Raw genomic sequence first — 70703 nt, 5'->3', positions numbered from 1 at the left:
TATGAGGGTGGTTGGATTTGTGGTGAAAGTGACTTAGATTATCCTAAAATTGGAATTAAAATGGCGAGAATAAATTGAAGAGAAATCTATTGAAATGACGTACTTGGGTATCTGGATTCGTATCAACGTGCACCATGGGCTAAATATTCCTTATTAATGTCAATTAAATCATGAGGGGGGAATCTACACCTCATGAACCACACTCTAATTAATATGGTGCTAAGAACTTATCGTGCTAAATAATAATAACCTTGTACTAGAGAGCCGGTGAAACAAAGGCGGTATCTAGACAATATTATTATTATTTGTCGACAAGAAGTCAAAACATCCATAAAAACTAGAGGGGAAGAGAAAATAAATTTATCAAATAAAGCCCATGACACATGTGGAGGCTTCATCTTCAACCCAAGCTTGAAAGAAAATTAGCTGCTCATAATTGAACTAGGGGCAAAAAGAAAATTTATTAAAATACGTAGAAAATACAAGATTGAGAAGGAATTACAGAAAATGGAGTCTAAAAATGGATTCAGAGATATCAAATTAAGGGGGGGAGGGGAGGTCCCCTTTTTATAGATACATTGAGTAAATCATGGCTATCGGATTAAAAACAGTTTAGACGCTCAGGATTGCGCCACGTCATTAGTCAACATTATGCGGTTTGAACAGTAACACAGTTTGACCCAACTTGAACAGTGACGCGGTTTTGTTGAAAATAATCTTATGTAATGCATGTACCGTACGCGAGATTTTTGGTCCACTGATATGCTGCCACGTCATCGATCAACAGTACATAAGAATTTTAGTCCAACAAGATCGTGACACCTCATCAGTCAATGCCATATCATCGGTCAATGCCACGTCATTGTTCCGTCTATGTGAACAGTGTTGTAAACAGTAACGTAGACAGTACCGTACATGTGAACAGTGCCATTTTTCTTTTTATGCTCCTCCTAAGGTTTTTGACCGTCCTGAGTTCAAAAGTGATGTCTGTTTTACCGTCTGATCTCTCGTTCATTGTGAAATGACTATGATGCCTTTAAAATACATAAAATACTTAATTATAATACAACACACATAATTAAATGACAAGAAGCTTAAATACATAAAAGTAAGAGTGTTAGTAAAACTTGAAGTGTAAAATGACGATTTTCTCCTTTATAAATATACATTTTCTAACACTCAACACTAAACCCCGACTGTGAGTCGAGTTTAAGCTAATTGCCGCATTAGCTTTGTTTTTTTTTTTTTTTTTGCTTTTGACTTTTGCTTTTGCTTTATAATAATAATAATAATAATAAATATAATTTTTAATATAATATAATATTTTTTTACATTATAATTATTAATATAAATTAATAAATAAATAATTTATTATTCAATAATATTATATTATATTTTTTATTTTTACATTATAATTTATTAATAAATTTATAATTTATAACTAATAATAAATATTTAAATATGAATAAAATTGAATAATATTAATTTAAAATTAATAATAATATAAATAATATAAAATGTTAATACAATTTAAATATATTAATATAATATAATATTTAAATTAAATTAATCACAAAATAATATAATACAGTGTGCCAAACACACCCTATGTGTGTAACAGATATTCAATACAACTGTAGAAATAATTTCCCATAAAAATAAAATGAAAGATTTAATCTTATTGTGATCTAGGTTATAAAATTACTTATAGGAGAATGACACTTTCATCTCTCGTGAAAATTACTACTTTGATCCCTAATTAATTTTTATAGTTCTTATTGTCCCTAGTGTAACACATGAGTAGAGAAAGATGGGAAAAAATTGTTGAAAGGTAAATATTATATTTTAATATACAAATTAATTATTTGACATACTTGAAAACTAAAATAATTCTTCTTTATTAAAAAAACAATTATACACCTATAAAATCTTGTACAAATTATTTTTTTACAAACTAACGTAGCATAATATGATTGGTTGAGTGAAAACACTATACGGTCCACATGATTTTTCTTTATTATTTTATATTTTCACTCAAACAATCTAATGCCATGAATTTTTATAAAAAGAATTTATATAGAAGTTTATAACTATGAAGTTACTCATATTAAAATGTCAATACCAAGAACAAAATGGAAGTATATGTTAGGAATCCAAGTGATGAACAAAGTTTTTATGATTATAATATGAAACTTCTATCATTCACTCTCTCCGTGGAAGCAAAAGCTATAAAACCCGCAGACCGCAAATTCTTGATTCACAAATGAAGTGGACCAATAGGCCCATTTTACATTTGGGCTTTAAGAATTTCTTCATTCCCACAATGTCTCTCTCTCTCCTAGAAAACCACACCTAAATTCATTTTACCCCATAATTTGAATCTAAGAAAATGTCTTTTTATAAATTCTCAACATCATTTTGAACTCTCCAATTCAAATTATTAAAGCTTAAATGCTTAAGTATTAATGGCAAGTTCACCATCATAACTAATTATTACATCAGTCCAAGTGAGTTTTTTAGTATTAGATATTATTAATAATAACTTAACAAAAAAATTTATCATGAAAGAATATTTGATCATGCCATGAACTCCTCTGAGAAGGATTATTTGATCATGTTAAATATACTCATAAAATTTAGTTAGAATGAATATATATACCATGTCGTTTTTAAGTTCATCTAATACAATTTATGTTGTGTAGTTTTATTATGAAAATATTGAGGGAAACACTCAATGTCACCTGATTCATTAAAAATCACACACAATTGTACTTCAAAAATAAATGTGGAGCATTTAAAATCAAGTCCTCATGAATGAACGAACGAAATTAGATAATGAAATAATATTTAATTTATGGCCAAACTTTGAGCGCGTATCTACAAATAGTAGCTCAAAGGAGTAAAACAAAATCTTTATGTAACTTTTTTTTCCCAAGTAATTTATTCTTTTATTTTATTGAATTTTTTTTATTTCTTCACTAAGTCTTTTAACTTTAACCTCTAATTTGGGCGTCGGGGTTTTATTGCAAGTACTACGCGGACGCTCAATCAATTCATTCTAGAGTCCAAGAAAGCGAGAGGAAATAATCAAATTCCCCATATACACTGAGGTAATTAATCATCTAAATTTTTATATAGCTGCTTTGATGTTATCATGTTAAAGAAGGAAGTACGATATTCATTAAAAAAATAACAAATCATTTATTTAACGGGCTGTAAAAGGAAATAATTTTTTTTTTAAAAAGCATACAATGACCAAATTGACAATACTAATAAGCTATTTTTTTCTATGAACACCCACCAAAACCAAACCAAACATGCAAAAGCCGTATGGGGACGTACAATGACAAGAATTAGCCTAAAATAAAAATTGCATTACCAAAATGCCGAGAAGCGAAAAGCCGAAAGCCGGAAGCCGAAATGGGCCACAGTAGAATCACAAGATTAGATAAGCACCTGCTCCTTTCAGTCTTCCCCATCTACTGCCTGCTGGCACATGCGAGTGTGTGCCAGTGATAATGTACTTATCTCTCGCATCTGAAACGTACGATCCATGCATGACAGCTCATACATCGCCATCTCCATGGCCCTCACTTGTACCCGATCATGTGGGCTGTGTCAGATTCTGCTCCTGACATTTTTGACTTTTGCTTTATTTTATTTGAACTTGGAGTCTTGTCGTGCTCTTGTGATTTATTCATTTTGGATGTTTTCGTGTTCAATTTGAATTCGATTACCTTGTAACAAAATCCCGATAGATTCTAATTTAATATTGGAATATCCATCCACTCAAATTAGCTAGCACATGCCGCAATATGTACGGTGCCTTTTTACTTTTGAGCGAGAAATTGAGTCCCGCAATTATACACATGTAAAAGTTTATAGATTAATCAGAAAAATTATGATAAATTATTAATTGCTTATTATAGGGATCCGCATGCGGTACTACAGTGATATTGTGCCACTTCTTTTTATCTTTTGTGTTAAATTTTCATATAACCACTTTCACTCTTTTTTATTTAAACTTTACTTTACAAATATTAAGTTAATTTCAACTGCATCCGTGTGAACATTACCGAAATGCCCATGCCGACCAATGGGGACCAGATTTCAACTGACGGCGACGAGAAACTCGAGTTAGACACTTCTGGCCGAGCTGAGTCCAAAGGTGGCGGTGGTGACCTCCCACGCGTGGTGATGGCGCCGGATCGAGCTCCCAAAGCCGTGAATCCTTCAACGACCGATCAACAGCAATTCGGCTCCCCCGGTGGCTGTGATTGGTCGGAAAATATAGAGGGAATCGTGAGGAGCAAAACCCAAGTGATAGCGTCGCCGGAAACCAGAGAAATCGCGGCGAATTGAAGCAGCGGTTCTGTGGCTTTTCACGGCTTCAATCGACAGTTTTCCGAACGCTTTTCGGCGACAAGGTTGGCATGGAGATGACCGACATTGCACGATCTTTTGATCGGTACCGACCTTGGCCGGTGAAGTAGCTGGAAATAGAAATAGCATCTGGATCGGGTTTGTGGGTTCGGCATGGGCATTTCGGTTCACAGAGAGGGTATTGTCAACACTGCAGCCACAAAAGACAAAGGATGTGGCACGGTACCACTGTGGTACCGCAGGCGGATCCTTATTATGGTTCTTTAATTTAAAGGGAAGATGTGAAATATATAAAGAATTAAACCCATGATTAGTTTTTAATTGATAAGACAATTACATTTTGCGAATCTAATGTAGGACAATATAATTAAGATGATTCGATTTGCTCTTTTCGCTATTAACATTGTTGGATCAAAATATTTTGATATTTTTATTTTCATAATCATGTGTTTTGTTTCGTCCTTTCAATTTTTTGGTGCTCAAGAGTCGAGAATAATGCTTTATATATATCATAGACTCACAGAAAACAAAACATGTCGAGTTGGCATTCAATTTTGAAATTTGATTGAAATTTAAATCAATTATAAAAGCAGTGTGGCTTGCGGACACTATATCTTCATTGAAGAGCTTATCAATCAATTAGCAAATAGAAAAAATCATCAAAGGAATCTTGATTAGGTTTCATACGTTAAAGTGATAAGTTACTCACATTTTCATCTAATTTCTTATTATATTATTCAATCAGATTTGTCCTTTCGACTCTCCGAAAAGCCTAGATTAGGTTAGGTAAAAAAAGAATAGGTGGAATATTGTAATTTTTTAAGTCCATTAGATTTAAATGAGTTAATTAATTATATAACCCACCAAAAAACATGTAATGGAACTATAACATTGAGATTTTGCATGTGATCTATCACTAATCCACGTTAGTAGCTAGTTTCAGAATATAATTATAAAGAAATACTCTGTTTTTTTTTTTCCGTTTAGTTGTTTTTAATACAATTTCATGTTCATAAATAAACTTTTTTATATACTTAAAAATAAGGCTTTATAAAATGCAAATATGACTCTTATATATTTTGAAAAAACTTCCATTTTTTTATACTATTGCTTCTTCATTTCCCCAATTCTTGGTGGAACATAATTTATGAATTTCTTTTTGTCTCAATATGTTTATTCTTATATTCCAATTGTGGTTTAAAAAAAGAAAAAGAAAATCATTTTTTTCCGTCTCCTTTTCTTTAATGTCTGATTGAAGGGTATATTATATGATAAATTTCTTCACGATTCAAGGTGGATTCTAAACTTTTACATAAGCATCAATTTGAAGGATCCGTATCTTTGTAAAATAAATAAGAAAAGTAGGAAGATTATTTCTTTATTGGTATTGTTGAGTTGTCTAGACTCTAGAGCATCATATGTTCAACTTGACGAGATAAGGTCATTAGATGCGGCTTATATGAACTAAAAACAAGTGGGAATAACTACGAATATAAATTATTTTAAAAAGAATATGTTATAAGTGGGAACATAATCATGCTATGCATACATCTCAATTAATTATTAAAATTGCAAAAGAACTTGTTGAGAAATGCAACTTGACAATCTTATTAAGGGAATTTGGAATATGTGTATGTGTCTGTGTATAAATATAGAGAGAGTTTTTCTCTAGTGCGGGCACTCATTTTTTTTTTTTTTTATGCAGACACATTTTTAAATCATAAGGTTTAATAGAGTCAGTTTGTAATACTATTAAATTACATTCTATATAGTGTATTGAAAATAAATTTTATTAAGCTGTACAACTTAACAGAGTATTCTCATTGAAGGAAAAAAATGAGGGCGCTCACACTTTAAAATGATTATATAATATATATATATATATATATATATATATATATATATATATATATATATATATATATATATGGATAAGAGTAAGAAAAAGAGTAGAATTTTTTCTACACAATTTGTTGGGAATTTTTTTGTTTTTCTAGAATCAATTATATACTTTGGATTTAATTCCTCATTTTTAGAATCGATTTTTGGACTGCACTGATCAATGAGTTGATAAATAACAATTAACAGCAGTGCTAGGGCATAAGAATTGAAAAAAATCGAAACTTTTCTCAGCATGTATTTATCTAATCAAAACTTAACTACAAAGTTTTTTTTTTTTTTTATGATTTACACGATACACTGTAATTATTAATCTTTCCAAGTTTTTGTAATTAATGAGATCTTTTTAAAATCTAAAGATTCTTTGAATTAGTTTGATTACATTTGTAGATGACCAAATTTCTATAGTCAAATCCTATTGTGCCACAGGTTTAATACCGTTAAATAATAAAAAAGACAGTAATAATAAATGAAAAAGAGAAAGTGAGTTTTCTAACCCTACAAAAGAGGCACTATCAATAATAACTATATTACTGATTTTGTAAAAAGCCACAAACTTTCTTTCCATAAATATAGTTATTAATTTTTATAGCATCCTTAATATGAGATGTTTCCAAGTTTCCTTGGTACTCTTTTTGTCACAACATTAACCATTAGAAATAAATGGTTGAAGTGTTTCCATCACCTTGAACATAATGCACATTGAGACAAATATTACAGTCACTTTCAATCATCCTGATATTGATTCTTTCTCTTTAGTGGGAACAAATTTTCTGAGGACTCTACTTCCATTCCCATCATTTTCTTAGCTACCAAACACAAAGACTATTATTGAGGCTGCAGAAGAAAAATGGGTACGAAAATAGCGATGTATGGACGACCACAATTGCTCCTCAGTACAAATATGGGGATACATTTCGCATTCCTTATTGACTTGTTACTATCAGCTACCAAACGTACTTTCAAATTGTCATAATTAGCACAAGATTAAACAAGTTGAGCAAACTATGTCTGTTTACTATTAATTGTTAGAAAACACCCCCCACGTTTTCTCAAATTCAACTTATAGCATATCAAGTCAGCTACAAATATTATTTTGGAAGAAAAATTAATTGGTTTCATTTATTTATTTATCTCTATTTCATATGAGCAATAATCCTTATTATTTATTTTAAAAATTATAATCGTAACTTATCATTCTTGAATTTTAGGATTTGAGTCTTTAGCCCCATTCGCGTCAGTGCCCATAGGAGTATATATATATATATATATATATATTCCATTCTTTCATAATAAATTTTCGAATTAGACGTCAATTTTACCAACAGGTATTGAGTTAGACTTTAGGAATCTAACATAATTTCTTCTCATATATTTATCAGTTGAATGATAAATATTCAAAAAATGGAAATGTTGAATGATTGATTCAATTAGGCTTATTAATTACGAATGAATGATATGTAAGGGCAAGTTTGAAAGCTTAATTTTTCCTACATAATTAATGAGAATGTAGCAGGTGTTAAAAACGGGTATGGAATTGTCGCAATCAAAATCTTAAAAATCAGCAACCACTAGGGCTTGGCCGGTGACTAGAGCCACTCCCTCACAAGTGTGAGGGGAGTAATTCGAGCCGCTACAAATGTATTGTAGGGGTTTAATTTAAATTTCTTTCCTAAGACTTTAGTGAAAACAATCTTTTTGCCTAGAATGGAGTTAACGTCCACCGAATATTTGAGAGGGTTAAAATCTAGGCGATGCTATGTAAAATTTGATGTAAACTGAACTCAATAATTGTATGATTGTAAATATCATAAGTAATAATCTCATTAAAAAAAAAAAGGCTTAAAAGCCAGCAAGAAGAAGGAGGATAAACTTTGCGACATCACTTAAATCTACCATAAAGATAATATAAAATAGACTAATGCGATAAAGTGCTTAGGAATATAAAATAAACTTACTTTAAAAGAATAAATAAAATAAACTTAGTGACAATTACTAGATTACTATTTATGTAATAAAGCGCCCGTTGTATAACCAAGATATATTTGAGACATAAACAAAAGGCAAAACATTAGTTTCAAAGGCTAGCTAGCTTTGATATATGTATATAAAAGCATTAAAAAGTGAGAAAATAATTTCTATGTATCAATAAATGCATGTCATTACCCATTGTGTATATATCACTATAATAGAATTGTATTTGTCTTGCATGTACCACTTAATTTTTTTTATAACAAATCATATTTTACTGATAAAACTTTCAAAGATAGTAAGTGCACTGATTATTTAATGGTAAAATAAAAGGTCACTGGCCTATATATATGTTCATGAGATCGCCGGAGAGGTGAATTTGCTCGTGAAGAGTGATATAGCGATTTATAGAATGGTTTTTAAATAATCTTATTTAGTTGATTAGTGAAGTTCGAATTCTAAGAGAAATAGCGATTAAATAATTCACTTGATTTTTTGTCCACCTCTTTATATTTAAGAACAAAAATTTATTTTTCTTGTAAAAAGTTATTCTAAGATAAAAATTAATTAGAATTTGTTAAATCATGTTTAAGAATTTGTTCTAGGATCTCTCCTATGTTAGGTTTAATGTAACATATAACCACCTAAAATTTATCGATTAATCTACTTTTTTTTTAATACTGATATATAGGGCTATTAGATTACAACTGGTACAACTAATATTTACAATCTTGTGAATGCTCGAACTCTTATTCTATACATCATGAGTGCAAAAACTTTCCCACTAAGGTAAGGACCCATTAGTATCAATTGATCACATAATTCCAGTCGTTTGTTATTCATTTTAAAAGGAAAGTTTTAATTAGAAGTTACAAAAAATAACTAACTTAAGAAAATCGTTTGTTTAAAGATCACGATTGGTCCTAATTATGTGCAATTTACAAAGTGAGCGAGCTGGCTCACTCGCTACAACAAAAGCGCAAACAGATCACGGGGGTAATGGTTTAAGGTTGCAAAAGGTAGAATAAAAGAGCTAATTAACCAAAAAGCTGGCACCATTAACTTAAAAAATTATAAAAAAAAATGATGGCGAAAGGTTGGCCATGGAAATAATTTCATCCGAAGCCATGAATGGAAGTATGAAAAGCCAAATTTAGGAGAAGACTCCTTATCCATGATGACAAAGAATGATTTAGTGGCCTTATTTTATACTTTCGAATTAACTTTTATGTGGATAAGCATCACACTAGGTTTGGATAATTTTCAAGTTATTTTATTTAATTGGTTATTCCAAATACGAATTCAATCAAAAAAATATTGTGATTCAAAGTAGTGGTTCATTTAGTTCTCATTACCAACAATTGTTAATTAGTATTTTCTTGTGTCATAAGATTTATTAGGGCCGTTTGTTTTTTTAATTTAATGACTTAATTGGTTTAATTTCAATTCATTAAGTTATTAACTCTGTTTGTTTTTTTTTCAACTTAATGAAAATTTTCAGTCATTAAGTCGTTAAGTTATTAAGCTAATGTTTTTTTTTTACATAATCTAAAAACACTTATTGATATTATTAAAAGATATTTTCTAAAATATCTCTATCTAATTAATTAATTTCATCCTTACCTAAATAAAATTTAATAATTAATATTATCACTCATCTCAATAACTTGTGATAATAACTAGTGTAGACAATTATTATTTTTATCTTTGTATTTTTATAAATATTTTTTATATAAAACATCATAAATTATAATAAAATTGATTAACATATACTAATATAGAATATTAAAGGGTTGTTTTAAATTGAATATGATTTATGTTAGGATAATATATTATCTTATTTATTTTTTGTGAGGTGTTTATTATTTGTTTAATGTTTATAATTTATAGGGGCACAAATGTAAAAATACTAGTTTTCAGATTTTTTAAAGTTAAAAAATAAATAGCTTAATATTTATTTTTAGTGATTCAGACAAGAAAACAAACATATTATTTATGTTCAGACATTTAGCTCTATTCAGAATTCAGACTAATTTAGGTGTATTAAGATTTCAGACAAAAAAAAAAAAAAAAAACACCACCTTAATGTCCCCTACCTTTATTTATTTTTTTTTCAAGGGTAAACTTATAGGGTATGTAATATTCTCAACGCCAACATTATCGTGATTAATGTTTGCAGTTCATGTAGTTTTCCCTATCAAAAATTGTTAATTAACTTAATATTGTGCCATTAGACTTAATGTTAAGAGTGATGCTATACATCCTAAATAGTATCTTAAATTTATCTCAAATAATATGCCATGTGATGTTTCATTCATCATATGGACGAATTCTACAATATATTATAGGTAATATAACTAATTAATGTATGTATGACATGTATAATTAAATTTAATAGAACCCCACTTGTATGAATTTTTTTTTAAATAAATGCACATATGTCCTATTATCATGTACTTATTATATGGTTGACATGATATTTCTAATGTATTTTATAATTTCTTTATCAAGTGAACTTATCGTAATTAAACAGATAAATGATCTCATTATTGTATTATAAAAGATATTAGTAATTCACACTTTGATTGTGTGTGTGTGTGTGTGTTGTTTAATCATAAAAAAAAGTGAGAAATTTGTTTCATTTAGTATAAGTTAGTTACGTACACGTAAGGACGGAGTCTACAATTACAAAAGGAAAGAAGAAATATGACAAAGGGTTAAGTGCTGATCTGATTTTTGTGATAAGTAGAGTGAATTAAGACAAAATAAGTGGGGCACTTTGTAATGTAACAGAAAATATCGTGTGTGTGTGTGTGTGTGTGTATATTCCAAAATAATTTTAAAATTAAAACCTTGACATTTTGTAATAACATAAAAAAGGTGGCTGGCTTTATGTTATTTTCATAAAAACACTTATAAATAATATAATATTATTAGATACGAGGCAAATAAAAACAAGGGACATACGCATACAAAATTCAAACCTAATTCCAGATCTTTCCCACCGTACGGTTGTTTACGATCTCGGCCCCACACAAAGGTGGGACAACCGGACAAGGACTTAATATGACTTACCAACCGCCACGTGGTGGACCCCAAACTAGTTCTTTCAGTTTATTTTTACATATATTTTTTTACAATGCTTTTTAATTTTCATAAAAAAGAAAATAAAAGAAGTTTCAAAAATGAAAAAAAAAATTAAGGATTTTGAATTGAATTAATGATGATGGGAATAAGCTGGAACTGAAATTGAGAAATTAAATTTAAAATAAAATTACAAATTATATTTTTACAAAGTTTACACTATCACTCAATGCAGAGGCGGATGCAATGTAACTGAAAAAAAACCCCTTTTTATCTAAAAGAAAAATTAATAAATTTTTAAATAATCTCTGTTAAATTATCAAATAGTTATATTTTTTCAGTTTTTACAGTCACAGTAGAAAGAACATTTTCAGTAATGAAATTTGTGAAAAATGAACTTCGAAATAAGATAGTAGATGAATGGATGAATGATAATTTGATCGTTTATGTAGAAAAAAATGTATTTAATAGTAAACGATCAAATTATCATTTATGAAATCGTGTAGAGAACAATTGTAAATGTGTTATCAAAAAATTTATATATTTAAGTTTCAGTTTTTATATTTTGTTTTTACTTAATTTAGCCCCCAGTAAATTATTTTTCTAGATCCGCCACTGACTCAATAGACATATTCATATTACTAAAAGTTACTATAAAAAAAATTAATAGAGAAAATCGTAGGGTGTTTTGCATATGTCGTCATTTGCTCCTGAATTTTGACTTCGATTTAAATTCAGTGTTTAGAATTTTAAATAAATAAGTGTGTGTGGAAATTAATATATGAACCATAATGAGTATAAAAGAACCTTCAAATTGGGTGAATTAGGTTAAGTTGAACAGGAAAAGAGAGAATTGAACAATCATCAATAATTCCTAATGTTCTTCTTTACCTTCATGTTTGACAGCTTCACCTTCATGTTTGACAGCCATTTTGATGCATTCAAAAGAACATATATAGCTTCAGTTAATTGACGTGAATTAAGTTGGTTAAAGAAGTGGTGACGTTAATCTTATTGTATTATTCAAATTATCAGTCTTTGATTTGGAGAGTGGTTATCTCAAATTTACCTGCCTTATTTTCTTAAATTATCTTTTTATCTATTGATTAAATTTGTCTACCACTCATTAAAATAGTGCTCATTGGATTGACATGTTTCTATCTCTCATATCAACAGAGAAGCAAATTTCGCTGTAAATTATATGACAAACCTCATTTTTTTTATTCCTTTTGATCTTATTGTGTACCCTACCAATTTGTTGGGTTTTAAATCCTTTTTGTTTTATAACTCTTACGAGGTTGCCCACTCCCGCCCACTCCCGTTTTGTTGTTCTTTAACTCTTTTTACAGCTCCCATTAATTTTTTTTTAAAAAATAGGACTCAACCTTCAAAATCTTTTATTTCAACTCACAAGATTTTAGTAACTCAACTAGATTAGTGGCGGCCGAACCTTATCGTTATCTTTATAAGATAAAAGAAGTACTTTGAAAAACATGGTGCGGTTATTTCTAGATCATATATCATGAGTGATTGGAATCAAGTAGTTGACATTTCAATCAAATTAATTTTATTAGTGATATATAATTACAACTTTTCTTTCAAGATAATTAATGGTCCCCCATATCCATATAAACTTTTTGTTAATATTTTTGTGGGAAAAGGGAGACTTATCAAAATATCCTTTAAACTTCTATATCTTTTTGTAACCCATTCGATGGACGGAATTGGAGATTTTTCGTTAAGGTGTTTTTGTGTAGTGGTTTCGTTTTCTGCAGTATTTTAAAAAATAGGCTGCCAAAATGTTTTTCAGAAATGTAAATCTGACACTAGTGGTAGTGTGTTTTATGGTTTACTGATACACCTCTTCTGCAACCAAGGCTGTATCGATAAATTTGCACTCTTCGAGTGAGGGCTGACTCCGAAAGAAATTCACAAAGATGAGCAAGAGTGGGGAGAGAGATGGAGAGTGAGAGAAGAATAGAGAAAAGTTAAAAAGAAATGATTCATTCTTGATTCCTTTTGCACGAATTAGTTATGCTATACATATACTCCTCTGTCTTTTTGCCTTTAAAAGAATACAGCTCAGCATAACTTTGTAACAGAAAATATGACAGCAACATAAACCAGCAAAATATAAAGCTCTATCAATTTCACTATACGACATAATCTTTAAACCACCCAGGGGGTCTTCTCACTCTTGTGCCGGTATACCCTTCCTCACGAGCTACTTCTACTTCAACTTGTGATGAGGCTTCCTTCATGGGCTGCACACAATTAGACTCCTCGATGGGCTGCCCTTCTCGTAAATAATCCGGTTGATCCAGTTGAATGTGGAAGGTTGTATCATCCCCTCCAGCTTCAAAATTCACCTTGTCCTCAAGGTGAAAATCAGGATAAAGTTTACAGAAGGTGTCGAACTCTTCCCAAGTAGAATCTTCAGGCGAACTGGCCTGCCATTGAACCAGAATTTGGCGACATCTCGTTCCTTGTTTAAGCACGGTTCTAATAGCGCAAACTGCAGCAGGGAGATATAATGGCTGATTGTCCACACTAGTTGATGGCAAGGAATGCTGATCCGGTGTATGAGAACCCAGAAAGGGTTTAAGAAGTGAAATGTGAAACACTGGATGGATCTTGGAACCACTGGGCAAGGCAAACCTATAAGCTACAGGGCCAACTCGAGCGAGTACAGGAAAGGGGCCATAATACCGTTTAGCTAGCTTTTGACAAGAACGAGATGCCACTGTATTTTGGCGGTATGGCTGAAGCTTCACTAGAACCTGGTCCCCAACAGCAAACTGAGCTTCGCGTCTATGTGCATTAGCCTTTTGAATCATGCGATGTTGAGCTTGACGCAAATTCTCTTTCAAGGAACGAAGTAATGCATCTCGTTCACTTAATGCTTCATCAAGAGCTTGGATTGAAGTAGAGCCCTTTGAGTAAGGAGGAATTGCTGGAGGTGGTCGCCCAAAAAGAGCTTGAAAAGGAGACATTTTGATGCTGCTGTGATAAGTAGAATTGTAGGAAAACTCAGCCCACCCAAGTAGAGATACCCATGAGTGTGGTTTGTCTTGGGTGAAAGCGCGAAGATATTGCTCCAAGCCGCGATTGACAACCTCCGACTGCCCATCTGTTTGTGGGTGATAGGCTGTACTGTGTCGAAGGGTAGTGCCACTTAACTCAAATAACTTCTTCCAAAAATTGCTTAAGAACACAGGGTCGCGATCGGAAATAATAGACGTCGGAAACCCATGAATTTTTATTACCATATCCACGAATAATTCGGCAGTCTTCACTGCTGTAAATTGAGTGGGAAAGGATCCGAAGTGTGCTGATTTCGTAAGGCGATCAACCACTACTAATATCACCGTGAAACCTCGCGAAACTGGAAGGCCAGTAATGAAATCCATAGTGAGTTCGTCCCAAACTAAAGTGGGGATAGGAAGCGGCTGCAATGGACCTGCTGGTGCTTGAGTAGAATATTTAGTCTGTTGGCACACAAGGCATTCGGCCACGAATCGCTCAACGTCCATACGCATTTTAGGCTAAAAAAAATTAGATGCCAAGCGGACCAGCGTGCGTTTAATGCCTACATGTCCTGCAAGTGGAGTAGAGTGGAATTCAGCCAATAGAACTGCTTTCAAGGATGATGATGGACTGATATAGTAACGATTGTGATAAAAAAGGACCCCATTATGCAGCGAATAATCCCGTGAAAGAGACCCCGCAGCAAACTGCTGATGAAGATTAATCATTTCTGGAAGTGTGGAATTCTCTAGTGTTAGAGTTGCTAACAACTCAAACGACGGGCGACTGAGGAAGGGCAAACAAGAAGCAGTCACTGTTGGTGTTACCTCACCAGCCTCGTCATGAATTCGTGATAAGGCGTCGGCTGCAAGATTGGTACAACCCGGTTTATACTCAATGCGGAAGTGATAGCCTAGTAATTTTCTGATGTAGACTTGCTGATCCGGAGTTTGAACTACCTGCTGGAGAAGTTTCTTAATGCTCTTATGGTCAGTTCGGATTACAAAAAATCTGCCCAGTAAGTATTGTCGCCATTTGTGCACCGCTTCAACAATAACGGTTAATTCCTTGATGTAGGTAGAAGAAGCCCGAAGTCGAGGACCTAATTTCTTACTGAAATAAGATATGGGGTTCCCCGATTGCATAAGCACAGCCCCGATACCCACATTAGAGGCGTCAGTCTCAAGAATGAAGTCGGAGTCAAAATCTGGTAGCCGTAACACAGGGGCTTCCATCATAGCTCTCTTAAGAGCTTCAAATGCGTCAGCTGCTGCTGGTGTCCACTGGAAGGCATCTTTACAAAGCAAATCAGTAAGTGGGGCTACTAAAGACGCATATCCGCGAATAAACCGCCGGTAATAACCTGTCAAGCCCAAAAAACCTCGAAGTTTTTTAGTAGTCTGAGGAGTTGGCCAACGAACCATAGTTGCAATTTTCTGAGGATCGGCTCGCACACCAGAGGCCGAAACAATGTGGCCCAGGTAATCGATAGCGTCTTGGCAAAACAAGCATTTGGATAGCTTGACAAAGAACTGGTGAAAATGAAGGCACACCACAAGACTTGCTGAAGGTGCCGCAAATGTTCCTCTGCTGTAGCACTATAAACCAAAATGTCATCCAAAAAAACAATCACAAATTTACTCAAAAATGAAGCGAAAATCTGGTTTATAGTAGCTTGGAAGGTAGAAGGCGCGTTTGTTAACCCAAACGGCATGACAAGGAACTCGTAATGGCCCTCATGAGTGCGAAAAGCCGTTTTATAAATGTCTCGGTGGTGCACGCGAATCTGATGGTAACCAGCCCGTAAATCCAACTTGCTAAAGATTGCTGCCCCGCCTAATTCATCGAATAATTCGTCGATAGTTGGAATGGGGAATTTATCTTTAATGGTGGCGGCATTCAAAGCCCTGTAATCAACACAGAAATGATATGTCCCATCTTTTTTTTTTACCAACAAGACCGGTGACGAAAATGGACTTTGACTTGGTTGAATGATGCATTGTTCTAACATTTCACGGATCAGTTTTTCCATCTCATTTTTTTGGAAATGGGGGTAGCGATATGGGCGCACATTTATAGGAGTGGTGTTGGGGAGGAGGTGGATTCTGTGATCAATTGTGCGATGTGGCGGCAGGGTAGTAGATGGAAGAAATAAGTTGCGGTAGGTGTGTAGAAGATCAACAAAGGGTGTGGTTAAATGTGGAGGTAATTCGAAGGAAGAACTATCGGGATTGCTTTCCGATTCCTCCCCGGGTACAGGTACCTGTTGCAGAGCAAACAAACTATAAATATCAGCACTGTGGACCAGAGATTGCAATTGATGAAAGGTGATTAGGGAGGGAGTAGTGGATAGTTCGCCGCGAAGAGTCACTGGTGCCCCATTCCAACAAAATTCCATAGAGAGGGCAGAGTAATCGTGAGAGACACGGCCCAAGAGTTGCAGCCATTGTATTCCCAACACCACATCAAGCCCCTCAATGGGCAGAACAAAGAGGTCCAAAGTGAAGACTGTGCCCTGCATCGTGAGAGCAACTTGAGGGCAAACATATTTGCACACTAGAAAATCCCCATTGCCAATATAAACACGGAAATTTGCTGTTGGCTGTATCGGTAAGCCCAAACGCTCTACCACTGCTGGTTTGATAAAGTTGTGGGTATTTCCGCTATCGATCAATACTTGAAAGCTGTGAGAACCAACTTCGCCAACCAAACGGAGTGAGCGGGGATTGATTTGACCCGCCAAAGCATTCAAACTGGAAATATCCTCTGTTATGACCTCTTCGACAGGATCCGGTGGCAACTCTTGTTCACAAGAAGCAAGTTCATTATCATCAGTACCCATGAGAAGCAAAAACTTACTGCGACAGCGATGATTAGCACTATATTTTTTATCGCAGTTATAACACAATCCCTTCTCACGCTTGTCACGTAGCTCTGCTGGAGTAAGGCGGCGAATCGGTAAGTTGGGTGTGGGTAGAAGTGGTGGTAACGTGTTTGGTTTCGGGGGTGGGGAAGTATTGTGGGAGTGAGATATGGTGTGGGCCATACCAGTGGAATGGTGCGGCTGGGTTGAAGCAAGGGGATATGTGTTAGGCTGAAATTTGGGTGACGGGAAGGTTGTGGTAGGAGTAGGTGACATGGTGTTCCATTTTGGCAAAAAACAGTGTCCTTGTTTGGCTTCCTCAGCACGGGCTTCATAGGCATGAGCTAGTGCAAATGCTTCCATTAGAGAAGAAGGTCGAGCAAAAAGCAGCTCACGACGAATATTGGATTTCAATCCCGTGATAAAAAAACTTATCAGAAGTGGTTCTGAAATTCCAGTCACGCGATTCATTAAATCTTCGAAAGAGGTCTGAAATTCTGCCACTGTTGTAGTTTGGGATAACTTAGACAAATTTCCCTGGGGATCTTCATAGAGGGAGGCACCAAAACGATGTTTAAGGTTCTGCAAAAATTCTTTCCATGTTGTAAGCAAGCTGTTCATTTTCATCCATTGATACCACGCTGCCGCGCGTCCTTCCATATGAAAAGAAACAATTCGCAAACGAAAAGTTTCCGGTGTACCGTGGAAATCAAAGAACTCCTCAATTCGAAAAACCCACCCGTTTGGGTCAGATCCATCAAACTTAGGAACCTCCATCTTCATAGAACGGAGCACAAGGGACAGCTCAATACCACTGGAATTTACCTCAGTAGAAGAAGAGGTTGGGTGTGGTGGATGAGGAACCCGACCCGAGTGATTGGAAGACCCATGGATCTGTGAACGCAAATCATCAAGGCGAGAATCCACCGTGGCCATATACTGTTGCAGCGTTTGATGCAAGGACAACGTTTGGCTCTCGATCTGTTCTTGGATCGTCTTTAAAAGGTCAGAATCCGTCATAACGAAATCAATGAAAGCACCACTGATACACCTCTTCTGCAACCAAGGCTGTATCGATAAATTTGCACTCTTCGAGTGAGGGCTGACTCCGAAAGAAATTCACAAAGATGAGCAAGAGTGGGGAGAGAGATGGAGAGTGAGAGAAGAATAGAGAAAAGTTAAAAAGAAATGATTCATTCTTGATTCCTTTTGCACGAATTAGTTATGCTATACATATACTCCTCTGTCTTTTTGCCTTTAAAAGAATACAGCTCAGCATAACTTTGTAACAGAAAATATGACAGCAACATAAACCAGCAAAATATAAAGCTCTATCAATTTCACTATACGACATAATCTTTAAACCACCCAGGGGGTCTTCTCACTCTTGTGCCAGTATACCCTTCCTCACGAGCTACTTCTACTTCAACTTGTGATGAGGCTTCCTTCATGGGCTGCACACAATTAGACTCCTCGATGGGCTGCCCTTCTCGTAAATAATCCGGTTGATCCAGCTGAATGTGGAAGGTTGTATCATTTACATTGTTGCATATCAAATTAATGCATTATTTCTTTAAAGGGGTTGAAATTGTTACAAATTATTTGGCTTGGTGGTAGTCATCTCGACAGAATTTTGTGTTCTGTAGTATAATTTCTCGAGAAATGATAAAGGAATATCGTGGCGACAGGAACGACATTGCTTATACGTGTTTTTTCTTCTTCTTTATTATTTTCATCATATTAAATGAATATTAAAAGAGTGATGTTATACTTATTTAGTTCATGTCTTAATTAACAGTGTCATCAATAAAAATTCATTATATACCTTTTAATAATTATTAATCACTTAAATCGATTAAATAATGACATGTCATTTACCACATAAATTAAAATACAAATTAAGTATCCAACTAAATAAACATAATATTATTGATAATAAAACCACATCCAAATATTTTGTTTCTGCTGTCGTGGTGTCCCTTTTATCATTAATTTCTCTAATTTATAGCTCGCCGAGAGTATGTGCCCCACTTTCCTAGGAGCAAATTTCTTCCCTTAAACTCGCGATGGCCTACATACATACATCCACACAAGTTTTTGTATTCTATTATTAGTAGACTTGTAATGTAATATTAATAAAACATTATAAAAAATAATTAGAAAATATTCTAGATTTTAATTCGAGGTGTAAAATATAGAGTAACTTGTTTTTGTGGCAACCTACTCTATATTAGCCAGTAAACCAATTAATAGGATTTTTAATTAAATTCAATTTTATTTGTTAAAATTGATCAATTTAGTTCATCAAACCTACTCCAATTGTTTTCAATAATCAAAGTCAAGGTAGACAGAAATATTAAAAACTGTTGAATATACATATCTACCAAACTATTACACATTTACACTATTGAAGTTTTAATTGTATATATGTGAATAATATTATATATTAATATTATAAAATATACATGTCTATCAATATTTTACATATATCGAAATTCTAAATTTATATAAAATTTTATAAATGAAACATAGTCTACATGCACATCCTTAAAAAAAAGGAGAATTATATTCAATATTTGAGTTTTGATTATAAGAACCTATAAATTAATTTAGAATAAAAAATATAATCGTGTTATTAATAAGGTAAATAGGTAAAAAACTTTAATCCTAACCAGGTACAGAAAAAAATCGTGTCGACATGCACCTAGCACATTTAATAATTGTGTCAAATTTAACAATCTATGCCTATTTATTCGTGTCGTGTTCGTGTCGGATAATCGGGTCATGCAAAATTTTACCAGCTCTAGTTCTAACATATAAATTATTTGAAATCTATCTTACTTTAAATAGTTATGGAGATACTTTAAATACTTTAAATTACTTAAAATCTATCTTACTTTAAATAGTTATGGAGATACTTTAAATTATTTGAAATCTATCTTACTTTAAATAGTTATGGAGATATTAGCTCATAAATCAGGAGAAATTCAAAAACTACGGAAAAGTAAGATAAAAGAAGTGTCAAACGGTAAACTAACTAAATTCATGTAGGAACATTAATGCTGCGTTTACTTTTTAGATTGGAGTGGGAATTCTGAAGAGTGGGAATCCTTGAATTAGGAGTGTGGAGTGGGAGTGGGAGTAAATTCATTTAGGAACATTAATGCTGCGTTTACTTTTTAGATTGGAGTGGGAATTCTGAAGAGTGGGAATCCTTGAATTAAGAGTGTTTACTTAGACTAAATGAAAGTATTGATTGTCAATCAGAATCCCAATTATTTGTTTACTTTGTCTTGGATTGGGAGTAAATTGTTTTAAATTACAATTTTATCCTTATGTACAGAATTATAATTTGTAATTAAAAAATTAATAAAAAATATATTTGGAAAATAAAATAAATATTTTATTATATTTATAAATTAATAATAATTACTAATATTCTTAATTATGTAAATCATAATTTTTTATTAATTTTAATTTAAATTATGTGAATAAAAATTATTAATAATAGCAACACAAATGAAATATTATTATTGATAATATAGTACAAAATTAATATTTTTTTAGAATAAAATATTTATGTTTAATATTATTAATTTAAATATAATATTTATTTATTTTTATTTTATTAAATTTAATAAAATAAATATGATATAATTATTATTTTTAATAAATATGATATTATTTATTTTATTAAATATTATTTATTTATTTTAATTTTAATTATAAGGATAAAATGGGAAGAGGTGGGAGTGGATTCCCACTCCCACCTCCTCCCATGGGAGTGGGAAACTGAGAATCCCACTCCCCACTCCAAAATTGAGTGGGACCCATGGATTTTCACTCCCACTCCCCCTTTTTTTAAGGTAAGTAAACACTGGAGTGGGAGGAATCCACACTCCACACTCCCACTCCAACAAGTAAACACTACCTAATTACATTTTGACCATCTAAGGAATCCACTAAGCTACCAAGACTGCGCAAAATATACAAAAATAGAGGGATCAAAAAATGCAACAACAACGAACTTAATTAAATTGTTTATCTTTTCATCGCAACTGCCCAATAATTAAATTGATTAATCTAGTAAGCGCCAACTTAGTCTTACGTAAACAATTTCTAGATTTTTCACACACAACTAACCAAGGTTTGTAAACTCATTCACAGATAGTTCAAAAAGTTATAATCTTGTTTCACCAATTATATAAAATCCATATGAATCTTATGCGACAATAAAATAATATAATAGTCTATATAATCTATAGGTAATGTTTCGATGATCCTTCTCAAAAAAAAAAAATGTTTCGATGATCATAATTTATTAAACAAACAAATAAATAAATTTAAATTACGGGATGAGATCTGATACGTGCCATTACGCACATTATGGTGCATGACAATGCATATGATGAGTATTCATTGAGAACGGTATATCTCACGGCAAAGTTCTTCAAATAAAAACTTATTATTCATATTATTGTATGTCATAATATATGCGATAGCGCGTACTAAATCAAGCTCTTTTAAATAATCAGAACTCATTTATATGAACAATTATACAGCCACTGGCTTCTTCTTGAATATTTATACATAGAAAAACATTGAACATTTGAAGCACATACATAAAAGCTACAATCCAATGCGCGCGGCGGCGTGGGATTTCTTAGGAAGTGTTTTATGATGCATTTTCATGTTTCAAAAAACTTTCTTTTTATTAAAAGCAATCTCAAATAAATAAAAAATTATCTTAAATATTGTACAATTCTTTTGCAACGTCGATACTATAATTTAAAAAAAAATCAAAATTTTAATAAGTAAGTTATAGTTTCTTCTTTAGAACATTTTTCTATAAAAGAGTTTATTTAAAAAAAATAATAATAAGCTATTTTCTAAAATCCTAATGTGATGTCATTGGAGTACTGATGTTTGAGACATAAGTGGTGGAGTACCTTATTACCTTATGCACTTAATTATAAGAAATAGTTTTCATTACAGACACAGACATATTTTAAAATTTAGATTAAAACTAAAAAAAACAACAATAGATAATTGTGAGACAGTAGTGCATCCTCTTAATTTCAATTTTACAATAAAGAATCTTTTGCCCTTCGTTTTTTTTATTTTAAATACTCTTTAAAATTTAGGCATTTTTTATTCACGAAATATACATGACAATGACAATGAGTGAATGAAAAATTATCATCAAAAGATCCATTGTTAACCTAATTTGAAAATGTTAATGTATATAAAAAAAGTAAGTACTTTTTACAATTTAAAAGCACTTTTAACTTTTTTTTAAAAAAAGAAAAATAATCACACTTGTCGAAAACAGCTTAACAAATTGACATAAAAATAATTGACATATAAATCTTCTTTAATACCATATAAAAACAAAAGAAAAACAAATGGACCCCACGTTAGTTTTAGTACGCGTAAGTACCCACCACATACGAACCGACTCTCTTCCATTATAAATACGACATCCCACCCCCTAAGAATTTTACCAATTCCTCTTCGTTCTCCGCCGCCGCCGCCGCCGACAGCCGCCACCTTCCCCTCCGGAAACTTCACCAGCCCCCCGAAAGCCAACAACCCTTTTAACCCTTCCTCAACTTGAAATCAGTCTTTGCATGGCAGTGAGCTTACTGGCGGATGAGGTATCTGACCTCTGTCTTGGCAAGCCGGCTCTGAGAGCTCTGTCGATATCCGCCGCCATTGCCGACGCTCTTTCCGCGTTGAAAAACTCCGACGAGAGCTTCATAAGCGTGTGGGATTGCAATTGTTGTAGCAATCATCGCAAGCCGGGTGATGCGTGTGAGTGCCAGTGCGTTGGCAAAGTTTGTATGGTTGATGTGATTTGTTATCTTTGTAAAGATAGCAACTCCTTGTCCCCTTCTCTTGCCTTGAAGCAACCTGTCTCTGTTCTCTTGCCTCAGCTGCTTCCTCCTCTGGTTATGCATGTGGAACCATCTTGCAGGTAACTGACTCTTTTTCTGGGATGATTTTCTGTTTAATTTTGAGAGTTTTATTGTTGTTCCTGTTTTCCATAAATTTCATTTTTTTGATTAATTGTCCAAACATGTCCTAATTTGAATCTCATTGCATCATTTGACAAATGCTAGATTTTAGAATTGGATGTTTTCTTTTTAGCTCATTCAATTTAGAAGGAATTCAATGCAATTGAAGTTTGGAACTGAAGGTTTCAATTTTAATGTTTATTGCAGCTCAATTAATGTTGATATTTGTTTCTGTTTCTGATTCGGCAGCTTACTGGAAGCCATGGATCTGATGCTTGGAGGTGCTCAGAACTTGGTAGTACCAATCAAGAATAGGCTTAGTATCAAAAGAAAACAGCAGCAGAAGCTGTCATCAAGCAGCCTCACTAATCACAATGGCCGAGAATTCTGCTGGCTGACTCAAGAAGACATAATTCGGTTCATTCTCAGCTCAATTAGCCTATTCTCTCCGATCCCTGCACTCTCCATTGACAGTTTAGGCATTATTAGTACTGATGTTGTTGCTGTGGACTATCACTCCCCTGCCTCATTGGCCCTTGAAGCGATTTCTCGGTCACTCTTTGATCAAACTTCTGTTGCCGTTGTTGATAGTGATGGTTTTCTGATTGGTGAGATCTCGCCCTCTACGCTCGGATGCTGTGATGAGACAGTCGCCGCAGCCATCACCACCCTGTCAGCCGGAGACCTCATGGCTTACATTGACTGTGGAGGTCCCCCAGAAGACCTTGTAAGGGTTGTTAAAGAAAGGCTCAAGGATAAAGGCCTAGAAGGAATGCTTGAACATTTTGATATGTCATCAAGCTTGATGCCATACTTGTCGACATCCTCATCTTCGGATGAGGAATCAACGGCGACTTCTAAGCTGACAAGATCAGGGAAACATAGCAGATCAATGAGCTATTCTGCGAGAATGGTGAGAAGGGCTGAAGCAATAGTGTGTCACCCGACGAGTTCACTTATGGCAGTTATGATTCAGGCAATTGCTCATAGAGTGACTTATGTTTGGGTTATAGAAGATGATTGTACCTTAACTGGGATTGTTACATTTTCTGACCTGTTAAAAGTTTTCAGGAAACATTTAGAGACTATGGCCTGAAAAGATGATGAGCTTTTTAGCAAAGTTTTAGCCTATCATCTGATGGGTCCGGGATGCTGACAGGGCTTGTGATGAAGATGACAGAGTGGAAAATAAATTGTTAGGAATGTTGTGTGAATATGGGACTCCTTTTTGTTTTTAATCATTTGGGTTCCGAGTTTAAGAGTCTGTTGTCGTCTGTATGATTCTGTTGTTCCGCATTTGTAATTTTCTGGTATTAATTTGTGTTGCTGATCCTGTAAGCTGAGTTGTAGTAAAGCAGGCAAAAGGAGATTCTAATGTTGATTGCTGCTTCTGCTTATTTTAAAAAGAAAGATAAATGTTCAGTATTGGCTCATGGTTCAAAAAATGTTCACGTTTGCGGATTTTAGCATGTGCTTGGTAGTTGGTGAAATCAATTAAAGAAGGATAAGAATCAAGTAACAAAAACAAAAAAGGAGATAGAAGCATGGGGTGAATCACCACCACATGTGCGCTCAGTTAAATCTTTAATAAGGGATTTCCTGATGGTTGTTGGATTAAACTGTTGTAAATAAAGTCTTTTACAGCATGTGTCTGTTTGTGTATGTATTATTTTAGCCAACAGCTTCTGCGCTGACAATGACAACACTCAAATTACAAACAGCTTTCAGCTTTTATCTTCCTTTTATGGGCTGCGACACTGGATAATGGGGCATGGGATTTCCCCAAAACTGAATTGTTTGGCCACACTTTTATTGATTATCATCACGTTGTTATTAGGATGTGTTTGTGCAGATGCTTTATGGCTTTCTGGAAAAAGAAATTAATAATGTTTCTTGTCAAGAAGCGCTACAAATAACCAACATTTGCCCAACATTAAAAGATGAACTTTTTCAAATAGCATTAAAAGCACTTTATAGGAGGTTGCTATGTTACAGCTTCTGCAAGTAACATAGCCAATGGGAATCTTCCACGGGTGTTGGTGCTGCTGCAGCCTAGGCAAGGGAGCTGTTGATGCAAGGTCAAAATGCCAAGGCTGTTTGTTGCAGCTTCTGCAACTTAGCCGTGTCCCACTTTTTAAACATAAATAGACTTTTTGTTTTACGAGTGAGAACTCCTCATCCGCTTTCAAGCCTGGAAGTTTAAATACGAGGGTAGATTGTGAACTTGATGATAATCAACAAGGTGGTTGTGTTGTCCTACAGACAGTAGAAGGTACCCAGGGTTCCATCAATTTGAATTTTTAATTAGTCTGTATTAGATAAGGACTAAGGAGCTTGAAGCTGATTCTGTTCTACTTTTGTCCATGAAGATATATGTGTACTTCCAGATTGAGGATCTCTCTGTGCTTGTTGCAGAATCTTTCTGCAGAGCGGACTGCAATGGCCTGAACCTTCATTTTACTCATGCTGTATAATCCAGTCAACTTGCCAGATGTTTACTTATAAAATTTTGAGAAAATTCAGCACCATTTCAACTTTCAAGCCTTCATTGTTACAGACGGTCAATATCCACACAATCTTCAAAGGCAATTATAATAATATTAATATACATTATAGTTACAAAAAAGCCAAAAGGAAATCTAAATGTGAACTGAATTCCAAGTTTTCCAAGACTAGGGGATCTCCCTACAGCTGTGAAGAACAAAATAAAGTCCTCATTCCAGCTACATGAAAGCTATGAGAGAGATTGAGAAATGTCCAGACAGTCAATTTTTGCAAGTCCGGATACAGATACCAAAGCCACTTGTCCCACATGCTGAGTTGTGGAAAATGCTTGAATGGCATAAGCATAAATGTTTTTCACCGTCAGCAATTCTCAAAGCACACGCAAGTTATTTTTGACATATTATATATAACATCTCAAGGGTCATTATCTGATGCTGATCAAATCAAAACAGGATCATAAGATGCAAGTATCAGGAAAGAAACAATCATGAATACAGGAGAGAAAATGATAATAAAAAATTTCTTTCTAGAATTGGGTTGTTATCAAACTGATTGGTGGCGGTGGATATTTTCTGAGAAGATGCAAGTTATGAAAAAGATATGTAACTGAAATGCCTACTTGGGTTTTTTGTTTTTCTTAACAAACAAAACATCAAGGTGGCTCGCTCAATAATCTATGTTGCCGACAGAGAAGAAAGCAAGATCCAATAGTGTAATAACAAACTTACAACAGTATTTTCAGTTAACCAAATATTTTTCCTATTTTTGTAGTTTGAGAAATACTTGGAATGCTTTTACAAAAAGCACCTGGCACTCTTGACAGCTATATATATATATATATGAAAGCATTTTTGCAGAAAATGTAATCGAACAAGAAACAAATCGTCATATCTCTAGAAAGTAGGATACCATAACCAGCTCTCAACCAGAAAATACTTGAATGCTCCACCAATCTACCTAATCTACCCAGTTAAGTCATAAGTGCACTAATCTGTTATAGGTCTGAGTTCAAATAATCAGCAGGTTCTCTGAGCTGATGGCCGTTACTTTTGGCATTAAGTTCACATAAAATTGTGAAGGTGGGTGGGATCACAATTCACATGACAGGATCATTTAAAGTAAATACAGAATATGAATGAATTGCATCCATGCAGGTATGATCCCCAGTGATGCAAAGGGTTTGTCAGTTACTCAGATTCAAAGACCAAATCATTTATGACAAATCTCAAGGTTATAGGGCTAAAGAATCTACAAAGAAGCAACTAATTGGCCAGGCAGAATCACTACATCAATACATGATAGAGATGTTCAGTTAAAAGCATAACAAAAAGTGCTTCTCAATTCAGAAAACCCAAAAAAAAAAAAAATTACAAGCTCCAATGTTCTGGAATCATGCAAAAGCACAACTTTCTTAGTTATGATATATTTCACATTGATTTTTGATAGTATAAAATAATAACAAGCTTATTTGAGAAGGGAAAACCTTATAACTGTAGTACATTTGTTTGCAGTATTTCCAGAAAGCAAAAATAAATTAAAAAAAAAGAGCCAACAATAATTATTCATGCATTCTTGGCGAGATTCCAACCATAGATCATTTTCCTTTTTCTCCTTCTCTTTCAGGCTACAAGGACCACTTAAAAGCTAGTTAGCAGAATAGAAACAACAAAAAATTGGAGAAGACATCAGTTGATAGACGAAAAGCAGGAGAAAGAAATATAAAGTCAATGGAAATTCTTTGCACTTTGACGACTAAAAATCATAGTTCACAACAAAGGTAAAGAACAAAAGAAACTATCGCGTGCAACATTTTTTTCCTTAATACAACAGTGACTTACACTGCACTCAGGTTACAAGTTAATGAAATTTTACAAGAAAGCTGATGGGAAATAATCTTATCATTCATCAACATAACAATACCACAAACTAACCTCCGCAAAGCAGATCATAGCAACTTGTAGCAGATTACCCAATTTGTCAAGCAAGACCTGTGTCTTCTTCCATTTCTTGAATAAAAATTTCAGTTGGCTCAAGACATCCTCTCAAAGTGTCATGCCCAAGTTGTGCTCGCTCATTGTCTCCAAACCCAAATAGTCGTCCCCGGTCAGTGACTACAACAGTGTGGTAGAGACCTGTGCTGATTTGAGAAACATGATGAGCTCTTAAGCTATCAAGGATTCTGGGCCTCAGCACTTTATCTGACACTCCCCTGTCTGGAAACCCAAGGCTTCCAAAGCCCATCCATCCGAAGCCATACACAGAACCAGTATCAACCAGGACAAATGTTTTTCTCTTTCTTGCACAGACCTACAAGATGTGAAGGAGAAAAGTCAGTGATAAGCAGTCTCAACATTGAGCATTGAGAGAAATATCTAAAGCCTGCCCTCAGTCAGTAAGAGCATTGAGCCTGCCAATGCATTGCATGACAGTTTGTGTTCCCAGCTAATAATATTAACTTTATTTTTAATTAGCTGGCTATATTTTTATATAGCGGAAGGAAACCTAGGAAACTCGACAAAGCAAACTTGGGTTTCATGCAACCGCATTGCCTTGAGGCTCATTAACAACATTTGCATGCCAATTTTGACTTGCTCGAGTTTACAAGACATCAACCATACGCAGGTTAAAAAAATACTGTCATGACCCAACACAAACCTGACAAGATATTATTCGCTTTAGGCCTTAACAAGGCCCGCACTGTTTTGTTTATGGAGCTCACACACCCCACCACTTCCACCAATTAACCAAACTTTAATCATTCAACATATTTACTAATATAAAATAATATATTCTATAAAATACATATAAAAGAAAAATAATCGAAATGAAACTTTAATCATTCACTTACATATTATAAGTATAAAATACTCTATTCTATAAAATATGTATATATAAAAAAAAATGAAACAAATTTTAGGTTTTACAACTTCTCCCCTCCTTAAGAGAAATTTCGTACTCGAGATTTAAAACCTTATCTTATTCTTGAAAAAGCTGAGGGTACTTCTCTTTAATCTCTGCTTGGTTCCCAAGTAGCTTCTTCCACAGAATGATTTGCCCAATAAACTTTTGCTAAAGGTATAACTCTTTTTCTTAAAGCTTGTTCCTTCTTGTCCAAAATCTACATCGATTGCTCCTTGTATGACATATCTTTCGAGATCCGAATAGGTTGGTAATCCAAGATATGAGAAGGATCAGCAATGTACTTCCTCAACACCGACACATGAAACACATCGTCAAGCCTTGAAAGGCTCAGTGGCAAAGCCATTGTGCCAATTTTCTCCAGAATCTCAAAAGGCCCAATAAACCTAAGGCTAAGTTTACTTTTTTTCCCAAAACATAAAACTCCTTTCAAAGGTAAGACTTTTCAGAAAACATAATCCCTAACTTGGAACTCCATATCACGTCGATCAGCATAAGTCTTCTACTTACTTTGAGCTATAGAGACGCTCTTGTATCAACTTAATTTTTTAAGCAGTAATCTGAATTAATTCTGGTCCCAATAGTTTTCGTTTCACGAACTTGGTCCCATCAAATAGGTGACCTACACTTCCGTCCGTATAAAGATTCAAAAGGCGCCATGCCTATGCTAGAGTAGAAGGTGTTATTGTAAGCAAACTCCACTAAAGGCAAATATTCTTCCTAATTACGTCCTAAGTCCAACACACAAGCTCGTAGCATGTTCTCAAGAGTTTGGATAGTCTTTCTTAACTGTCCATCGGTTTGAGGATGAAAGACAGTGTTGAACCTTAACTCCATCCCAGATTCCTTCTGCAAACCACTCCAAAAACTAGAGGTGAATCGTGGATCTCTATTTGAAATAGTGGTCACTGGCACTCTGTGTAATCTCACTATCTCATCTATATAAAGTTGCCCTAGCTTCCAAAACTTGTCAATACTCTTCTTTTTTTTCCATTTCTTTTATACATGTATTTTATAAATAAAATATTTTTTACTTATGTAAATGAATGATTAAAGTTTCATTTTGATTATTTTTTTTATATGTATTTTATACAATACATTATTTTATGTTAGTAAATATGTTGAATGATTAAAGTTCGGTTAAATTGGAGAAAGTGGTGGGGTAAATGGACGCCCTAGAAACAAAACTGCGCAGGTCTTGTTAAGGCCCAAAGTGAACAATATCTTGCCAGGTTTAGGTTGGATCATGACAAATGATATCAAAGTGGCGCCGCGTGTCCTCTTAACGATGGTGAGAAAAATCTCAACGAGAACGCTGAGTTCCTAAAAAAGGGTATATGTAACAACCTAAGCAAATCCCACATCGTCGAAACACGGGAGAAATGCTCGGTTTAGAAGAGATGATCCATACCTCCATTGGCAAGATTCGTTTTGGGGTGCATGGGTGCCTAAAAACAAAACTTATACGGGCCTTGTTAGGGCCCAAAGCGGACAATATCTTATCAGGCCTGAGTTGAGTCATGACATATGATATCAGAGCAGCTCCGCGTGTCCTCTTGAACGATGGTGGGGCAAACTTCAGCGAGGACGCTGAGTCCCTAAGGAGGTTGTATGTAACATCTTAGGAAAATCCCACATTGACAAAGTACGGAAGAGATGCTTGATTTATAAGGGGTAATTCACACCTTAATTGGCAAGACGCGTTTCGGGGTGCATGGGCGCCCTTGAAACAAAACCATGCAGGCCTTATTAAGGCCCAAAGTGGATAATATCTTACCAGGTCTAGCCCGTGCCAAAAAATTGAAAAGTAAAATTATACTTCACCAGGCAAAATGAAATGAAAGCCAATTACCTATAAATGAGACATTGATATTGAGAAAACTTGGACTAAAAGGTTTGTAGATTATCACGAGTAATCTTAGACTTTTTGAATGGGGCAGTTCTCTGGCCATGCTTAAAAGCAGCAGCAATGTGCCAAAAGTTCTCTAGTGGTTTCTCATAGTCAAGAATCGAATGGGTTGTATAGGTTTTATTGTAGTGCTTTAGTTATCAATTGGTCCAAATTATTCTTTTTAAAATCCTAATAGAGAAGAAGGAAGGTAAACTCAAGTATGAAGCTATAACCCACAAAATAGATAATCAGGAATTTCCAACTAGAGTCTGATTAATGGAGTAATGATAGCTCTATTCACCAAGATAATGGAAGCACCTTAGGTTGACTAGATGAGCAAGCAAAAGTAAAATACCAAACCCACTATTTGGAACTATAGTATCTACATTTTCTAGGATCTTATGCTGGGAGGAAAAGATCCATCTAGATATGTTCAAGAGATCGAAATTGGAAGGAATCAAATGATTATTCTGATTCAAGCAATTCTTACAAGTTACATCTGCCTTGTTATAACAACTAGGACATGCAATGTTCTTAATAAATGAGAAACAATAAATTCATTCATTATACTCAATCAAGAATAATAAAAGTTACGAATGAACTTAACCTGCACAGCAAGGTGGCTCTTGAGGCTGCTCAAGGGTTCTGGAAGAGTCTTATCGATCTCGTCACCATGGCCTAATGCACCACAGTAGCCTTTGCCCCAAGTATATACCTACAGCCAGCGGAGAAGAAAGTTACAAAAGGATTGCCAAAAGCAAGCACTCAAAAGAGATAAGCAAACAAAAAATACAAAAGATAAATCGTCTAGGAGCAGAGACTAACATATCCACTTGAATCAAGAGCCACTACATGTTCATCACCAGCAGAGACACGAACAACATGAATGCCCTTTCTCCTAAATGTCTGTATTGCACGTGGCTGGAGCTCATCATGCTGCTCTCCATGTCCAAGACAGAAATTAGAACCAGAACCAAAGGAGTAAACTACCCCATTTCCAGTTACAGCCAACATATAACTTGGACCAGCTGCAATCTGAACAACAGAGCCAACTTCCTCAAGCGGTGCAATGCTTTTTGGTGTTGGCCTATCTAGAGTGTCACCATGACCAAGCTGCCCATGGGTGTTGCTCCCACATGTGTAGACATGACCTCGTATTGTGAGAAAACCAGTGAAATTAAGCCCTGCAGTGACCTGAAATATACATTTATCCTTTTAATTTTGACGCAAAACATGGTAGAATAATGATATTACAATTGCAAAGTGGAAAAGAAGAATTCGTTGAAAATCACTAATAAACAACCATAATCACATAAGATAGAGATGAGGTTACTGATCTAGTATGAAAGGAAGGCCTAAAACCCACTCTAAGGTCATCATTGATTTTTCGTCTCCACTTCTAAACATGTCTTCAATATGTAAATAAAATGATGCAGCAGTATATAAACAATCACTCAGGCTTTGAGACCTTCAATAAGGTCCATTTGTATCACTGCAAAACTTGGCTTCTGAAGTCTTGAACTGCTTAGTAGCAGAAATCCTATGGGAAGTTAAAACATATCAACAACTACTTTCCTGTATTGTGTCGTATATGTCAAATACAGCAGAGAGATCATTACAAACACAGAGCTAAGATAGAATTTGTAAAAACCATGGCCATTACCTATCGGAGGATCATTACAAACACAGAATACTAGAGCAGTATCAATAATTCCCAATGCCATCCTTATTGATATCAAAGGACAAAGAAGCAATTATACATGTAGACACAAGCCTTGACCTAAAGTCAACTCTCATATGATTCTTGCTTTTCGTATCATAATGAAACTCCATCCATCTTAACAAACATTTAATTCACAATATAACAGTAGTGATGTGAACTCTACCTGCTTGCAAGGAACTCCCTTCAGTGCTTCTACAAGCCTAGGCCTAAATATGGGGCGGTTTGTATCTCTATGACCACAGCAAAATGATGAATTATCTCCGCATGTGAAAACCTACATTTATAACAGGAAATCAGAACCAATAGAGTAAGGTATGGATCAGCTTGAAATCTGTAACCCATAGGCAATGGTGTACAAAGAAGTTTAAACAATATGAGAAACAGAACTCAGCTTTATTAGAATTGCAAGAAAGAATGAATTCGAAAATTCCTGTATAATTATGGCATGTGACTATGTAAAAATAAAATTTCCAGAGCATGTTATATAGCATACATTCAACAATCAAAAGCAACACCAGCTGAAGAAAAAATTACAAACCTGTCCAGACTGCAAAACAAAAGCAGCATGATTCTCGGAGGCTGAGACTTGGACCACATGTGCAGCAGATGGAAAATTAATACTGGTAAATGAAACACATTGTGTTGTTTCAGGACCATGACCAAGAACACCACAGAGACTAGAACCACAAGAGAAAACCGATGAATTACTGATAAGCAATGTGTGATATCTTCCAGTTGTAATCTGCTTCTGCTGAGGAAAAACATAACAATTAATAAAAACATAACTCTTCTGCAAGTGTATATCGAACAAGAAAGAAGGGTAGGGATAAATAACAAGCAGGAAAGAATAGCATAAGAAAATGAAACATTCGAATGACATGCTATTCTGTTGAACTAGCATTATCTCTGCAAATTCTGTTGAGTTTTCACTTCATAACATTCTCAGGGAATGCAATAAAAAAATTATCATCCAAGTTATTTTAAGTCTTTTACTAATGAAATTTCATTTTTCCTAATTCTTTGATGCGACCATCATCCAATAAAATTGGACAAAGAAATAAGTAGAATATCATAATTAACTGGGATTCCAATCACAAAACTTATCAGCATAGATGCGCGATATGTTCAAAAATGAAACTGCTACTTTGTTCTTTTAAAACCTAAGTTGCAAATGAGCTTATAATCATTCATTCAAAAATCAAAATCAAAATCAAAAGCAAATATATCAAAGAAATAGTACATTGCCTGCAGAGGTTTCGACAATGTCAGATGAATGCTCCACGGACTGCAAGAACCTCAAAACCCGCTTCCAATTCCCATTACACCGATTCAAGAGCTCTATTTGTACATTCCTACTCATCCCTGCATATATGCTGTGCAATGCACAAAGCTGAGATGCTGCTAAATCCACCAACGACCGAAATTTTTGGGGGTACAACCCATGACTTCCTCCAAATGTCTTAGAAGTCAACTCTAAATGTGCAAGGTCAACAGCAGAAAGCCGGCCCGAGGTCAAAATCTCAAAAATCAAATGAGAAGGCAATTCCTCGATCGAAAACAACCTATATCTATCAGCCATTTCGCAACAATTTTCACTATTCCAACTCCAAAAAGACACCTCAACAATTAATCGACAAATGGAGCTCAAAATTGCCCACCTTCAACTCACCAGATAATTATGCTCCTCAAAAAACTCTAGTAAAACCAATAAGACTGGAAGTAAACAAATTCAAAGCCACTGAGGGAAAATTATGGATTACAATAATAAGTCAAAGATCAAATTTTTAGACGAAATCTAAGGCAATTGATACAACAAATAAAGAAAACATCAAAGAGAAGAAAAGCATATGAAATTGAGCTCAATAATGGGGGCCTAGATGCCAACTTTACAAATGACTGATACACTGATCGGAAATAACAAAACATCAGAAGAGACCAAACCAATCACAGTTTCCCAAACCACGTCCTGAGATGAAATTATAGTAAATACGAGAAAAATTCAGACCCCTTCACCTGCAAATTAAGCACAGATGAATCAGACAAATGGCAGCGAAATTAGAGTAATTATAATACAAGTTTGAAGCTTTACCGATAAAAAGCAATAATTGGTTGCTTTTCGGTGCTGAACTCTACTTTTACTTGTTGCATTAACCGAAAAATGGCGAAATGAGGATTAAAAATTGCGAATTGATTTTGGAAAAGTTAGGGTTTTTGGAGTCCTTTTATACGACAATACGTCGTTGTCGTTTGGTTGAGCACCGAAGAAGGAATCTACGTGGACAGAGAAAAAGTTCACTGTAGCCGTCATAAGTTGATTCGGCTCGTCGTTTATTGGTTTCTTAACTGGTTCTGTCAGTATTAGTGTGACACGTGGTGGGTTGTCATTTCTCCACGTGGATGAAACAGTAGGAGAGTGACGAGAGTTACGTCATGTGTTACTTGATCAACGCCTCAGGAAAGAAGTAGTTAATGTGCGAGTAGAGGAATTCGTGTAAACGCGATAAAAATTTGACACGTGTCAGAGTTAACGGAACGGTTGAAGTTTTGGCGCGCATCAAGGGCCGGTGGCGCGCGAAAAAAGCATAGACCTAGTCGTGCAGTGACGGTCTACTGACAAGTCATTTCCTTAGTGGCTAATTTAAGTACTTTTATTTCTTTATTTATTGTAGGGTTAATTCCGTCATGTCCCCAAATGTTTCAACATATTTCTCCGCACACCTAAATGTTTCAACAATATTCAATCCATAATTAAATTCGTTAATTTGACTATTTATTCTAACGGTCAAAGGAAAAATTTAGAAGTTCATACCCTAAATATTATTTAATAATGATAAATTAATTGATGGGATTATTATTAATTACTTTTGATTAAGAATTTTTAATGTAAATATTAATTATTAGATTAATATTTTATCTCATTTAATTCTTTTCTAATTCAAGATAAGGGGTATTTCAGACATTTCATTAACTTTCAAATAGCTCCGTTAAAAATAACGGTTAAATTAACGGAATTGGGTGCCCAATGAAAAATATTGAAAAGTTTGGGTGCAAGATGGAAAATGTTGAAAGATTTGGGGGTTAGGTGGAAATAACCCTTTATTGTATTTCTTTTTTAAGTTTTAGTAATTAAGTCAAATAAATGTTGTGAGGTAGCTAGCCCCAATTGACCTTTATTTTTGAAGATATATTGTCCTATTGTTACAATCACACTTATTCTCAAGATAAAACTATTTTAAAAATAATGTTAAAATTTTCAAATAATGTAGTTGAGTCTTTGGAAGGACGTTCTTTACATTGAAACTAACGTAGTTATTAATTAATAACAAAGAATTAAATTGTACCAGTGATAAAAGAAGCGAAAATTAGGTTTAATGAAATTAATGAAAATTTACTTTTTGAAACTTATAAAAAGAGACCACGTTAGCCTTAGTCAATGTTGGGCTTTTAGATTGGGACATCGATCCTCAATAGTATGGGCCTGTCATTGGGCTACATTTGGGCCTTTTATTCCAGCCCCTTTTGCTTTGTGTTATTTATAGGCTTCTTCTCCCCAGAGTATTTTCCAATTGTTCTTATTTGCTTAAAATCGTTACAGCAAACTTGAAATTTTCCCCCATACACGTAAATTATCGCAGAACCCCCTAACTCAGGAATAGCAGCCTGTGGAAATTCTCTGTTCCTTCCCTCTTTTATACTCTTGTTTTAGTGTTCATACTTCAAAATTAACTTTGTGTGCTGCAGTTGCACTATTCGTTTTGTATTGGTTGACTCTAGGCTTGTTAAAAAAGTCCGGATCGGCCCGTGGCTTAAATTTGAGGATATGGACTCAAAAATTTAAGGTCCGCACGTAGTGGGCCTGATGTAAAAAGCCCGGGCTTTATTATATATAAATTTTTTAAAAAAAATCAAATTAAAGAAAAGGAAACGAAAACCCAAAAAAAAAAAAAATTCAAAAGTGAAAACCCCAGTAACCTATTCTCCCTAACTTGGTAAGCAGTAGCCTAAGGTTAAATAAAACAACCACACACCAGCCGCCGACCGTGCATCCACAGCCAACAACCACACCCTCAGTCCTCACTCCCTCACTCGCAGCCATCACTGCCGATCTTCGCAAGCCCAGCACGCTGCACCACGAGCCGCGAGCTCAGCACCCAGCAGGCAGCCAGCTAGTCACGCGAGTCGCGAGCACCAATACGCGTTGAACCTGGCACCAGCAGCGACTGCAGCGCGACGCACGGACGCCAACAGCAGCGAACCCACTCTGGCTTGAACACACCATACCCACGCGATCTTTGAGGTAGAAATCATCCCCATTTTCGATTTTTTCATTTCTTGTAGAAAAAAAAAATTGTATTAAATTTGAATCTATATATACATACATGTTAATGTGAATATGTGATTATAAAGTTACAATATTGGTTAATTTGATTGTATACCTATTAATTTCTGTATTAATTTTGCAATAAATATTAATGTGATTATAGTTTATAAAGTTGCAGTTTGGTTAATTTGATTATATAAATATTAATTTCTGTATTAATTTTGCAATAATCAATCTTCACAATAAAGTTACTATTTGATTAGGAAGCATCAATGTCGATTTTTAAATTGCATTACATGTTTATGCATTTAGATTTTCAACAAATTTGAAATTGTAATATTTATAATTTAACAGAATAAAGAAACTTTGCTGGTATATTGGGTTAGTTTGTTTTTTGTATTAGTATTTATAGTTTATTATGTTGTGTTGCTAGTGTTTTGTGCGATGGATAACCATCTATAAGTTAAGTCTTTTTTTTTTAATGTTTATAGCTTTATTAAAAATTTATAATAAAATATAATAAAAGCCCAGGCCCTCTCAAGATTACGGGCTTTCAGAGGGATTGGGCTTGTTTCTGCATACATGGGCTTGGGGCTGGGCCTGTAAAAGCCGGGTCCAAGCCCGCAAATTGCCCACCCTATTTGACTCCTCGTTCTTGTATAAGTTTTTTTAACTTTTCTTTAATGGGTAGCTTACTATTTGGATGTTGATTTTTGTTCTTTTTTTTAATTCTTAAAAAGTCTTGAAAAGTACTTGTTTGTTCCTGTGTGTAGGCGATGGATGCAAATGCAATGCAGCAGCAGGGTCATGAGGAGGATGATGAAGAAGAATTTGCTTTGCTTGATCTTGATGTTTTATCTGGAAATTTTGATATCCCACCAAATGCGCCTTATGTTCTTTCTGTATGTGGTAATTTTTTTTTTTCAAACACTTATTGTGCGCTCATAGATTAATAATTTTTGCTCTTTCTTTGAGTTTGTTACATTACGTTTGGCCTATAAAGGGTTTATCTTTTGAAATTAGGTATTATGCTAAACAGATTGAAACAGTTTGCATGCATGCATTTGACTTGTAGTTTCATTGCTTGAGGTGTTATTTTGGTGATGATCCTATTCAATTACTAGCTTTTAGTATTTTTGCTACATGTATGCTTTCCTACACATTTGCACTGTTTACTTTAATGTAGATGATAACGGCTTCTTAATTCTTCTATGGGTGCAATATTCTGTATGCTTTATATACTTTTCCTATGATTATTCTGCTGCCTGTCATATATTAATTTTTCTCCTGCATTGCAGGGTCTAGACACTTTGAATCCCGTATTGGTTATCGACAACAAAATAAAGCTGGTGAGTTGAATGTTTGTAAAGTCCTGTATTTTACCTGTTATTGACTACATCTATGCTTAAACCAAATATGAGGTCACAAAACATGTATCAGTGAAAATTTTAAATATTATGTACAATATTTTATATAATTATGGAAAATGAGAGAACTCTTTATTTAAGTATGGTGATACTAGTTTATCCATGCAATAGAGTCAATTTTCTCGGGATGACTGTTTGGTCTACAGAGTTGTTCCTGGTGGCTAAGGGATTTTCTGGCTCCATTTTCCTTCTTTCTCTCCTTAAATTCGTTGTTGTTTAAACTCTACCACTACCTATTGAACATATGTCTTCTTGTATTTTGAATTAGGACCAGAGAACTTGATAAGAATGAGTGAAGTTGAACGTTTTGATTTTAATTAGAGTCAGTTTGTTCTGCTTTTGCTATTGGATGACCGCACCAAGCATTGGGGATTGTTTAAATTTTTTTTTTTAATGAAATTAAGTTTGTCTGATTCACACTCTTTTCAGATTGGCGAATATGAAGAAACAATTGGAACATGCTTTGCTTTTGCTGAAGATGGTGAGACACATTACTCTAGCTTTCTTCTTCACATGGGCTAATCAACAATCTAATTTGAAGAGATGTTTATACTATTTCCCACAACCTGATATAGCTTCTTTGAAGTTCTTGGTTGAACTGCCAAGTCTGTGGAGGCATTTTTAGTTTAGCACAATAAGTGCATAGAGCACTATTACATAAGCACGAAATGTGCACCAAGTTGGTTTTTTGATTACCTGGTCTCTGTATTCACCTACCACCAAACTTGTTATATTTGCATTAGATGTTCATTGCAGTTATTTCCCCTTGTCAAATTTTGGTTGAAAGTTCTGACATAAAACCTTAGGATTCCGAAACAAGGGGCCAGATCCATATGAGTCCAACAACCATTCCCATTTGCAGTTTTCTTTTTATCATTCTGTCTTGGAGTCATTCCAGTCTTCTTTTTTGGTTGATATTCCTTTGATGCATTCAATGATCGGGAACCTGATAGACTGCAAAGGGGAACCAAATGTGAATTGTAGGTATTGAGTCAATGTTATTATTTTTTTATAGTAAAAATATTTTGCCACTTTTTGTACCTGCTCCAATTAGAATTGCATAGTTGGTACCATGAATCAAGCATGTCTTGTCAGTTGATAAACCAGAGTACTAGTCCATGAACGAATAAGTTCATCAACTATATCCTTTATTACTTTTTCTCATGAAGCAGAGGGTTCCTAAAACTCCTATTACTACTTGGACTATTATATTATGTTCAAATTTATTGTACATTCCAAATGCAAAATGAAGTTTTACTTTAGGAGTGATGATACAGCCACAAACGCTTGTATAAACTTATCTTGTACAAACTGATGTGACATTAATTTATTGGTTGAATGAAAATATAAAATAATATAAATAAATCATATGGGCCAAGAAATATTTAATTTAACTAATTTTATCATGTCACATCAATTTGTACAAGATAAGTTTGTACAAGAGTTTGTGGTTATATCATTACTCTTACTTTAGTTGTGCTAATGGGAGATTTTCTTTGCAGAAGCTGCTCCTATGGTTCATGAAGAGGCAGGATCATCTGAACTGAACCTTTTCTCAGGCAAATGCATAATAGATTCAAATCAAGCTCCAAGAAAGCAAGTGAAACCAGTTGCCCGCCTTCATAAGATTCTAAAGTTCAGGATTTTATTAGACGGTGATGTTCAAAACAGAACAACAGGACCGAGTGTTTGAAATCTACAGGAATTCGACACGGGAATCTGAACCTTTGTATATTGAAGAGAAACTGGTTGGCCATAATCAAGCATAATTATGCCCGAGTAATTTGATACGATGTGATCTGCACTGCCCTGTTGGTTTTTGTGTATGATGTTTAGAGAAATCATGAGAGATCGGTGATTGACAATGTGGATAATTCTCAGTCAGTTCTTGATCCGAATGCTTACAGTTGAAAAGAAGATTCATATATTTAAATTCTCTAGTTCAAATTTCTATAGTCTGGTGGCAAATACATCACAATCACAAAGACCTTCAAATTTTCAAAATTTGATATTTTTTACTTCACTTCTTGTTTTGCCTGGAATAAGATACAATTTAATTCAGTAACATTAAGTGCATGGCTACTGGAAACTGGAAGGAATCAAAAGCTTCAACAGATTTCTATTGTATCTAATGATATGCGCACAACATTATATCTCTAGTAATTAATATACAACATTCAAGTGCTGTTAACGCTAAATGACTAATCTATACTTTACCTAATTCTCTTCTTTAATTTCTTAAGCCTTGAGCTCGTATATTCATCTCAAAGACAAAGCATTGAGTTTTTTTTTTTTTTTTTTAATAATTGATAATTGTTATTTCATTGTTTGTTTCATCTTAGATTAGGAAACACTTTTACAAAAAAAAAAAAAAACGAATAAAAAATAAAATATTGGACGTTGAGAAAGAGAACCCAAGAGATAAGAGATTCAGTGAAAATAATGAGTATATGGCTGTGGAAACTGGAAGGTATAGAATCGTAGATTTACAGAATGCATATATACAAGGGCAAGTCGTTGAAAGGACAACATTTTAAACACACAAGTTTATAGTTATTTTATATACAATTCTTTTAGATATTAGATTATTATTCATTTTAATGACTTACATAGAGAACAACGTGAATTTTTTTTTTAATTTATGAAGACAATAAATAAGCAATGTACCCCAACCCTTCGCGTGTGTGTATATATGGAAACAATTGAATAGCTGTTGCCAATTGCCACCTACTTTTAAACATATTATATTCGTGAATTTTCTAAGTAGTTAATCACATCTTCTCCTCCCATATCCAAATATGAAAGTTTAAGAAATTTCACAGTTACAAAATTTATCAAAACCTTGGGTAGTTAAAAGACTCTGTTTCCAAGATTGTATTTCATATTGGAAGTAGTCAAATTGTATGTGGTTGCATATGGTTTGTTTAGTTGTATTCTCAGCTGTGTTTTCAAAGTAGTCAAATTGTTTTGTAATTCGTATATGGTTTGTTTGGTTGTATTATCTGCTAATTTTCTTGTACTGTAAATTTTGTAATTTGTATATCTCCTCCTTTTTTATATTATCTTAAATTAAACTCATTAAAAATTTATAACTGAATGTTAATTGAATCTTTATTTGAAAAATTTAAAACCCATCTATATTTGTAAATCTTTATGTTGATTTACCATTCTTTGTTGTTTCTTGATTGAAAGATAATATTATTATAATTAGAATCCTTTCGTTGGGCTAACACACGCACAAGAAAATATCCACATATATGTGTATCGTTACTTGTTTTTGTGAGATGGAAATTTGGAATTTGCAAAGAGGAGATACGGTGGAATCTTTAAAGATTCAAGAGATGACATTACTGATGGCTAATGTAATTATGTAAAAACTCATAATATCAACCTTTTAAAATAATAAAAATAATAGTTGTTAAGAAAATGACATTCTATGAGGGGAACAAAAAAATGCAAACTAAGATGCATGTTTTATGGAGCACAGAGAAAAAAAAAAAAAAAAAGCATTATCATTTTCTTTCTCATGCCATATTTATCCATATAAACAATAATTCTCAAAATGTCTCAAGTATTTCAGATGATTTAAAGAGGCGCCAGTGACAAAAACACCATAAAAAATAAGGCATTAATAAATAAATAAAACATATGACGAACAGAAAGCAGAACAAATCACTAACTTCATTTTCTCATGAGTATACATGTTACAAACTTTTACACTAAAGTATAGGCAAAGCATGAGGTGCTTCAAATCAATCTTTCGAATGAAAAATATAAGAACAAAGTAGTGACGTACGTTGACTCAACCAATCTTGAAAGAGAAAACGGCAGCAAACTAGTTCTCAGGAATTTTATCCTTCAAATATTTCAGAACTGCTTTCGTACCTCTATCTAAAATTGTCCTCCGGATGCTGCAAAATGAAACATTTTACGACATAAATAAAATGACAAACTATGACAAAACCAAGTTTAATGTTTCCAACTTCAGAAGATTATAGTATTTGAAAACATAGTTTACTAGTTTTAATATCATTTTATCAGGCGACGCGTTTTGATTTCACTCTCCCTGGCTCACAATTATTCTGAACTGGAAATTCTATCAGGTGTTGTACCACCTGCCTCTCTGAATGTTCGGGGACATCTATGTAAATTTAGTACAAATGGGTGCACTACAAACGGATATCTATTTACTTTCTTTTAAAATATGATAACAGATAACCTTTTTTCACTAAATAACCAAATAAAACTTCTATGATTTGGGTAATTTATTTTATTTTGCTTCTTTCTTCTCTCAACGGATAAATTTTGGTTTTGCTACCTCATAATCTTCCGATTTGTACTAGGAAATTAGTTATTCAATGCTTCAGAGTTTGCACAATGTTATGCCCACTGAAATTTCCCCGTCAGCAAATATCAAATAAATGCTTTCAAGCCCAAGACAAAAAATAAATATCTGAAGAGAAGGGGAGAAAAATTACAAAGCACCATACCTTCTCAATGGATTTCCATCTAGTCTTAAAGCCTGTAGACTGGGTTCAAGCAAACCCTGAAGAAATGAAATTTTTTTACTTAGAATAACTAGTGATCAATTCGGAAGAATCAATTCGGAAGAACATATCGCGATTCACGCATATCAGTAGATAATCCATTGCAACATATGCTCAATAATATAATGCAGAAGTTGCAACTTGATAATAAACAAATCCTGCACATTATTCATTAAGGTTATGAGAATCATCACATGGAATTATTAGAGATAAGATTGTTCCCCTTCTAATAGTGGTTCTCCCACGCCTAATATCATTACAGCATTCCTTCTTTTTCATTTGGTTCATTTTTTGTTTTTCTTTAAAGAAAAAAATTAATTTTACTTTGTTTTGCTCTTTTGTGTGCTGTGTAACTGTGTGCAAGTTATCAAACACTGACCAGCTCTGGGGGTAGTGCAGAAATGTTATTGTCTGACAGATCAAGCTCAGTGAGAGAAGTAAGGTTTTTGAACCCCTGCAAACAAAAATTAACAGAAAAAAAGTCAAGGATTCAGTGCCAATTAGTGCACCAAAAAAGAGCAGGTAAAAGTAAAGACTTCATCTGGGATGGATCTTATGAATTGAAACTTGAAAGTAAATGTCCAAAAGAGGTCAAACAGAGCCTTAATGTCTAGGGTATCTGAGCATACATAACTGTAACAATGTAAATGTCCCAGTGATATATTGATCGACAGGTCCATCTATATTTCAATTGTCAGGATGTCTAGTCCATATGACAAATATAATATTCTCTCAGTAACAACTCAAGGCAAGACATGAGAATAAACGTTTGTCATTTCAATTGCATAGAATTTAAGTAATGACAAAGAGAACTTATATTCACTAACCTGTTCAAAACGTAAACCACCAAGCACTACAATTACCGCCCTTAATAAAATTTATAGAATTTAAATTTTCAATTAGGCTGAAACAAAAACAGAAATCTAGTCCCATAGATCAAGGAGAGTAGAATGGTGAAACAGAATGTATTACATAAATCCTCTACTCGTCTCTCTTATATCAATTAAGTTGAGGAATAAATTGTTGATTTTTATCAACAAGCTCTGTATTAATAGATTTTTTCTGTAACATAACAAAAATGTATGTTACCTCAGGAATTGATTGAAGAGAGTTTTGACTCAAGTCAAGGATCCGCAGTTGTTGCAACCTCAATATATCTGTAGGTGCTTCGCGAAGCTGCATTCTTCTGTAAAGTCAATAAAGAAAATAAATACCACAAAATTTGAAGAAAACCCCAATTTGTACAATTATATACAAAGAACAAGTGTATGATACAAAAGTGTGTGCATTCTATAATCCTGACCTCAGGTAAAGCTCCTGCAAATGAGGTAAGCTGGAAAACGGTGGATTCTCAGGTAATGAAGCAATGTTATAACTTAGATCCAAAATCTGGAGCATAGGAATATCTTTGAATCCATCTGATGGAACCTAGAGATCAAATAGATGAGAGGGTAGTCAGCCCACAATTATCAATAAACACAAAAACAATAAAATACAAGCATACGTTTAAGTATTTGCCATAGCTGGGAGTTTTATCCTCATTTTTACAATAAGGTACCTCATCTAAGCAAAACTTGCCTATGAGAAATAAATGAGTTCAATAAAGACAATCTCAATGAGGGAATGACTGCAGTGGTGTTTAATGTTCTTATTTCAAGATCAACCCAATGAGAACTGAAAAATCACAAGTACTATAAATTTTTCACAATTTAGATGGCTGAAAATTTCTCTTATCAGGACCACAGATCAATTACAGATACTAGAATCAGATTAGCTATTTATGATAATGTGAATGAGTACATGTGTCTGTCCATGTGAATGGGAGTTACCATTGCAAACAAGTATTAAGTAGAAGACGAGAAAACCAAACAAAAACAAACTGTCAATTTCATGTTCAACTGCATCACCTGACATTATTTCTACAAGATCTACTTTACCTGTCTGAGTGGGTTATTGTCCAGCTTCAAACAAGAGAGGCTAGAGAGTGACGTTAAAATTGCATCTGGCCAATCTTTAATCTTGTTCCTAGATAAAATCAAAGTCTGCATATGCAGGAACAGTAATATGAATTGACAAAAAACCATAAGATCTAAAATCAAAAAACGAGCTTGCATACAGTATACAATCCCCCAGATTTGGAACTCGGCCAACACCAATTAGCCACTTCTTGTTTTTACTTTAGGTAACAAATTTATAACCATAAAATATGATTAGCAAAGAGTATTTAGCTATACACATATTAAATCATTGGAGACAACATTTAATTACAGAACGTATACAATCAACTGTTAATTAGCTGTGTAACACGGAAGCTATTCCTCCAGATTTCATAAACATCAGACCAGAAAGGCTTCTACCTTGTATTGTAACCGCCACAGCCCTGTTCCAGAAACTAGATCTATTGGACCGAAAGAAACTGAAGTTTAAAGGAGATATACAGTCTTCATGACTATGAGGAGTTAACTTATTAGTAACTGTGCTAAAGATTCCAGTACAGATAGCAACCACTAATACACGACTCTTTATTAGTAACTAGATCTGAGAACTTTACTTGGAGGGAGGCACATGAAGAAAGTTCAGGAGGCAGTTCTTGGATGGAATTCCGAGAAAGATCAAGTTTAGTAATTTCCCCTGCTTCCCATATTTCTGAAGGAATAGCACTCAGATTCATTCCTTCCAAAGAAAGTTCCTGAAAATAGAAATGCTAGTTTGTGTTAAAAAATTCAGTTTAATGACAGATAAATTAAAATGAAGTCTGAGCTTTCTGCCAAAGTAGCAGCGTATTAGAAAGGAGAAGGGGAAAATGTGCATATCAACAAAACCGTAAAATACAGATTAAATACAAACTTCTGAAGTTCCAACTTGCATATCTCACATAAAAATATAACACATTCATTCCAATTCAGATGTTGACTGAAATATCCTTTCTCTTTTTGTTTATGAAAAGTAAGATGTAGGATCTATTGAAAAACAAAGACCACTTAACCCCAGAATCATAAAAAGTTAAAAACCAAGCCCAAGGCTACTGTAATGTATGACTGGCAAGTCATATAACAGATGACACAAAATACCAAGATTTTAAAGTATGGTCATCAAAACAAGGCCTGTGTATTTTTAAGTATATGGTACATTCACCAATTCAGTGCTAGAGAGACAAAGCTCATTCTCTGTGCATCCTAGTTTAACAGATGCATCTCTTGGCTGAGAGCAAGTTGAACTCCTGAAATAAGCATGCAAAGCAGGGATAATCTTAAGTACAGTTTTCTTTGAACAATTTAGTCAAAATTACAAACTAATCATTGAAACTTATGGCCTTAGTAGGAGCACCATTAGGTTCCACAGCATGCCTTGTATTGTACTTATTATTATTGCAGGAACCCATATTCAGTGACACAACTTTGTCTACCAAAAGAAAAGTATGGAGCAAAGTTTCCGAGGAAAAGTCCAAAGTATAAATTTAGGATGCTCTTCTATTTTATCATACAAATAAACTAAGGCTACCTTCATTTCATAAAAACATTATGCAATTTAACCTCAGGCAAGATGATTTTCCTCCCAAAAAAAAAAGAATTTATAAAATAAAAAATGAACAAAAATCTTGCTAACTTAAAAAATTCAAGTAATACCTTTGAAGTAACGGACAATCGAGTTGCCATTGTGATTAAATCCTCCTTTGTAGTACTAGCTTCAGAATCTAAATGAAAGCTAGAGATTTATAATTTGAACAAGGTAAATTGATTACAATAAACCAAAACAAATTTGACAAAAGCCAACACACCTTCATTTTCTGGAAGTCGACTCCGAAGATACTTCAGTAAAGCAGGTGTGGGCCCATTAACCAATGAGCTGAGGGATAAATACATTGATTGATTAAATAGGCAATTGAAAGAAGAATTGAACATGCAAAAAGGAAAAAGATGACATTTCACACCTTCGCAAAGTTCGCAAAGGATTGCCAGTAAGTAACAGTTTTCTCAGTGTAGTCATCTTGCCTACAGAATAAACAAAAATTATTACCCATTACATGTTAACGCAATAATGCTAAATACTGGATCATCATTATACTTTTTGGATGCGTAAATAAAGGAAAAGAAGGTGAAATGAAAGTATAAGAGAGGAGAAGGTGATTAAGGATTTCTTGGCTTAGTTTAGTTTGTTAAGGAAGATTAGATCTAAACAATTGGACAATGTCCATCCTCAACACATAATGGCAAATAAAGCATAAGAATTAAGGAAACAGACTCAAATGGGACAAAAGAGAGTCTAATAGAAAGCTTGACTCTAATGCAAAATTTAAAACAGCTAAATGAAAGGCTATAAGGAGATATTCTTTGTTCAATATCATTATATTACCACTATTGCCATTAAAAAAACATATTCTTTAGTAGTTACAAATTACTTCAGACAAAAGATGGATTTTGCTATATGAAAATATTATGCAAATATAAAGATGTGACATACACAAATTGCATCATACTACAACAAGCATAAAAAGTTAGGAACTTAGGTTCCTTACTACACATTCTGATAGAAGTATAGAATCACCGGATCCTAAGTTGGAATCGAACATATAGCATGCTAACCTTACCAATCTCAGGGGGTAATCCAGACAATGAATTATTAGAAAGATCCAAGACTGAAAGACGCAATTGGCATGCCTCCACACAGTATTCCTTCAACTGCATGGATGTGAAGTAATCAGCAAATGAGTCACAGCTTTACATTATTTTTCTAAGATGAGAAAATAAAAGAAAAACACGCAAAGATACAAATAAGGAGAGACAAATTCATAAACAACTCTATTACACCCGCTGAATCTTTTTATTAACAAAAGGGAGCAAGTTTTTTTAATGATATTGAATTGATTAATGCATGAGACGACATTATTTTATTGGCTCAATCAACCGCATCAACCCAGTTAACCCCGATGCAACCTGGTTTAGCAGGCCAGTTTGCAACCAGTTCTGAAATAGACTTTTGCCCATTATTCAATCTTTAATTTTGTATTCTATTAGTCATCATTCTTCAATTAACTTTGTAGTCTCACCCATTTGTACCAACAAAAAAATACAAAAGGATGTTTCTTACGTTGTAGCATCTATATATAGAAGTAAAATAAAAGTAAAAGAGTAAAATAAACTAGTTACCTGGTTTGAATGAAGATCTAACGTCCCTAATTTAGAAAGTTTCCCTAGCTCTGCTGGTAAAGCAGACAGTGCATTATTCCTAAAATTTTTTCACAATTAAAATGAATGTTAAAGGGAAAAACATTTGAAAAATTTACTCTTAAAATTCTAAACATGTTTTTATAGTAACGGTTGAGAATATAACCCCATATAGAATTCTGCAAGGGAACAGCATCCCGATATTGAAGATGGGATTGACAGAATTCCTGCAAAAGTGATACATGAAGACATATCAGAAGATTCAAGAAAATATGTTGATAATAAAAAATGAATATATTTTTTCAGTTAGCGTGCACCCCATCCTCATTAAACTAGTCCCCCTCCAAGGTTGGTTTGAGGGGGGTTCGAACCCATGACCTCTTATTGTCATTGCAAGAAACCAACAACGCTGACCTCTAAGCGACCCAAAACATGAAAATTTAAGGAGACAATTCCTTGCTGAGTTTACTCACTGTTCTGATGAAGGTCAAGACGAATGAGACGTGAAAGACTTCCAATGGTCTCCGGCATGCCATTCAGCAAATTTTTTGCTGCGCAGATCACAGGCATTTCTCTGTTTATGCTGATATGAAAATTAAAACTAAATATTGTTGGGTCATATAAAAAGTAGCAGTGCCACAGATAATTACATGCAATGAGTTCTGTAAGCATGGTCCATGATGCTATCAAGTTGTTGGATAAAACTGTTAGCTTGTTCCCCTGGCATGAGAAAAACATTTTATAACTATTTTTCTATGATTAAGTACTTTGAAATAAATTAAGTATGTTTGAAAAATTGTCCACAGAAATTCTCATTAATACCTCCACATCCAGTTTGGACATTTTCGAACAGTCTGCAAGATCTTCTGGCAAGCTTGTTATACAATTGTTTGATGCCTGGAGAAAAATTAATAACGCATCAGCACTGAGAACCCATTTTATTTTATTTTATTTTATAAAAAAGTATCTTCTAAAAGAAAATGCGATGTTTCAGAAATAGTAAGATAGCTATTCAATGTATCCCATCCAGGCTATCGCAACTCTACAATTAATGACCAACCAAGCTAAGGGAAAGCATGGTACACCTGAAAATGAAGCTGTGGACTACCTATATTACAGCACCAATATGCTGTTGTACATTAAAAAAGCCTATGGGTAAATGGCCATTGCAAAGCATTACCTTGAAATCTGATAAATTTAAACATCTTCCAAGTGAGCTTGGAAGATGTTTACTGTACCAAGCTAAGGGAAAGCATGGTACACCTGAAAATGAATAGCTGTGGACTATATTACAGCACCAATATGCTGTTGTACATTAAAAAAGCCTATGGGTAAATGGCCATTGCAAAGCATTACCTTGAAATCTGATAAATTTAAACATCTTCCAAGTGAGCTTGGGAGTTCTTTAAGCTGATTACTTGAACAATCAAACCTAGATGATCACATAAAGCTAAATCAGTCAAACATTAAAGGTTTGAAATTCAACTTTTTATGAACAGGAGCTTTCTACCAGATAGATGTATATAATTCATTTCACATCACCAGATTAACAGCAATAATAATGACACGGCAACAATGACGACAGATGGTATATTTATAGGAAAAGAAAACGATTACTTGACAAGGGCAGTTGCTGATCCAATCTCGTCTGGTATTTTCATAATTGAATTAAAGGATACATCTAACGATTTCAGCATGTGAAGCCTGTCAAATACATAGAGAAGAAACCAAACGATGAACATTCCGCATATTATGCACAGACCACAAAATTCAGCCCAGCATTTTCAAACAACTCACTCTCCAATTGCAGCTGGAAGTTCAGAAAGTTTGTTGTGGCTAACATTCAGTACTGTCAGTAAAGGCAAATTCCTCAAATCCTCTTTCAACTTTTCAATATTATTATGAGCCAAAATTAGCTTTTGTAAATCCACAGCCTGCAAATAACCAACCAAATTAGAAAATGAAAAAAATGAAAATTTCAAACAAAAATTAAATGGGTAATGCAAAACATACAAAGTTGGGATCCCACTAATGCGGAAGGTCAACAAACTATGGATTCCCATTTCTGTAAGAATAATGTTATTGAAACACAATACCTCCCACCACTTGTCGCCCTCTCCCGCCTCATCGAAATTTTTGTATACCTCATTGGGCACATCCCTAGAAAAATGAAATTCAAATTTATTGCATAAGTATGAACAATTTATTAATTTATGAAGCTTTTGTCTCCAAAAAAAAAAAAAAAAGCATCCAGCTTGCAAAAGTAACACAAATCTGATCAGAAGGACCTGATCATCTCAATCAACAATCATTGGACAAAATCAGACGGTTATTACACGTTTCTTAATGCGTGTCAGTTTCCTAATTCACAGAAGTATAATTTTGATGAAAATTACGTGCAATTATAAAAATAATAATGATCATAAATGAATGAGAGTGGCATTTGTGTAAAAAGGGAAGGTGGCTCGCCTGAGAGAGCGATTTGATAGGTTGAGAGAACCGGAGGTTCTTGCAGCTTTCAGTATCCGATCCATGCTCTGTGTTTATGTTTGTGTTCGTTTTTATCTCGGACGACATGTATTTTCTTCGCTTATGCTTGCTTCCAGTTTCAGGGAATGTGAGTTTGTTGTTGCTGTTGTTGTAATGATAATGGAGCCGAGAAAGAGATGAGCTGTCCCGTCACTTACGCTGTCGCGTCACCCATTTTTCTCCTCTGAAAATTGTGGTAAAATAATATGAAAATATTATGCCAATATTTTTAAATAGAAAAATAAACCAGAACTTACTAATTTAGAAGAGAAATTCATTAATTTGTGTTTGTAAGTTGGAATCAAAAGTTAGTATTTTTTTTCCCTTAAAGACAAGCTGTTTTCGCTCTGCGCGTTAAGAACGAAATTTGAACAGATGACTAATATTTTATCTCAAGAAATTTTTTCCCTATTCAAGAGATTTTATCGCTTAAAACCACATGATCAATCAACTATACAATAACATATCTCTATAATCATATTTTTAAGACTAATTAATTTTATTATTATAAAAAGTTATAACTTAAAAAAGGTTTAATTAAAAAAAGTATTATTTTGACTTATTTATCTTTAATGTAAACAATATAGAGGTAAATTCATTAATAATTAACTAATGGAGCATGTAAATTTCATTAAGTTGCAAACATACTTAAGAAACTAAAAATATTTTGACTCAATAAGAAAATGTCCATATTACAAGTTATTATGTTCTTGCATTCAAATATGTGATAGCAACTTTAAAAAAGAAAATATTATCTCCAACAACTTTAAGAAAATGTTTTATTTCATGTCAAAACTTTAATGTAATATATATTTTTACAATATATAAATAATTATTACTATGTGGATACAAGTTACTTAAGACTAAATTTAGAATATTTATTATAATGTATAGTTTATTCTTATTTATAACTGATCAAATTTAAGATCAAAATTTTTTATAACTATATAAAAATTATTTTTGTATTGAGTATCACTATATAGGAATAAATAATGTAATTTAGTGGATTTGAATAATTTTTTATTAGAAAATATTTTTTATATATTTAAAAAAAAAGTATCTATCACGAGGAAGATAGTCGATAAGCTATTTCATTAATCTTATAAAACTTTTGGTAAGATTATGTTATGTTCATCGACTTAAATTTTTTAAATAAACTCAATGGTAGATAAAAAAAAGGGAAAAAAAAAAAAGAAAGGTAAGGCTACTCCATTTTGATAAAAAAAAAAAAAATGTACACCAAAGTTTCATAGTTTTGGTTCACTATCTCAGTCATGATTTTTCTACCTCAAGAAAGAAGGGCTTTCCCTTTTGGACGGATTGTGGGCGAGGAGGGATTCGAAAATTGAAACCATAGTTTGTACCACGTACTCTAATCCTCTAAGTTAAAGGTTTTACCTTGTCTCCATAAAATTTGTTCAAAAAAAAAATCCTAAAAAAGAAGCATTTTCTCTCCGCAGCTCCTTCTATAAAATATAGTTCTATTTTGAGATAAGAATATTTTCTTTTGACTTTAAATATATATTATTTTAATTACATTAAATTGATGAAAGTTAGTATGTCACAACTTGAAATAAAAAATTTGAGTTAAAATACCAAAATACAAACACATGAACAGAGCTTAATTTTATTGGAAAGAAAGTCAAAAAGTCAATAATTAATACAAATGGAAATTCCGACCAGATTTTTCAGCCCCCAACTTATTTGTTTATTACGATTTCACAATAACGAACCGGGCTTAACTTGATCCAAACCGGAACTGAACCCGTCATATCGTGCGGTTTTTATTTTTATTTTTTTTAAAATCATTAAGTCAAGGATGAGAAAAGGAAAAACCCTAGCCCCAAATTAGCAAAGCAAGCCGCCCACTTCTGCAAACTCAGAACTCAAGTTGGCGCCACCCTTACATCAAGAGCTGAAAGCCGCAATTTACTCAGCCTTCCGTCATCCTCCTTACAGGAATTCGTCGCCTTTACTCACCGGTGAACGAAAATGGCAAAGACGAAAGAGAAGAAAGTGAATGTGTCGGGCAAGCCGAAACACTCGCTGGACGCGAATCGTACGGACGGGAAAAGCGGTAGCCGAAGTGCGTCGACAGTACGCCGCCTCAATATGTACAAGACGAGGCCGAAACGCGACCGTAAGGGCAAAGTTTTGCAGCACGAGTTTCAGTCGAAGGAGTTGCCCAACACTCGCATTCAGCCAGACCGCCGCTGGTTCGGTACGTCGTAGAAAGCATTTTTCGAGCTAAATCAACTCCTGCAAATGCCACTTTTGAGTTAAAAAAATGAAATGAAAAGAAATTTTCAGAAAGTCACTTTTGAAGAAGCATAATGAAGCATTGATTTAATTTGTTTTGTGATGTTTGGCTACTTGAAAGTGTATGGTAGCATTGTAAAAAGATTCCCGAACACACTAGTAGTTCTGTTTTGAGGTTGCATTAACGATTCTGATTTAAGCTCTGTAGAATTGCCCTTCTTTTAACTGTGTAGGGAACACACGTTGTGTGAATCAGAAGCAGCTCGAGTTCTTTCGTGAAGAGCTACAGAGCCATATGTCTAGTAGCTATAATGTTATCTTGAGAGAGAAAAAACTGCCCTTTTCTCTCCTAAATGATCACCAGAAGGTATGAACTGCTATTTGCAAAATCTATTGAGGTGTGCGCGAATGCCTAGTTATTTCTATGTTTGATCTTAGCTTCAGGTGAATATGCATTGTCAATTAAGTCTAAAATATGGGTTTTATGTGCTTTTTCATTGAATGTAACTCTTCATTAGAAATCTTACTAAACACATGGGAGGCAGATGCTTTATGCTAATAGTTTTGAATATGGTTAACGGTATCAATATCCAGTTATATTCCGTTCTAATAAGTTTCTTACCAAGTTGATTTTCATTTTTTATATGCTTTTCCTTCCTTTTCAATGTATGTACAGCAAGCTAGAGTTCACCTCCTTGATACCGAGCCTTTTCAAGATGCCTTTGGACCTAAGGGAAAGAGGAAGAGGCCAAAGTTATTGGCATCAGATTACGAATCTTTAGTTAAGAGAGCTGATGGTTCTCAAGGTAAATGATTATCCTTATTGTTGTTAGTTGGTCAATAGAATTACACATCTGCCTGTTATTCGTATGTCTTTGCATGTTTGAGGGCTTGCATGTCAATTGTTGTACATAGAGTGAATCTAAACTAAAGGGATAAAATATATGGTTTCCTTTGTTGCTTTTCTTTTTCTTGATTTTAGAATTGTATATGATTATTAATTTTTGTTCTTTTAACTCCTTAGATGCCTTTGAGCAGAAGAATGATGCTAGTACATCAGCAGAAGGAGTTGAGGGAGATGGATTTAGGGATCTTGTTCGGCATACAATGTTTGAGAAGGGTCAAAGTAAACGTATATGGGGAGAACTGTACAAAGTAATAGACTCGTCGGATGTTGTTGTCCAGGTCTGCTTTTCTTCTTTTTCTCTGCTTTTCTTCTTTTTCACAGTTTGTGGAAAAAAAAATAAAAGAACCCTTTTGTGGTACTTTTGACTACTCTATGAACATGTCATAGGTTTTACTATGAATTGTTATGAGGTTAAGAATAAATACAGGCTACAGTTAGGTGATGATGTTCCTCCAGTTAGACAATTTTTATTGTTTTATGTGAGAAACTAGAAGATATTTATTAATGTGATGTATAAGTGATCACTGGATGAGCAAGATGATTGGTTGTAGGTGTCTGTATGCGCCATAAGTTTTATCAATATTCTGTCCACCCTTGATAGATCATACACTTGCCTTTTAGGCAATTTTTATTGTGTGCTCAAGATTTTTCTTACAATTAGGTGATAATGTTCATCCTCATGGACAATTTTCATTGTTTTATATAAGAAACTAGGAGATATTTATCAAGGTGATGTTTAAGATGATCACTGGTGAGGAAGATCATTGGTTTTAGGTAACCGTGTTTGCAAGATGTTTTATCGATATCCTGGCTAGCCATGATTGATCATACACTTCCCTTTTTGGTAATTTCTAAGACAAACATCCTCCTGTGCCCCCAAACCAAAAAAAAAAAAACTGTTAAAACTTATTTTTATTTTGTTTTTGTTTAACTTTTTCCTGCAGGTTTTGGATGCTAGAGACCCTCAAGGCACAAGATGTCATCATCTTGAGAGGCATCTAAAAGAGCATTGCAAACATAAGCACATGATTCTTCTGTTAAACAAGGTCATTTGCAATTCTCGTAAACATTTTAGATATCATCAATGAATCATTTTTCCATAAATTGACTTGACTTTAAAAGTTCTCTCATCTCAGTGCGATCTTGTTCCCGCCTGGGCTACAAAAGGATGGCTTAGAGTTTTATCAAAGGAATATCCAAGTTTAGCATTCCATGCTAGCATCAATAAATCTTTTGGCAAGGTAATTTCGAATGTTATAACTTGATTTACTTGCAAAGAAGCACACACCACAATAATTGTGGAATATAGAGATGCTTTTCCACCACTCAGAATTCCATGATTCCCATTGTACAAGCCTGTTCTGAATTGCAATGATATATTTACTGTGTCTTTTCTCTCTGTTATTCTCTGTATGTTAGAGAAACCATGTCTATTTTGCCAGCCTTGTGTCCTGGTTTGGGATAAATGAAACAATCTTGAAAAGGCAAAAATATTGATTGCCAAATGTTTACAACTTTTATATGTTGTTGCTGCACTGAATTTATTTGATGATCTTGAAGTTGCTGTTTGAATTTTTACAATCCATTTGTTCTGCACAGGGTTCTCTTTTATCTGTGCTGAGACAATTTGCTCGCTTGAAGAGTGACAAGCAAGCAATATCTGTTGGTTTTGTTGGGTATCCTAACGTTGGAAAATCGTCAGTTATCAACACTCTGCGTACAAAGAATGTAATTCTCTTCTTTCCTGCTTCTGTTGTATGGTACTGGTTCTATTGTCAACTGCTTTTCTATTTTGGTGAATGGTGATCTGATGCCAAATATCAATTTGGTTATATGGAGGAAGCGAATTAGGTTGATTGCTTAATCTTTTGAAAGCTTGAACATCAAATTTTCAGAGCGACATTTAAGTAGATTGCTATTGAATTTAAACAGTTCCGAGTTCAAGTTGTGTTGTGGCTAATTTCAAGTCTGTCCTCATGGATGTTAGATGGTGTTATTTCGGCACAATTGTCATAAAAAGTGGATGTTAGGTTTTAGTGCTCTGTTGCATGTTATGCGTTGCTAGAAGTCATGTATTTTAGTAATGATGTTGAGCTATCTGGGATTCTGGATGGCATTTGTATTTACCATTCTTTTCATGTAACAAGTTGAGTAGGTCCATTTAATCGATACAGTTGTTCATTTTAAATTTTGCTTAGGTCTGCAAGGTTGCTCCTATTCCAGGGGAGACTAAGGTGTGGCAGTATATAACACTCACGAAAAGGATCTTCTTGATTGACTGTCCTGGAGTTGTTTACCAGAACAAGGACTCTGAAACGGATATCGTACTGAAGGGAGTGGTATGTTTTTGTCTGTCTTCTCGTGTATGACCGTTCAGGATACACAATATTACGTATTTTATTACAGTTTTGCATGCATGCTAGTTAATGGCTGTCAGATGTCAATTCCCATTCCTCGGTCCTTAATCTCTCTTCTAATACTTTATTTCCATCATTCTATTTTTAATTCATTTAATCCATGCACCCGGAATCTTTTTCCCTCGGATGGAGATTTAAGTTCCAAGTTTTCTTTATTACCATTGTTTCCTTCTTAACTCATTTGAATCATTCAAAGTAGATGTGTATTATTCTTTGTTTGCTTATTCGTTTCATTTTCAGTGTTTCTGTGTGATGACCTTATCACATTTGATCTGCTGGCATCTGTAATATATTATCCGAAAATTTATTGTGTTGAGTGCTTGTCCCTTCCAAGGTTCGTGTCACAAACTTGGAGGATGCTGCTGAACACATAGGAGAAGTACTAAAACGTGTCAAGAAGGAGCACCTTAAAAGAGCATATAAGATAAAAGATTGGTGAGCCACTTTTCCATCTATGATGAGCATATACTAGTCCTTAGGGATTTAAGATAGATGAAGGAGTACTTTCAAAGATTGCCTTTTCTATTCCATGATGATTCTTTATTTTATTTTGCACTTTTGGCTAATTTTACAATAGAAACAGATGGTCTGTGTAACCGGTAACCTTGGTTGGTTATTTGGCTACGCTGCTAGGATCTTGCAATTAAAATTTATACCTAATTTTATTTTTGCTTCTGTTGCAGGGTTGACGAAAATGACTTTCTACTTCAGTTGTGCAAATCAACAGGCAAACTTTTGAGGGTGTGTTTGTTTCTTCATTTCATTTCTTGGTATTTATTTTTTTATGATCATATCACAAATCTAGCTTCAGTTGGACATTTGTGATATATGAAAACTTTCATTCTTTGCACTCATTTTGAACACTAAAGATGGGCAGGAATTAAACCTGTTTCAGTGTGGTGAGTGGACTAGGATTAAACCAACGTCATTCTATTTTAGTTCCATTCCTTTACTTTTTGAAGGATAAGGAACCGGTTTCTTAGTTTATGTTTTATACGGATTGTGTCCAGGGTGGCGAACCTGACTTCATGACAGCGGCAAAGATGATCCTCCATGACTGGCAGAGAGGTAAGATTCCCTTCTTCGTCCCTCCTCCTCATCAAGAAGACGATTCTTCAGCGGAACCCAATGTATGTGGGTTAAACGAGGAGGCAGTTGGCGATAACAATCAGGCATCCGCAGCCCTCAAAGTAATTGCTAGCGTTATGTCGTCCCAGCAGCAAAGAAATGTCCCTGTTCAAAGGGATCTCTTCGGCGAGAATGAGTTGAAGGATGGGACAATAGATCAACATCCAGACACGGATGCCAAGGCATCTGACCGGCCATCGGAATCGGAGGCATCTGACCAGCCATCTGACTCTGATTCAGAATCGGAATCTGACGAAGATCAGCCCCCGGCAAGTGACTCAGAGAAATAATGAAAGGAGAAAGAAAACAGTTTTGCATGCTGTTTTATTTTATATTAATAAGCAAATCAAAATTTTGTAGTTTGGGTAATTGTTTTATTTTTTGGTTTTCAACAAGTTGAATTGTAAGTTCGTCAATGTAGTCAATTTCCTTAAATCTCATCCTAGTAGATCACACTGTTTAAGCTACGTGCAATTCGGTTTCAATCTTCATCACTATGGAATATTAATAGGATTAATATGAAACTGTTTTTCCAAAGAGGGCTGTGATTAGGTTATATTATTTGTAGCTTATATTAATTTAAATTTTTTTTTTTTTAATTCTTGTTATGGGTCTGTTATTGCCTATCTCATGAAAAATTATTTTTGGGTGAAGGTGCAGGGCAGCTGTTGTTTATATTTTGATGATTTTTATTTGGTATTATTTGTTGATTGTGTTCGATTGTGAAGAGCTATTTCTTTGACGGTCATAAAATTTCGAGAAGGGACACGAGTGGCCAAAATTAGACGACCAGCCATTGTTGTCTTAAGTTAAAGTCGCATGGCATGTGGAATGGTATGCGGTGGTTACGAGTAATTAATTAATAGGCAGATGCATGTGAAATTCAGTAGTGTTTTCTTTAATTTTGTTTTTATTTGATTGGAGCGTGACGAGTACTCTTTAATTTTGTCTTTATTTGATTAAAGCGTTTTGAAAGTGACGTGTACGTAGAACACTAATCTCTCGATAGATATACAGGAATTGTTTTATTTAATTTTGCCTTTATTTGATTGGAGTGCTTTGAAAGTGACGTATACTGTTTAATTTTGCCTTTATTTGATTAAAGGGCTTTGAAAATGATGTGTACGTAGAACGCTAATCTCTCCTTGATAGATATACAAGAATTAGAAATATAGTAGCGGCCATCGTTTTCACTATTATTTTGTCAATTCAAAAGGATATTTTGTCAATTCAAAAGCCTAACTGGTGGAACCGTGGAAATTAAAATGTTAATTAACCCCCAAGGACTTATTGTTTTTTGTCTTTGTGTTGAACAAGAGGTTTTGTCTGTGATATACTCCTTCAAAATACCCTTAATAGTTCTAAACTTACAAAAAAAATAAAAAATAAACAATCGATCAGGCTACGGTGCAACTGTAGTACCGTGCCACAGTTGCATCCAGCCGTTAGATGCACTTGGATTGATAGGGTCCACTAACATCCAACGGCTGGATGCAACTGTAGCATGGTACCACAGTTGCATCACATGTTTCCCCTAAACAATCTACACTCTTTATTTTACTTTTAAAAAATATTCTTTACTCCCCTATAAATGACAGGAACACTTTAGAGTATTTGAGATCTTAGAGAATTTTTTTCTTGCCGCGGCTTTACATCAGCAGTTTCAACACTTAAATTTTATTTTACTTTAATTACAACTTGAATTTCAACAATAATTAAGAAAATTTTAAAAAAATTCAAAAATAAGGAGTCAAGAATGTATCTTTTACTTCTACATAATTATTATAAAAATAGATAATTAAGAAGAAATGGTAGTAACAAGAAAATTGAGATGACGAATTCAGTAATGGGACTATGTACTTTGTATTTCAAGAAACTTTTTTTTAATTTAAAAAATAATTTAATTGAATGCAATAATTTTTTTTGTCGAAAAGAGAGCAATAAATTTTTGAAAAATGATATTTGAACGCCAAGAAAAAATCATCAGGACAAAAACGATATCATTATAGCATGATAATGCTGTTGTCTTTTGTGCTATGATGATACTGTAGCATGATCAGTAATCTTACATTTTTTTTAAGTGTTCATGGTGTTCGAATATCAATGCTCTATATTATTTTAGTCATTGTTTATTTTTTGTGTATTGATTTATGAGAGTATAAGACTTTTTTTAAGAGAAATTAAAAAGAATAATAATAAAAGTAAAAAATTTCTAACATTAAATAAAAAATTATTTTTGAAAATTGAAAGTGTAAAGAATTCAATTTATTTCCTTAGAAAAACTAATAATGAATGAATTAGTTGACATACAATATTATTATTTATAACTCTTTAAACTAAAAAAATAAATTTTAATTATAAGATAATTAGTAATGATAGTAATGTTTAAAAACATATTTTCTTACAATATTTAACTTAAAAAAATACATTAATTAAAATATTATTAAAAAAATATTAGTCTATACTTAAAACCATCAAATGTTTAAATTCGTGAGTGGAGTGGTGACCTACATCCATGTGAAATCTTAATTGCATAATACAATTCATTACCAAAAAAAGAAAAAAAAAACACATAGCACATGTAATGATTTGCACAACTTGTGATACTAAGTCTAACGAATATAAGTCAAATCAATTCTCAATGTGCAACAACCCGTTAATTGTTTTCTTATTATAAAAATAAATAATCAAAGTAATATATCATTTTAGTTAATAATATTTACTATGTTTTTTTTTTTTACTTTACGCCTCTGTAGAGAACCCACCTAACCCATCGCTAATTCTAATCTATACTAACAATAATGTCTAACCTATTTTAATAACATTAAATAGAGACTAATAGTCTAATACGCATAAAAATTAAAATACTATTTCATAAATCTTAAAGTCTGAAATTAATAACAAATAAATAAACTGTCACGTTTACAAAAAAATTCAACTAAATGGTTATTGGTGAAGATTAGGAATTGAAATTTATGTTCTTAAAAAATAATGAATTATTTATTATTATTTTTTAATTAAGGACCTGTTCTTTCTTCTTTGTATCTAGTGAGATTCTTCTTCTGGTGAGTGTGCTGCTGCATGCAGCATGTTCCAGGTTAACCAAGAAAAGCGGTGATTTTTTTTTTTTTTTAAATCAGTTTCCAAATGAAAAATAAAATAATATAAAAAGACCCATTCACCCTAAACGACATCGTATCCCGCCAAATTAAAACGAAGTTCCATTAACGTGGTTTAAAAACTGCACTGCACAGATCTCTCTGCAAACTACAGTACTGCAAACACGGAGTATTAAAAAATTATATAAAAAAAAAAAATTTCAAAAAAGAAAAAGAAAAATTAAAAGTCCCCAAGTCGTTTCTGGTGAGGGCTCATCGTTCTTTTCGCCGTTTCATAATTAAAAAAGAAAAGGAAAAAAATCATTGCTAGCGTTATGTCGTCCCAGCAGCAAAGAAATGCTAGGGTTAAACGAGGAGGCAGTTGGCGATAACAATCAGGCATCCGCAGCCCTCAAAGTAATTGCTAGCGTTATGTCGTCCCAGCAGCAAAGAAATGTCCCTGTTCAAAGTGATCTCTTCGGCGAGAACGAGTTGAAGGATGGGACAATAGATCAACATCCAGACATGGATGCCAAGGCATCTGACCGGCCATCGGAGTCGGAGGCATCTGACCAGCCATCTGACTCTGATTCAGAATCGGAATCTGACGAAGATCAGCCCCCGGCAAGTGACTCGGAGAAAGAAAACAGCTTTGCATGCTGTTTTATTTTATATTAATAAGCAAATCAAAATTTTGTAGTTTGGACAATTGTTTTATTTTTTGGTTTTCAACAAGTTGAATTGTAAGTTCGTCAATGTAGTCAATTTCCTTAAATCTCATCCTAGTAGATCACATTGTTTAAGCTACGTGCAATTCGGTTTCAATCTTCATCACTATGGAATATTAATAGGATTAATATGAAACTGTTTTTTCCAAAGAGGGCTGTGATTAAGTTATATTATTTGTAGCTTATATTAATTTAAAATCTTTTTTTTTTTTAATTCTTGTTATGGGTCTGTTATTGCCTATCTCATGAAAAATTATTTTTGGGTGAAGGTGCAGAGCAGCTGTGGTTTATATTTTGATGATTTTTATTTGGTATTATTTGTTGATTGCGTTCGATTGTGAAGAGCTGTTTATTTGACGGTCATATAGTTTCGAGAAGGGACACGAGTGGCCAAAATTAGACGACCAGCCATCGTTGTCTTAAGTTAAAGTCGCATGGCATGTGGAATGGTATGCGGTGGTTACGAGTAATTAATTAGGCAAATGTTAAGTTACAATAATTGTAACATACATCCCTCATGTGAACCACACAAATTGTGGGAATGGTATGCGGTGGTTACGAGTAATTAATTAGACAAATGTTGAGTTATAATAATTGTAACATACATCCTTCATGTAAACCAAATAAATTGTGGTAACTTAGAGGCTCTCAATTAATTAATAAACAGTTGCATGTGAAACTCAGTAGTGCTTTCTGATCAAAAGTAGTGTTTAAATGCTTTCTTTAATTTTGCCTTTATTTGATTGGAGCGCTTTGAAAGTGACGTGTACGTAGAACACTAATCTCTCCTTGATAGATGTACAAGAATTAGAAAGAAGATTCCCACAATTTGTGTGGTTCACATGAGGGATGTTTGTTACTATTATTGTAACTTAGAGGCTCTCAATTAATTAATAAGCAGATGCATGTGAAACCCAATAGTGCTTTGTGATCAAAAGTAGTGTTTAAGTGCTTTCTTTAATTTTGCCTTTATTTGCTTGGAGCGCTTTGAAAGTGACGTGTACGTAGAACGCTAATCTCTCCTTGATAGATGTACATGAATTAGAAAGAAGATTCCCACAATTTGTGTGGTTCACATGAGGGATGTATGTTACAATTATTGTAACTTAGAGGCTCCCAATTAATTAATAAGCAGATGCATGTGAAACCCAGTAGTGCTTTCTGATCAAAAGTAGTGTTTAAGTGCTTTCTTTAATTTTGCCTTTATTTGATTGGAGCGCTTTGAAAGTGACGTGTACGTAGAACGCTAATCTCTCCTTGATAGATGTACATGAATTAGAAAGAAGATTCTCACAATTTGTGTGGTTCACATGAGGGATGTATGTTACAATTATTGTAACTTAGAGGCTCTCAATTAATTAATAAGCAGATGCGTGTGAAACCTAGTAGTGCTTTCTGATCAAAAGTAGTGTTTAAGTGCTTTCTTTAATTTTGCCTTTATTTGATTGGAGCGCTTTGAAAGTGACGTGTACGTAGAACGCTAATCTCTCCTTGATAGATGTACATGAATTAGAAAGAAGATTCTCACAATTTGTGTGGTTCACATGAGGGATGTATGTTACAATTATTGTAACTTAGAGGCTCTCAATTAATTAATAAGCAGATGCGTGTGAAACCTAGTAGTGCTTTCTGATCAAAAGTAGTGTTTAAGTGCTTTCTTTAATTTTGCCTTTATTTGATTGGAGCGCTTTGAAAGTGACGTGTACGTAGAACGCTAATCTCTCCTTGATAGATGTACATGAATTAGAAAGAAGATTCTCACAATTTGTGTGGTTCACATGAGGGATGTATGTTACAATTATTGTAACTTAGAGGCTCCCAATTAATTAATAAGCAGATGCGTGTGAAACCTAGTAGTGCTTTCTGATCAAAAGTAGTGTTTAAGTGCTTTCTTTAATTTTGCCTTTATTTGATTGGAGCGCTTTGAAAGTGACGTGTACGTAGAACGCTAATCTCTCCTTGATAGATGTACATGAATTAGAAAGAAGATTCTCACAATTTGTGTGGTTCACATGAGGGATGTATGTTACAATTATTGTAACTTAGAGGCTCTCAATTAATTAATAAGCAGATGCGTGTGAAACCTAGTAGTGCTTTCTGATCAAAAGTAGTGTTTAAGTGCTTTCTTTAATTTTGCCTTTATTTGATTGGAGCGCTTTGAAAGTGACGTGTACGTAAAACGCTAATCTCTCCTTGATAGATGTACAGGAATTAGAAAGAAGATTCCCACAATTTGTGTAGTTCACATGAGGGATGTTTGTTACTATTATTGTAACTTAGAGGCTCTCAATTAATTAATAAGCAGATGCATGGGAAACCCAATAGTGCTTTCTGATCAAAAGTAGTGTTTAAGTGCTTTCTTTAATTTTCCCTTTATTTGATTGGAGCGCTTTGAAAGTGACGTGTACGTAGAACGCTAATCTCTCCTTGATAGATGTACAAGAATTAGAAAGAAGATTCCTACAATTTGTGTGGTTCACATGAGGGATGTATGTTACAAATATTGTAACTTAGAGGCTCCCAATTAATTAATAAGCAGATGCATGTGAAACCTAGTAGTGCTTTCTGATCAAAAGTAGTGTTTAAGTGCTTTCTTTAATTTTGCCTTTATTTGATTGGAGCGCTTTGCAAGTGACGTGTACGTAGAACGCTAATCTCTCCTTGATAGATGTACAGGAATTAGAAAGAAGATTCCTACAATTTGTGTGGTTCACATGAGGGATGTATGTTACAATTATTGTAACTTAGAGGCTCCCAACTAATTAATAAGCAGATGCATGTGAAACCCAATAGTGCTTTCTGATCAAAAGTAGTGTTTAAGTGCTTTCTTTAATTTTGCCTTTATTTGATTGGAGCGCTTTGAAAGTGACGTGTACGTAGAACGCTAATCTCTCCTTGATAGATGTACAAGAATTAGAAAGAAGATTCCTACAATTTGTGTGGTTCACATGAGGGATGTATTTTACAATTATTGTAACTTAGAGGCTCCCAATTAATTAATAAGCAGATGCATGTGAAACCTAGTAGTGCTTTGTGATCAAAAGTAGTGTTTAAGTGCTTTCTTTAATTTTGCCTTTATTTGATTGGAGCGCTTTGAAAGTGACGTGTACGTAGAACGCTAATCTCTCCTTGATAGATGTACATGAATTAGAAAGAAGATTCCCACAATTTGTGTGGTTCACATTAAAGATGGCCAATGGGCCGGGCGGCACGTGGCACGGCACGGCACGGCACGAGCACGTTTCGGTGAGGCACGAGGCACGGCACGACACGCACGTGGGCCGTGCCGTGCCTTGAATTTTAGGCACGCGGGCCTTAAAGCACGGCACGCGAAAAAGCACGTAATAAGCACGGTTCATTGGTGGGCTAGTACACGGCCCGTGGGCCATCAATAGCACGTGGGCTAAAATATATCTAAGTAAATTTTTTTAACAAAAAGTAAATATAAAATGTTATGAAATTAAAGTAAAATATCTTGAAATTAAATGTTTTAATATATTTTTTAGCATAGACTTTTAAAAATTCATTTAAATCATTAAATCTTAGTTTAAATAAATATTCTAATTTTTATGTTTATAATTTATTAAATGAATAAGTAAATATCATGATTTTAATAAATAAAATTATAAATTAGAAAGAAGATTCCCACAATTTGTGTAGTTCACATGAGGGATGTATGTTACAATTATTATAACTTAGAGGCTCTCAATTAATTAATAAGTAGATGCATGTGAAACCCAGTAGTGCTTTCTGATCAAAAGTAGTGTTTAAATGCTTTCTTTAATTTTGACTTTATTTGATTGGAGCGCTTTGAAAGTGACGTGTACGTAGAACACTAATCTCTCCTTGATAGATGTACAAGAATTAGAAAGAAGATTCCCACAATTTGTGTGGTTCACATGAGGGATGTATGTTACAATTATTGTAACTTAGAGGCTCCCAATTAATTAATAAGCAGATGCATGTGAAACCCAGTAGTGCTTTCTGATCAAAAGTAGTGTTTAAGTGCTTTCTTTAATTTTGCCTTTATTTGATTGGAGCGCTTTGAAAGTGACGTGTACGTAAAACGCTAATCTCTCCTTGATAGATGTACATGAATTAGAAAGAAGATTCCCACAATTTGTGTAGTTCACATGAGGGATGTTTGTTACTATTATTGTAACTTAGAGGCTCTCAATTAATTAATAAGCAGATGCATGGGAAACCCAATAGTGCTTTCTGATCAAAAGTAGTGTTTAAGTGCTTTCTTTAATTTTGCCTTTATTTGATTGGAGCGCTTTGAAAGTGACGTGTACGTAGAACGCTAATCTCTCCTTGATAGATGTACAAGAATTAGAAAGAAGATTCCTACAATTTGTGTGGTTCACATGAGGGATGTATTTTACAATTATTGTAACTTAGAGGCTCCCAATTAATTAATAAGCAGATGCATGTGAAACCTAGTAGTGCTTTGTGATCAAAAGTAGTGTTTAAGTGCTTTCTTTAATTTTGCCTTTATTTGATTGGAGCGCTTTGAAAGTGACGTGTACGTAGAACGCTAATCTCTCCTTGATAGATGTACATGAATTAGAAAGAAGATTCCCACAATTTGTGTGGTTCACATTAAAGATGGCCAATGGGCCGGGCGGCACGTGGCACGGCACGGCACGGCACGAGCACGTTTCGGTGAGGCACGAGGCACGGCACGACACGCACGTGGGCCGTGCCGTGCCTTGAATTTTAGGCACGCGGGCCTTAAAGCACGGCACGCGAAAAAGGACGTAATAAGCACGGTTCATTGGTGGGCTAGTACGCGGCCCGTGGGCCATCAATAGCACGTGGGCTAAAATATATCTAAGTAAATTTTTTTAACAAAAAGTAAATATAAAATGTTATGAAATTAAAGTAAAATATCTTGAAATTAAATGTTTTAATATATTTTTTAGCATAGACTTTTAAAAATTCATTTAAATCATTAAATCTTAGTTTAAATAAATATTCTAATTTTTATGTTTATAATTTATTAAATGAATAAGTAAATATCATGATTTTAATAAATAAAATTATAAATTAGAAAGAAGATTCCCACAATTTGTGTAGTTCACATGAGGGATGTATGTTACAATTATTATAACTTAGAGGCTCTCAATTAATTAATAAGTAGATGCATGTGAAACCCAGTAGTGCTTTCTGATCAAAAGTAGTGTTTAAATGCTTTCTTTAATTTTGACTTTATTTGATTGGAGCGCTTTGAAAGTGACGTGTACGTAGAACACTAATCTCTCCTTGATAGATGTACAAGAATTAGAAAGAAGATTCCCACAATTTGTGTGGTTCACATGAGGGATGTATGTTACAATTATTGTAACTTAGAGGCTCCCAATTAATTAATAAGCAGATGCATGTGAAACCCAGTAGTGCTTTCTGATCAAAAGTAGTGTTTAAGTGCTTTCTTTAATTTTGCCTTTATTTGATTGGAGCGCTTTGAAAGTGACGTGTACGTAAAACGCTAATCTCTCCTTGATAGATGTACATGAATTAGAAAGAAGATTCCCACAATTTGTGTAGTTCACATGAGGGATGTTTGTTACTATTATTGTAACTTAGAGGCTCTCAATTAATTAATAAGCAGATGCATGGGAAACCCAATAGTGCTTTCTGATCAAAAGTAGTGTTTAAGTGCTTTCTGTAATTTTGCCTTTATTTGATTGGAGCGCTTTGAAAGTGACGTGTACGTAGAACGCTAATCTCTCCTTGATAGATGTACAAGAATTAGAAAGAAGATTCCTACAATTTGTGTGGTTCACATGAGGGATGTATGTTACAATTATTGTAACTTAGAGGCTCCCAATTAATTAATAAGCAGATGCATGTGAAACCTAGTTGAGCTTTGTGATCAAAAGTAGTGTTTAAGTGCTTTCTTTAATTTTGCCTTAATTTGCTTGGAGCGCTTTGAAAGTGACGTGTACGTAGAACGCTAATCTCTCCTTGATAGATGTACATGAATTAGAAAGAAGATTCCCACAATTTGTGTGGTTCACATTAAAGATGGCCAATGGGCCGGGCGGCACGTGGCACGGCACGGCACGGCACGAGCACGTTTCGGTGAGGCACGAGGCACGGCACGACACGCACGTGGGCCGTGCCGTGCCTTGAATTTTAGGCACGCGGGCCTTAAAGCACGGCACGCGAAAAAGCACGTAATAAGCACGGTTCATTGGTGGGCTAGTACGCGGCCCGTGGGCCATCAATAGCACGTGGGCTAAAATATATCTAAGTAAATTTTTTTAACAAAAAGTAAATATAAAATGTTATGAAATTAAAGTAAAATATCTTGAAATTAAATGTTTTAATATATTTTTTAGCATAGACTTTTAAAAATTAATTTAAATCATTAAATCTTAGTTTAAATAAATATTCTAATTTTTATGTTTATAATTTATTAAATGAATAAGTAAATATCATGATTTTAATAAATAAAATTATAAATTAGAAAGAAGATTCCCACAATTTGTGTAGTTCACATGAGGGATGTATGTTACAATTATTGTAACTTAGAGGCTCTCAATTAATTAATAAGGAGATGCATGTGAAACCCAGTAGTGCTTTCTGATCAAAAGTAGTGTTTAAATGCTTTCTTTAATTTTGCCTTTATTTGATTGGAGCGCTTTGAAAGTGACGTGTACGTAGAACACTAATCTCTCCTTGATAGATGTACAAGAATTAGAAAGAAGATTCCCACAATTTGTGTGGTTCACATGAGGGATGTTTGTTACTATTATTGTAACTTAGAGGCTCTCAATTAATTAATAAGCAGATGCATGTGAAACCCAATAGTGCTTTCTGATCAAAAGTAGTGTTTAAGTGCTTTCTTTAATTTTGCCTTTATTTGATTGGAGCGCTTTGAAAGTGACGTGTACGTAGAACGCTAATCTCTCCTTGATAGATGTACATGAATTAGAAAGAATATTCCCACAATTTGTGTGGTTCACATTAAAGATGGCCAATGGGCCGGGCGGCACGTGGCACGGCACGGCACGGCACGAGCACGTTTCGGTGAGGCACGAGGCACGGCACGACACGCACGTGGGCCGTGCCGTGCCTTGAATTTTAGGCACGCGGGCCTTAAAGCACGGCACGCGAAAAAGCACGTAATAAGCACGGTTTATTAGTGGGCTAGTACGCGGCCCGTGGGCCATCAATAGCACGTGGGCTAAAATATATCTAAGTAAATTTTTTTAACAAAAAGTAAATATAAAATGTTATGAAATTAAAGTAAAATATCTTGAAATTAAATGTTTTAATATATTTTTTAGCATAGACTTTTAAAAATTAATTTAAATCATTAAATCTTAGTTTAAATAAATATTCTAATTTTTATGTTTATAATTTATTAAATGAATAAGTAAATATCATGATTTTAATAAATAAAATTATAAATTAGAAAGAAGATTCCCACAATTTGTGTAGTTCACATGAGGGATGTATGTTACAATTATTATAACTTAGAGGCTCTCAATTAATTAATAAGCAGATGCATGTGAAACCCAGTAGTGCTTTCTGATCAAAAGTAGTGTTTAAGTGCTTTCTTTAATTTTTCCTTTATTTGATTGGAGCGCTTTGCAAGTGACGTGTACGTAGACCACTAATCTCTCCTTGATAGATGTACATGAATTAGAAAGAAGATTCCTACAATTTGTGTAGTTCACATGAGGGATGTATGTTACAATTATTGTAACTTAGAGGCTCCCAATTAATTAATAAGCAGATGCATGTGAAACCCAGTAGTGCTTTCTGATCAAAAGTAGTGTTTAAGTGCTTTCTTTAATTTTGCCTTTATTTGATTGGAGCGCTTTGAAAGTGACGTGTACGTAGAACGCTAATCTCTCCTTGATAGATGTACATGAATTAGAAAGAAGATTCCCACAATTTGTGTAGTTCACATGAGGGATGTTTGTTACTATTATTGTAACTTAGAGGCTCTCAATTAATTAATAAGCAGATGCATGGGAAACCCAATAGTGCTTTCTGATCAAAAGTAGTGTTTAAGTGCTTTCTTTAATTTTGCCTTTATTTGATTGGAGCGCTTTGAAAGTGACGTGTACGTAGAACGCTAATCTCTCCTTGATAGATGTACAAGAATTAGAAAGAAGATTCCTACAATTTGTGTGGTTCACATGAGGGATGTATGTTACAAATATTGTAACTTAGAGGCTCCCAATTAATTAATAAGCAGATGCATGTGAAACCTAGTAGTGCTTTCTGATCAAAAGTAGTGTTTAAGTGCTTTCTTTAATTTTGCCTTTATTTGATTGGAGCGCTTTGAAAGTGACGTGTACGTAGAACGCTAATCTCTCCTTGATAGATGTACATGAATTAGAAAGAATATTCCCACAATTTGTGTGGTTCACATTAAAGATGGCCAATGGGCCGGGCGGCACGTGGCACGGCACGGCACGGCACGAGCACGTTTCGGTGAGGCACGAGGCACGGCACGACACGCACGTGGGCCGTGCCGTGCCTTGAATTTTAGGCACGCGGGCCTTAAAGCACGGCACGCGAAAAAGCACGTAATAAGCACGGTTTATTAGTGGGCTAGTACGCGGCCCGTGGGCCATCAATAGCACGTGGGCTAAAATATATCTAAGTAAATTTTTTTAACAAAAAGTAAATATAAAATGTTATGAAATTAAAGTAAAATATCTTGAAATTAAATGTTTTAATATATTTTTTAGCATAGACTTTTAAAAATTAATTTAAATCATTAAATCTTAGTTTAAATAAATATTCTAATTTTTATGTTTATAATTTATTAAATGAATAAGTAAATATCATGATTTTAATAAATAAAATTATAAATTAGAAAGAAGATTCCCACAATTTGTGTAGTTCACATGAGGGATGTATGTTACAATTATTGTAACTTAGAGGCTCTCAATTAATTAATAAGGAGATGCATGTGAAACCCAGTAGTGCTTTCTGATCAAAAGTAGTGTTTAAATGCTTTCTTTAATTTTGCCTTTATTTGATTGGAGCGCTTTGAAAGTGACGTGTACGTAGAACACTAATCTCTCCTTGATAGATGTACAAGAATTAGAAAGAAGATTCCCACAATTTGTGTGGTTCACATGAGGGATGTTTGTTACTATTATTGTAACTTAGAGGCTCTCAATTAATTAATAAGCAGATGCATGTGAAACCCAATAGTGCTTTCTGATCAAAAGTAGTGTTTAAGTGCTTTCTTTAATTTTGCCTTTATTTGATTGGAGCGCTTTGAAAGTGACGTGTACGTAGAACGCTAATCTCTCCTTGATAGATGTACATGAATTAGAAAGAATATTCCCACAATTTGTGTGGTTCACATTAAAGATGGCCAATGTTACAATTATTGTAACTTAGAGGCTCCCAATTAATTAATAAGCAGATGCATGTGAAACCTAGTTGTGCTTTGTGATCAAAAGTAGAGTTTAAGTGCTTTCTTTAATTTTGCCTTTATTTGATTGGAGCGCTTTGAAAGTGACGTGTACGTAGAACGCTAATCTCTCCTTGATAGATGTACATGAATTAGAAAGAATATTCCCACAATTTGTGTGGTTCACATTAAAGATGGCCAATGGGCCGGGCGGCACGTGGCACGGCACGGCACGGCACGAGCACGTTTCGGTGAGGCACGAGGCACGGCACGACGCGCACGTGGGCCGTGCCGTGCCTTGAATTTTAGGCACGCGGGCCTTAAAGCACGGCACGCGAAAAAGCACGTAATAAGCACGGTTCATTGGTGGGCTAGTACGCGGCCCGTGGGCCATCAATAGCACGTGGGCTAAAATATATCTAAGTAAATTTTTTTAACAAAAAGTAAATATAAAATGTTATGAAATTAAAGTAAAATATCTTGAAATTAAATGTTTTAATATAT

General features: G+C 34.1%; 5 protein-coding genes across 13 annotated transcripts; 3 read left to right on the top strand and 2 right to left on the bottom strand.

The window, feature by feature from the left end:
• The first annotated feature begins 22724 nt into the window (after positions 1–22724).
• On the top strand, positions 22725–24689 carry LOC18054206 (CBS domain-containing protein CBSX5). Its single transcript, XM_006451859.2, has 2 exons — positions 22725–23204; positions 23494–24689. The coding sequence occupies exons 1-2, from the start codon at positions 22858–22860 to the stop codon at positions 24338–24340; spliced, it is 1194 nt and encodes a 397-aa protein (XP_006451922.1). The 5' UTR covers positions 22725–22857; the 3' UTR covers positions 24341–24689.
• A 2434-nt stretch (positions 24690–27123) lies between these two features.
• LOC18054205 (ultraviolet-B receptor UVR8) lies at positions 27124–34496 on the bottom strand. Of its 4 annotated transcripts, XM_024177425.1 has the most exons (8): positions 34372–34495; positions 33523–34295; positions 32821–33033; positions 32446–32556; positions 31385–31753; positions 31167–31274; positions 27681–28056; positions 27124–27373 (listed from the first exon to the last, which is right to left on the bottom strand). In XM_024177425.1, exons 2-7 carry the CDS (start codon positions 33859–33861, stop codon positions 27727–27729), a joined length of 1470 nt encoding a protein of 489 aa, XP_024033193.1. In that variant the 5' UTR covers positions 33862–34295; positions 34372–34495; the 3' UTR covers positions 27124–27373; positions 27681–27726. The 4 variants fall into 4 exon arrangements, with proteins under 4 accessions (XP_024033193.1, XP_006451921.1, XP_024033194.1 ...); XM_006451858.2 differs by lacking the exon at positions 27124–27373 and having other exon boundaries at positions 27469–28056; positions 34372–34494; XM_024177426.1 differs by lacking the exon at positions 27124–27373 and having other exon boundaries at positions 27469–28056; positions 32821–33030; positions 34372–34494.
• A 1717-nt stretch (positions 34497–36213) lies between these two features.
• On the top strand, positions 36214–40166 carry LOC18054204 (general transcription factor 3C polypeptide 6). Of its 3 annotated transcripts, none has more exons than XM_006451855.2 (5): positions 36214–36579; positions 37377–37505; positions 37902–37952; positions 38460–38511; positions 39533–40166. In XM_006451855.2, exons 2-5 carry the CDS (start codon positions 37380–37382, stop codon positions 39721–39723), a joined length of 420 nt encoding a protein of 139 aa, XP_006451918.1. In that variant the 5' UTR covers positions 36214–36579; positions 37377–37379; the 3' UTR covers positions 39724–40166. The 3 variants fall into 3 exon arrangements, with proteins under 3 accessions (XP_006451918.1, XP_024033192.1, XP_006451919.1); XM_024177424.1 differs by having other exon boundaries at positions 37377–37512; positions 39536–40166; XM_006451856.2 differs by having other exon boundaries at positions 37377–37512.
• Positions 40167–41688: 1522 nt separating this feature from the next.
• Positions 41689–50637, bottom strand: LOC18053674 (plant intracellular Ras-group-related LRR protein 6). Of its 2 annotated transcripts, XM_006451854.2 has the most exons (22): positions 50529–50637; positions 50212–50455; positions 49839–49902; positions 49540–49676; positions 49360–49446; positions 49099–49174; positions 48565–48639; positions 48393–48462; positions 48216–48293; positions 47909–47969; positions 47725–47803; positions 47166–47256; positions 46509–46569; positions 46356–46423; positions 46204–46271; positions 45129–45266; positions 44515–44619; positions 43881–44005; positions 43667–43763; positions 42957–43031; positions 42521–42576; positions 41689–41941 (listed from the first exon to the last, which is right to left on the bottom strand). In XM_006451854.2, exons 2-22 carry the CDS (start codon positions 50274–50276, stop codon positions 41866–41868), a joined length of 1752 nt encoding a protein of 583 aa, XP_006451917.1. In that variant the 5' UTR covers positions 50277–50455; positions 50529–50637; the 3' UTR covers positions 41689–41865. The 2 variants fall into 2 exon arrangements, with proteins under 2 accessions (XP_006451917.1, XP_024033191.1); XM_024177423.1 differs by lacking the exons at positions 49839–49902; positions 50212–50455; positions 50529–50637 and adding an exon at positions 49756–49823.
• A 1452-nt stretch (positions 50638–52089) lies between these two features.
• LOC18053673 (nuclear/nucleolar GTPase 2) lies at positions 52090–60953 on the top strand. Of its 3 annotated transcripts, none has more exons than XM_024177530.1 (12): positions 52090–52492; positions 52764–52897; positions 53207–53336; positions 53555–53715; positions 54382–54483; positions 54574–54678; positions 55037–55165; positions 55636–55776; positions 56189–56289; positions 56538–56595; positions 56865–57005; positions 60459–60953. In XM_024177530.1, the coding sequence occupies exons 1-12, from the start codon at positions 52264–52266 to the stop codon at positions 60756–60758; spliced, it is 1731 nt and encodes a 576-aa protein (XP_024033298.1). In that variant the 5' UTR covers positions 52090–52263; the 3' UTR covers positions 60759–60953. The 3 variants fall into 3 exon arrangements, with proteins under 3 accessions (XP_024033298.1, XP_024033299.1, XP_006451916.1); XM_024177531.1 differs by having other exon boundaries at positions 52739–52897; XM_006451853.2 differs by lacking the exon at positions 60459–60953 and having other exon boundaries at positions 56865–57514.
• Positions 60954–70703: the final 9750 nt, after the last annotated feature.

Source organism: Citrus clementina, unplaced genomic scaffold (assembly GCF_000493195.1).
Source record: "Citrus clementina cultivar Clemenules unplaced genomic scaffold, Citrus_clementina_v1.0 scaffold_1, whole genome shotgun sequence".
Classification (NCBI taxonomy): domain Eukaryota; kingdom Viridiplantae; phylum Streptophyta; class Magnoliopsida; order Sapindales; family Rutaceae; genus Citrus; species Citrus x clementina.
This window is presented reverse-complemented; position numbering and strand designations above follow the sequence as displayed.

What these genes read in the sequence shown, in the direction of transcription:
- LOC18054206 (XM_006451859.2), top strand. Translation starts at nt 22,858, where the DNA reads ATGGCAGTGAGCTTACTGGCGGATGAGGTATCTGACCTCTGTCTTGGC. An exon ending in CATGTGGAACCATCTTGCAG is followed by an intron (nt 23,205 to 23,493) that starts GTAACTGACTCT and finishes CTGATTCGGCAG; the next exon opens with CTTACTGGAAGCCATGGATC.
- LOC18054205 (XM_024177425.1), bottom strand. Translation starts at nt 33,861, where the DNA reads ATGGCTGATAGATATAGGTTGTTTTCGATCGAGGAATTGCCTTCTCAT. An exon ending in TTGTTTTGCAGTCTGGACAG is followed by an intron (nt 32,557 to 32,820) that starts GTTTGTAATTTT and finishes TTATAAATGTAG; the next exon opens with GTTTTCACATGCGGAGATAA. An exon ending in AGGGAGTTCCTTGCAAGCAG is followed by an intron (nt 31,754 to 32,445) that starts GTAGAGTTCACA and finishes TGTATATTTCAG; the next exon opens with GTCACTGCAGGGCTTAATTT.
- LOC18054204 (XM_006451856.2), top strand. Translation starts at nt 37,384, where the DNA reads ATGCAAATGCAATGCAGCAGCAGGGTCATGAGGAGGATGATGAAGAAG. An exon ending in TTATGTTCTTTCTGTATGTG is followed by an intron (nt 37,513 to 37,901) that starts GTAATTTTTTTT and finishes CCTGCATTGCAG; the next exon opens with GGTCTAGACACTTTGAATCC. An exon ending in CTTTGCTTTTGCTGAAGATG is followed by an intron (nt 38,512 to 39,532) that starts GTGAGACACATT and finishes TTTTCTTTGCAG; the next exon opens with AAGCTGCTCCTATGGTTCAT.
- LOC18053674 (XM_006451854.2), bottom strand. Translation starts at nt 50,276, where the DNA reads ATGGATCGGATACTGAAAGCTGCAAGAACCTCCGGTTCTCTCAACCTA. An exon ending in CTTGCAGAATTCTATATGGG is followed by an intron (nt 47,804 to 47,908) that starts GTTATATTCTCA and finishes AAAAAATTTTAG; the next exon opens with GAATAATGCACTGTCTGCTT. An exon ending in TTGCAGGAGCTTTACCTGAG is followed by an intron (nt 43,764 to 43,880) that starts GTCAGGATTATA and finishes TTGACTTTACAG; the next exon opens with AAGAATGCAGCTTCGCGAAG.
- LOC18053673 (XM_024177530.1), top strand. Translation starts at nt 52,264, where the DNA reads ATGGCAAAGACGAAAGAGAAGAAAGTGAATGTGTCGGGCAAGCCGAAA. An exon ending in GAGAGCTGATGGTTCTCAAG is followed by an intron (nt 53,337 to 53,554) that starts GTAAATGATTAT and finishes TTAACTCCTTAG; the next exon opens with ATGCCTTTGAGCAGAAGAAT. An exon ending in ATATCGTACTGAAGGGAGTG is followed by an intron (nt 55,777 to 56,188) that starts GTATGTTTTTGT and finishes GTCCCTTCCAAG; the next exon opens with GTTCGTGTCACAAACTTGGA.